The 72,089-nt window shown below is 43.7% G+C and overlaps 1 protein-coding gene across 1 annotated transcript; it reads left to right on the top strand.

The window, feature by feature from the left end:
- The first annotated feature begins 40,345 nt into the window (after positions 1-40,345).
- LOC113933125 (ectonucleotide pyrophosphatase/phosphodiesterase family member 7-like) lies at positions 40,346-71,081 on the top strand. The gene is made up of 6 exons (XM_027612885.2): positions 40,346-40,632; positions 57,818-57,963; positions 64,849-65,475; positions 67,414-67,651; positions 68,800-68,923; positions 70,740-71,081. Exons 1-6 carry the CDS (start codon positions 40,353-40,355, stop codon positions 70,792-70,794), a joined length of 1,470 nt encoding a protein of 489 aa, XP_027468686.1. The 5' UTR covers positions 40,346-40,352; the 3' UTR covers positions 70,795-71,081.
- The last annotated feature ends 1,008 nt before the right edge of the window (positions 71,082-72,089 follow it).

The following is a 72,089-nucleotide window of genomic DNA, read 5'->3' as shown; positions in this document are numbered from 1 at the left end:
GCATCAGTTCCTCCATGTGGGCCTTGCCATGGGCTCCTTGGGCTTCCTTGCAGCATGGTGGCTGGGTTCCAGGACTGAGCATGTGAACAGAACAAGGAGGAAGCTAGACAGCCTTTTTTTAACTCAACCTCCAAAGTCAGAGAGCCAGTCACCACAACCTACTTGTGGAAACAGTCAAATTCAAAGGGAGGGGAATTGTACTCCCCTCTGTGGGGTAAGACAAGCTTCTAGAAGAATCCATAATATGGGAGAGATTATCATGGCCATCTTCAGAGAATACAATCTGCCACAGCAAACAGCGTATTGCATGACTTCACCAGGCTGTCCTAACTTACAAATGTTAAAATAATCCCCTACCCCCCAACAACCTACCCCAGAGGACCCCAACTAAGAGTTCAGAAAATCACTACACTCAGAAAAGAAGCTAGGAAAAGTAAAAACCACTCGTGGGGCAGGCATGGGGAAGGGAGTCTTCCCCCACAATATTTACATATTTTCACTTCGTTTCCTTGTAATGCCTGAAGCTCTACTAATTAGAAACTCATTTGAGATAACTAGTAACCAATTTAAAAATGCAAACACCTCAGGGGCTAGCTAGAGTCCTCCAGTCATATAAATTGGTTTCATCAAGGATTTCCTCCTACCCACTGCTAAGAGGCCTTTTTGGAAGGAGAGACTGGGGGAGGGCAATGGGTAACTGCTGCTTAAAGCACTTCTGGATAGAGAGATGGGGTAAAAAGACAAATGGAATTCACCAGAGGGGTCTGAACAAGCATCCTGGTCTGGGGCTCTGCAAATATAGCCCCAGTCAGGCTACAAGATGTTGTGGCAGCAACATTTACACTCAGTCACTCCTAGCAGGCCCAGCCACTTTTCAAAACACCCTCGCACAGCCGTGCAGAGCGGTCGACTCCACTGGCAGCCAGCAGAGCCATAACTCACGCTGTCACCACTCCCCTCAAACCTCTTCTGTAAGCACTTTTAATCAGTGTAACAGGAATAAACATTTGCTGCAGAGTGGCAATATGCAGTGAGGAACACGGTTCCACTTAGCTCAGAAAGCAAAACCTTCCGGCTGTTTGCACCTGAGAGCCCACAGGAAAACCCCTCCATCCCAGTGTTGATGCTAGGCTGGGCACATTTTCCCCAGCGAGGTGAGCTTCTATTTCAGTTAATTTGTGCTCTGAGGTGCCATCTGTCAATGACATTGTTATCCAGTTGACTTTTCAAAGCAGCACTTCTCTCTAGATGGTCACCAGCCCCACCCCACAAGCCTCCAGGTGATGTTAAACTTCAATGAGAAAGCAGGTTTCAGGGCGGATTTCAAATGAGTATCCTAGAGTCTCCGCTTGGAGATGAAAACTTCTTTCCCCAAACTGTGAGCTAAACCCTTGTTTATAATCTGATTTGGTTGTTGGAAACTTGGAAACTGATTTCCCATGGAATCAGCAAGAGTGATGCCATGGACTAGGGTCTAGCAATGAGGTTTATGATTAACATTACCAAGGGTTGAAACCTAAGCTGAACACTAGCTCATTTCATCCTCCTGGGAGCCCTGCAAGGTGGATACCCTTGCAATGCCCACTTTATAGAAGCAGAAACAGATCTCAGAAAGGTAGAGTAACTAATCCAAAGTCACATAGCTAGTGAGCCAGGATTCGAAATCATTCTTCTGAAGCCTCTGTTTGAAATCATTCTGCTCCTGGGATGCACAGAAAAGTCACCCTCTCCATGCTGGGGGGTAAGGGAAGAAATAGAAGTTGATGCCCTTAGAGAAGAAATAAAGCAGGTGAGAGCATAAAAACAGGTGAGGGAGTGGGGAGAGTCACAGCCTGTCCCTGAGAAGCAGCATGGCCTTTCCTCCAAAGATAAACCATGTGTACAGAAACCCAAGGACTCAGATCGAGAGGTAACTTGAGGGAGCCACCGTGTGAAAGCAGAGGGGTATCATGGTATGCCTAAGCTGGCAGTCTTGTTCTCAGGGCACCTGTAAAGCAGTGAGGGGTGGGGGGAGCTGGGGATGAGGTGCTCAGACTATTTGCATCAGAATCTCTAGGAAGGAGGCTTCTTAAAAATGCAGGTTCCAGAGTGGCTGGGTGGTTCAATGGGTTTAAGCATCTGCCTTAGACTCAGGTCAATGTCTCAGAGGCCTGGGACTGAGCCTCATTGCAGGATCCCTGCTCAGTGGGGAGTCTGTTTCTCCCTCTGCCCCTCCGGATGCTCGCGCTCCCTCTCCCTCTCTCTCTCAAATAAATAAATAAAATCTTTTTTAAAAAATGAAGGTTTGTATACATGGGTGAACCTTAAAAACATTTTGCTAAGTAAAAGAAATCAATACAAAAGGCCACATACTATGTAATTCATCAGTACAAAATGTCCAGAACAGGCAAATCCATAGGGACAAAAAGCAGATTAGTGGGTACCTGGTGGAGAATGCCAAGGAATGAGTGTGGGGTTCCTTTTTGGGGGAATGGAAAAGCTCTGAAACCAGAGAGTGGTGACAGCTGCACAGCATTATGAATGTATTAATACCACTGAACTGTACACTTTCAAATGGTTATAAAGGTAAATTTTATGTTATGTACATTTTACCACAATTAAAAATGCAGCTTTCTGGGTTTCATCATTCATTTAACAAATACTAATGGTAGCTCACTACATGCCAAGCACTGTTCTGGGTGCTGGAGACACGGCAGTGAACAAAAAAAGACAAAAATTCTGCTCTCGTAGTGTTGACATTCCAGTGGGAGGAAAGGAAAGTAAGATAAATGCTTTAAATGTTTATGCGTTAGAGATGAAAGTGAGGGGGAAACAGAGTAGGGAGGAGGATGGGGATTGTTGGAGGAAGTGTGGATATCAGGATTTTAGACAGGGAGACTAGGAAAAGCTCACTGAAGAGTGATATTTGAGATGAAGGGAGAGATGGACTGAGTCATGTGGATGAGGAACGGCATTCCAGGCAGAGCACAGCAAATGCAAAGGCTCTGAGGTAGGAGCAGGCCCAGCATAATCATGGAACAAAGAGACCCCTGTGGCTGGAGCAGAGGGAGGGATGGGAAGAGTGGCAGCAAATGAGAATGGAGAGGAGGCAATTGGGGGCCTTGTAGGTGATAGCCAGGGCTTCAGCTTCAACCGTGAATGAGATGGGAGGCACCAGAGGGTTTGGAACAGAGGACTAATAGGACCTGACTTCTGCTTTGAAAGGATCATTCCAGCTACTCCGTGGAGAATAGATTCTGGGAGGGCAAAGGCAGAATCAGGGAGACCAGCAAGGAGAAAGAGCTGTGATCCAGGTGGGAGTCAGTGATGGCTCAGTCCGGGTTGGTGCTGAAGAGGGGGCTGGATCCTGAATATATTTTGAAGATGGTGCAACTCACTGACTCTTTAAAAGTAGGCCCCAGGGGCACCTGGGTGGCTCAGCCGCTAAGCGTCTGCCTTCGGCTCAGGTCATGACCCCAGGGTCCTGGGATCAAGCCCCGCATCCCACTCCCTGCTCAGCAGGAAGCCTGCTTCTCCCTCTCCCACTCCCCCTGCTTGTGTTCCTTCTCTCGCTGTGTCTCTCTCAGTCAAATAAATAAATAAAATCTTTAAAAAAATAATAATAAATAAATAAAAGTAGGCCCCAGAGGTCAACATTTGTAACAAGCTTCCTAGGGGATTCTAATTCAGCCTGAAGTTGAAGAACTTCAGGTTTAAGGTAACCTTCTATTTCGTATTTTGGGAAGAACCTTCTGGATTTTCTCCAAGCCAACTCAGAATAGATTCTAGAAAGACATTCCACAACATCTGAACTAGTGTGCACAACCCTACAGCAGACTTCATGGCATGTGAGAAAAAACACAAGCTTTTAGCAGAATGTTAGGTGCTGGGAGTACAACAGTGAACAACCATGGGTCCTTTCCTCATGAGCCTTGCTTATAATGAGGGAAATAAACAATAAAAAAATCATTTGCAACTCGGACTATAAAATGCTATGATAAGAATTCACATGGGAGGGGGCAGCGCCTGAGTGGCTCAGTCGTTAAGCATCTGCCTTCCGCTCAGGTCATGATCCTGGAGTTTCGGGATTGAGTCCCACGTTGGGCTCCCTGCTCAGCGGGAAGCCTGCTTCTCCCTCTCCCACTCCCCCCTGCTTGTGTTCCCTCTCTTGCTATCTCTCTCTGTCAAATAAATAAATAAAATCTTAAAAAAAAAAAAAAGAGTTCTCATGGGGAAGTGGGAGCACATGGAAGGGGCATCTAATCTAGTATCAGGTGGTCAGAAATATTTCTACCATCAGACGACCCTAAGTTGAAGACTAGAAGGTAGTAAGAATTGTCCAAGTGAATAAGGAGGACAGTGGAAGATTGTTCCAAGCAGAGGGACAAACACATGCAAAGACTGAGAAGTGAAAGAAGTTCATATAATTTTAAGAGTAAAAGCTAAGAATATAGAAGTTTGAGCCAAATCATAATAGCTCTTGCCAGTCATGTTTATCCTGTGGACAAAGGGAGCCAAGAGATGTCTTTAAGCAGAGGGTGACGATCCTCTTTGTGCTATGATAAGAGAAGTCTGGCTGGAAGATGGATGGGAAGAAAGGAGACCAGGTGAGAGGCTGCAAGAACCGAGTGAGACAAGGTGTTGGCTGGACCAAGCCTGTGGTGATGTAGTTGGAGAGAAGAGGATGGATTAATAGAGAAGTGGGCAGAAATGCAGGATGGCATCTAAGTTTTTCTGGAAGCTTCATGGATGGTGGAGTGAGCTGGAGCAGTTGAATCCAGGCAAAAGAGGAAATCAGGAGAGGAGAGGTAAACTGAGGTCAGTGTAAGAGGGACATCCAAGTGGAGATGAATACCCAGTGCACAGCTGGATATACCAGAGCAGAGCCATGCAAGGAGTTCTGGAATGTAAATAAAGACAGAAGGGACTTTAGAGTAGGTGATCCCCCTGAAGAAGGTGCAGAGGAATTAAGCATAGAACCTACAGGACAGATGAAGGGGAGAGACTCATGATTAAAACCAGCCAACCAGAGGCATCCAGTCAGTGGAGCATGTGACTCTTGATCTTGGGGCTCAGTTTGAGCCCCATGTTGGGTGTAGAAATTACTTAAAAAATAAAAAATTTGAAAATTAAAAAAAAAAACAAAACATCAGACATCTTTCCAGAAAACACAGATGGGAGGTTTCCTCAGTATGAGTTATTGAGGACCATATTTAAGATCATATTCAAAATAACTGCTGGAAAGGTCTCAAAACACGTAATGCTGCTTAAAAAAACTTAAAAAAAAAAAGGAGTTCAGTTATTGCACAGACCTCGAAGCAATTTTCCAGCTAGTGTCTATCAAACAAGAATCTGATCTGACTCAAGAGGGTGTCACATCAAGTGTAAGAATCCAATTCCATTGTCTGTACAGGCCTTTCTGCCAGGTACAAGACCCTAATCCAGTTTGAAGTGATTTTCTATTGATTAACAGGCTGGGAATACACAGGTTGTTGGTTTTTGAGATTCTCTTTCCTGGGTCTTGATGCCAGCTGTGAATAATTTTCAGAGTCGAAAAGCTCCCGACCATCAAAATAAAAATGACACTCGGTCACGAAGGAGGCAGATTATAGGTCAATCACCTTGATTATTTTTTAACTGTGAGGCACCATTAATGTTACTGAATAAGCAAATGTGTTTGCATAACCAGATTTTTATAGGCTACTGGGAATAAAGGTTTTCCTAAGTGGATGATTTGTACAACAATAGCCTTTGGGTCTCTGATGGAACAGCTCTGATGAGGAAATGTTCCTTTAATTATGTGGAAGGCCAATTACCACGTTATAGCCACATTGTTTTGCAGATTGCATATAATTTTGCCATTTCCATAGCTTCAGCACTATAATTCTGGAGAAAACGCAGGCACCAAGAAGACACTTGAGGCACATTATGCTGGAGATGAAGATGTTTTAGCGAATTCAATTTAAGCTACAACATTAAAGTTATTTTGTTGAATAAAACATAACGCAATAATGAGCTTGTGTATGTCAACTCTATAGTGGAGGTAATAATAGCTAGAGAGAGAGTGTCCTCTCTCCCCTTTCTCATGCTCATTAGAGTAATAGATAATGCTATGGAGAGAACCTTTCTCTAATAAGTGCTTCATCTCAGGTTAAGTGTCTCTCCTGCAACTGTGCTTCATAGAAAAAAAAAAAAAGTAAAGGGACTAATTTGGGAACCACTCACAGAAGTGCTACTACTTGATGTTTTTTATCCACTGAGATTTCTTGTTCCCAATGCCAGCCAGGAAAGGACTTTCTTGAGAAGCACAAATTAATCACTGTCTTTATGAACAACAATGGGAGGTTCGTAGGGAGAAAGTGAAGAAATCAGTAGGGAAAAGATAGAAGAAAAACAACTTGATGGCAGAAAGGCAAAACTATTGCAGTGTTCGTCTCAATTATTCCACTAATTAGCGAGACCAATGACTTCCCTCCTCTCCAGAACTCAGTTGTTCTTGTCTGCAAATTGGAGGGGTAGGAGGGTCTTCCAAGCCCCCTGAAAGTACTACCATTCCATGACCCCATCTATCTATAAAATACTTTTCATTCACATTAGTAGGAATCTTGACTACTTTGCCAAGAAGATACAATAATCATCCAGTTGAATACACCAAACAACATAGCCTGAACTACCTAAGCAAAAACTGTGAAAGTTATATGGGAAGACAGACAATTCCCCAATAAGAGTAAGAAATGTTGGCACACCTGGGTGGCTCAGTTGGTTAAGCAGCTGCCTTCAGCTCACATCATGATCTAAGGGTCATGAGATCGAGCCCCACATCAGGCTCCCTGCTCCATGGGGAGTCTGCTTCTCCTTCTCCCTCTGCTGCTCCCCCTGCTTGTGTTCTCTCACTCGTGCTCTCTCTCTCTCTCTCAAGTAAATAAATAAAATCTTTTTTTTAAATATGTTTGCCCCACTCTCTGGTTGCCAGACACAAAACTTTGTCCACCACACTGTTCCTCTTACTAGATAGGGAGGACATTTCCCAGTCTCCCTTATGGTTACATTTGGGACCACATGACTGCATTTCCACCAATAATAATGTGAGAAATCACATGTCACTTCTGGTCCCAGATAATTAAAGGCAAGTGTGGGTTCTCCATGCTTCCTCTCTTTCCACATGGCTATAAGTGGAAAAACTCTGAGATGGCAGAATTACAAAATGGAAACCTCCAAGATCTCTGAACCACTGACTTGCACTGGACTGTGATGTGGGTGACAAATAAATGATTGTTGTGTGAAAGCTCTGAGATTTCAGGGCTTATTTGCCACAGCAACACTGTCCAATGTTACCCTGACTGACGTATAAGGTTCTGAAATATCTAACAGACAGAGAAAGAAAGTAGACTTCAATTATACGGCTAACCTTCAATATATTTATAAAAAACTAAAACTCTCTCCTTAAAAGACAGATCATCTACATGCCTTTGAAGTATACATGACACATTTGTGAAAAGCTGACCACATATGAGGCCATAAGAGAAGTCACAACAAAATCCACCATATAACTGGTACTTTACAGGCCACATTTTCTGACCATAATGCAGCAAAATTAGAAATTGACAGCAAAAAAATAGCTAAACATAAGCATAAATTTGGAAAATTAAAAATATCCCTCTGTATAATCCATGAGTTAAAGGGAAAATCACAAGAGTAATTTATATATACACCTCTTTTTGTATGAATTTGTTCAGCTACGTGACTTTTGCTTTCATCATGTTATTCTAGGGGCAGCGGTTGCTCATTACACACCTACTTTTATTGCAACCAATAATTGATAAGAACATACCTCTTCCAGAGAGCTAAACACTGAGCTGAATTTGCTGCTTCAGCACAACCATGAAAGGAACAACTATGTGTTATTGTAGGGGGGAAGGATAGGGGTTAAGTGTGTACACACTTGCAAACTTGTGCAATGACAGAGACAAACAATTGCTGGGGCAGCTCTATGCTAAGAATCCAGACAGAAACTAAAAGTCAATCACTGAGCCATCTCAACACTTTGATTTTATTGTAAGATTTGGCAGCAGGTTGCAATTGAGAGGAGGAAAATACAGTGATGAGAGCGTAAGGTAACGTGTACACACGTGTAAAAGAAACTGGTGAGACCAGATTGTGTATTTATCTCTCTTGAGCTCCTCAGGCCATTTGTCTTAGCATACACCAAGGGGCAAAGTACAACTTGCTCCTGCATCTATCCCTTGGTCCTTGCTCATGTGTCCCACACAGACGAGGCCCTTTCTAGGAGCCACCATGCAGGTCAGTCCTATGTGACAAGCATGTGCTTGGGAAAGCATGTGCAGAAAAGAACTTTGGATAGTGGTCTCCTCCGGGAAGGAGGGAAATGAGATGCGGTGGAGTGGTTTAGCTATATCTGTGATGTCATTTCTTAAGAAACAAAAAAAGATCTGAAGCAAATATTGCAAAGTTATGTTGTTAATGGGGGTCTGTTGTATTACATTTCCTTATCTTCTTTTCCGTATGTTTGAAATATTGCACAATTTAAAAGGAAATTAATAAATTACAAGAAAATGAACTTAGAGAAATACCTAAAGCTCTTTTGGGGCAACATCTGAACTGACTTTGAAGCAGACCCAGCTGGGAATGTGACTGAGAATTCGTCCGAGAACACCTTCCAGGAGGGGCTCCCGGGAAGACATCTTACGTGGGCCCACCCATCCTGCTGCAGGAGCACCCAGAGCCCAGAAGTCCTACATCTGGCCAAGAGTTTAATTCTACAGTGGAGTTTAATTCTAGAGTATCTGGTTTGAAGGGCATTTGTGAACTCCATGGTTGATATTACAACCACAGATCTAACAGTGGATGGGAGGGAGATAAAACATGGCTCTGTAAGGAGCAGGTCAGCGGCCCTGCTTCCGCCACGCTGAGGGACACCAGAGCACACCGACATGCCCTCGAATGCCAGGACCCCAAGGGAGGCCCTTTACACTCCTCGACCTACTCCCACCCCATCCTGATTTGGGGAGAGGGTGCCTGTAGCCCCTGTCTTGTAGCAAATCTTTCAGTGCTCTGGGAATGAGCCTGAAACATTTTTGGATTCATCTTGGGCACCAGAAAAGCCCAGGTGGTAGAGCACTCTCCCTTCCCACATCTGAAACACCAAACTTCATCACAAATTTCAACCTGAATTAGAATATTTCTATGCAGGTTTTGTAATTCTAGCTTAAAACTGATCACTCACTCCCTCACACTTTTTTTTCTGTCTTTCTGGAACCAGTTGAATTTCTGATGGAACTTCCTTACAGTCATGGTGCCTGGTTCAGGGCCAGGCAAGAGATAGCCAAACTCTCCCCATGCTGCCTAGGGATGAAGGGGTGAGAGTAAAAACAAAAGGTTAAGGTTGAGGCCACTGATGGTGCCCTGGATGTAACAACCAGGAAAATCATGTTAATCAAGAAAACAAAAATCCCTCTGAACTCTGTGATACTACTACTCTCTGTGATACTCTTTTTCAAAAGAATCAAAAGAACAAAACTAAGCTGCCTAAGCTACTGCTTTCAGGATAATGGTTGGCCTTGCCACTCCAATACGTAGGCCAGAGTTCCTTGATCCAGTTACCACTCAAAAAATGGTTACTGAGCACCTACTACGTGCCAGGTATCCACTTCAAGCACTGATGATATAGCAGTGAGCAAGAGAGACAAAAATCATGGGTTTTGTAGGACCTACAGTCTAGTTAATGCAGATAGACAGTAAACAAATTAATATAGTAACATGTATAGAATGTATTACTATACAGACATAGCTAATCAATACATAGTCATGTAATAATAATATGTACATATAACTATATATTGATATTACATGTGTAGTATATACCTTACATATAGTTAGTTTGTTTTAAGTGCTAAAGGGGAAAGTAAAGCAAGAAAAGGAATAAAAAGTGCCAGGGGTACGTTGCGCCTCAGCTGTGTGGCCAAGGAAAGCTTCTATTAAGTTAAAGATGACCCTGAAGACCAGGGTCAAACCCTGCAATTCTCCTATGGGAAGAGCATTCCAGCAAAACTGAGTGCCCTGAGGTTTGGTTTGTTGCAGGAATCACCAGGAGCAGGGGAGGGAGGGTAGAGCAGCAGGAGGTGGGAGACTTTGCTTTCGCCCAATGAGATGGAGCCACTGGAGGCCTTGTGAGCCCAGGAGTGATACATCCCGGCTGCTGCATATGGAGGACAGAAGCAGAAGGGCCAGTCAGAAGGTGCTATCATAACTTGGAGGAGCGATGAGGTAGGCCTAGAGCATTGTGGTAGCTATGGAGGTAAAGGTAGGGAGAAGCCCTTGGGAATCACTGGTTCACTGCTAGGATGGGCAGGGTGACATAAATCTAAGAAGAGACTTTTTTTCTATGTCCTTTCAGATTTCTCTTCCTTCTTTTTCTCCATCTTGAAATTGGACACAATATCACCTTGCCTGCTCCTTTGGGATATTCCATTAGATTCAGAGACCTAAAAGGCTGCCAAAACTCAGAGGAGGGGGCTGGCTCTCATGACGTTGAAGGGAGGATAACTCACCACCCTGGTCTCAATGTCATAAACACCATGCTCTCAAATTTGCTAAGAGAGAGTCTGTCCTCTGTCAAGATATCAGTGGTGGAGAAAACCACCCTTCCCACAGAAAGCCAGTGTCCCCAAAAGCCTACCCCTGCTGGATTTTTTTTTTATTATTCTTGGAAAAGTGGTGTGAAAATTTGATAAGGCAAGATATCAAAGTTCTGGTATTGTTACAGAAAGGGCTCTCACATGCTGATAATGTGCAGATATGGCAGGTCAAAAAGTACTTTTTTATTGTTTTAGGGTGCTCGCTCAGTATATCAGAGTTCCAAAGCAGCTGACTGAGTCAGCTCATTCCCAGCCACTCCACCTTCCAGAACATCATCTGCACAAATCCGCAGGGCAATGGTGATTTCTGAGATCATCCTCTGGGTGAAACCAAACCGTCTCAGAGGGTGGGCTGGGTCAGCCACTATCTCCACAACAACAGTGATAATGGTGGCAGATGGCAGACATCCAAGCGCTCCCAGGTGCAGGGTGACTCTCCTAGGAACACAGCTGTTCTGAATGTTAACATCTGGGAAGGATTCTCCTCTTGGTTCAGTCCGGCCACAACAATCTCATTAACACATGCTACTGTGTTTCAAACTTTTAAATCTTTCCTTTGGAATATGTGATGTCTGGGTTTTACTTCTAAATAACCAAGGCACTGGGCGGGGGGTGGAGAGTAGGCATATGGGAGGTACAGATTAAACAAGACTGGCCATGAGTTGCTAATTGTTATTGTTGAACTAGATGATGGATACGCAGTATGTACTAAACTATTCTACTTTTATATATTTTAAATTTTCTATAATAAATTTTTAACCACCCTTAGAGCAATTTGGCAATATCTAATAAAATTAGAGAGGTTTCTATCTTTAACTCAGCAATTCCACTTCTTGAAATTCATCAGATACACTAGCAAAGGTGCCAGATAAAGTGTTATTCCTTGTAGCACTGGTTGGAATAACAAGAGGCTAGAAACAAGCTAAGTATTCATCAAGAGGGAATTGATCCAAGTAAATTATGGCATATCCAAATAATGGAACAGTATCTGTGAGGCTGATAAAAGGGGAAGAACACTCTATGCCCTAACATGGGACAATCTCCAAGATATATTGTGATGGGTAGAATAATGGTCCCTAAAGAAGTCTACGTTCTTATCCCCAGAACCTAAGAATATGTTACCTTACATGGCAAAAGGGGCTTTGCAGATGTGATTAAGATAAGGATTTTGAGATAGGTACACTATTCTGGATTATCCAAGTGAGTCCAGTGCAATCACAAGAGTCCTTATAATACGGAAGAAGGAGGGTCAGAGTCAGAGAGGGATTTGAAGATTTTATGCTACTGGCTTCAAAGATGGAAGAAGGGGCCATGAGCCAAGGAATGCAGGCAGCCTCTAGAAGCTAAAAAAGGCAAGGGAACAACTTGATTTTAGCCCATTGAGACCCATTTGGAATTTCTGGCCTCCAGACTATGCAAAAATAAATTTGTGTTGTTTTAAGCACTAAATTTGTGGGAACTTGTTATAGCAACGATAGGAAACCAATACATAATTCAAAGGGGAAAAGGTGCAAAATACTTTATAGCAAGCCATCATTTATAGGAGATGAGTAGGCATAGGTATAGATGTAGGTGATACAGATATGTGGAAGGAGACCAGAAACTGATCACACTGGTTGCCTGTACGGGGGAGAACTGGTAGCAGGGGGAGAAGAATGGAAGGCTGACTTTTCAATGTGTACCGTGTCTTAGTCCATTCAGGCTGCTATAACAAAATACCATAGACTGGGCGGCTTATAAACAACAGAAATTTATTTCTCACAGTTCAGTCAGCCAGGAAGTCCAAGATCAAGGTGCTGGCAGATTTAGTGTCTCTTGGTTCATAAATGGTCATCTTCTCTCTGTGTCCACGACAGAAAGGGTGAGGGAGCTTTCTGGGGTCTCTTTCATAAAAGCACTAATCCCATTCATGAGGGTTCCACCTTCATAAGCTAATCACCTCCCAAAGGCCCCCACTTCCTAATACCATCACATTAGGGGTTAGGATTTCAATATATGAATTTGGGGGGTGGGGGACACAAATATTCAGTCTATAGCAACCCCTTTGTACCTTTTGAATTTTGTGCCATTTGAATTTATTGGCTAGTGAAACAATAAAATTTCAGTTAAAGTAAACCTCCCTCCATTAGCATGACATACAGATTTTCAAGGTTCAGATTTAAAACATACAAACTCAAGAAGCATGGAAAAAAAGTGATCACTACCCAGTGGTTGGAGCTCCTTGGAGACCTGGAGTACCTGAGAAGGAGAGACAAAAATGGGAGGAAAATCTTAACCAGATTTCATTAGCCATATGGCATTCACCAACTCACAAGGAGTCAGCCAGTGGCCCCTTTCAAGACTGACTTAAAGAAGTAATTTCTACCAAATAATACATAAGCCCCTATTATAGACCTTTTCCCGTCTCCTTTGGATCCTGCCTCTCCTGCAACATGCCCCAAAATGGCAGGAAAAACAAGTTATGATGCTACTTATCCTGGAGCCTGGTCTGTCCTTCCGTGCTCCAAGTAAGCCACAGCTAGACTCTGCAACATCCCTTGCTCTACCTAAAAAATCCTCAATTCCTCTGATTTTATATGTCAGCTAGGGAAACAGTGGAAGACTATAATAGCCCCAGGCAAAAATGCTTCCAGACCTAAAGTGATTAGCTTTATGGAAGACATTATGCAAATTTATGGCCATTTCAAAGCTATTCAGCCTTGAGGAAACCTAGCAGAGAATGGGAAGGAGAATTCAAAAGTTTTTGATTATCCACGTTCACTCAAATTCTAATATGAATATTAAAGCTTGCTATGATTATTATGTGGCCCCTGTACCATCAGATATTTTTAAGCTTTACTGATATCATGCTCAAAATCAGGGCTGTGGAGAATAGTAATGACTCAAAGAACAAAGGTTGGTCTGGCATCATCAATTCCTGGGGTTTTTTTTTCCTCTCCCCTCACCTTTGTACATGAACCATAGCATCAGCCTGATCTTACCACTTAACTCTTGGACAACCAAGATGAGGCAGCTGCAGACACGCCCAAGCTCAAAGACTTTGAGCTAAGGTCCAAATTGAGGTCCCCAACAACTCAGAAAGAGACAGGAGAAATTTACTGAGCACTTGCTACCAACCAGACATACTTCAAAACAGATCACTTGTATGAGTCCATGGACTCCTCCCAGCAACCCTATGAGATCCATACTGGCACTAGCAACCACATTTGACAAATGAGGAAACAGATACAGCTGATGAGTGGCAGAGAAGGGATTCCATCAAGCAATTCAATCATTCTGCCACACTGTCTCCTGGATTAATGTGTTTCCACCTCTAAAGCATATAAAACCAGTAATTTGGTATTTCTTAGTATGACATGGACATCCATGGAAATAGATGGATAAGGGTCCGGACAGGATGGGAACCAGGCTTGGGCCTGGAAATAGACAACCTGAGTTCAACCTTGGCCCTGACAATGCTCCTTGTGTCATCAAGGATGAGGGTCTTTCTTGTTCTTGTTGCTGTTATTAACATATGACTCACACATTCAAAGTGCACAGTTCGGTGATCTTCAGTATATTCACAAAGTTATGCAACCGTCACCATTATTAGCAGGAGGGTTCTTCACCCCAGAAACCCTATACCTATTAGCCCTCATTCCCCAGTCCCCTTCCCTGCAGGCAACTGCTAATCTACTTTTTATCTCTATGGATTTGCCTATTTGGGACATTTCATATAAATAAAATCATACAACATGTGGCCTTTTGTTTCTGGCTTCTTTCACTTAACATCATGTTTTTGAGATTCATGCATATTACAGCATGTGTCCTTTTTTTTCCCCAGGCACCCCAGCATGTGTACTTTTTATAGCAAAATAACATTCCATTTTATGAATGGACCACATTTTATTTATCCAATCATCAGTTGATGGACATTTTTGGGTGATTCTACTTTTTAGCTATTGTAAATAAATTTGCTATGAACACTTGTGTACAAGTTTTTGTGTGGACAAATCTCTTGGGTATATACCTAGAAATGGAATTGCTGGGTCATACAGTAACTCTGTGTTAACACTTTGAAAACCTGCCAAACTGTTTTCCATAGCAGCTGCACCGTTTTACTTTCCCACCAGCAATGCATGAGTGTTCCAATTTCTCCACATCCCTGCCAACCCCTGTTATTATGTCTTTTTTATGATAGCCATCCTCATGGGTGTAAAGTGGCATCCCACTGAGATATAATTCACATATCAAGAAATTCACCCTTTTAAAGTGTACAATTCAGCATTTTGGAGAATATTCACAAAGTTGTACAACTATCACCATGGTAGTTCTGGAATTCCAGAACATTTGCTTCACCCCCAAAAGAAACCCCATACCTATTAGCAGTCACTTTCCATTTCCCTCTCCCTGTAGGCCCTGAAACTACTAGTCTACCTTCGCAGGGATAAGTCTCTTATCCTCTCCATCTGTACAGGAGGGCTGATAATAGCACCTGTTTCTTGGACAATAATGAGGATAAGATGAGGTAATGTGTATGTGTAGAAACCTGTAGTACAGAGACTGGCATGTGTATGCTCAGATCTAAACCTAGATTTAGATCTAATCTAGATACTAGACTGAAAGACTCCCCTCCTCTCTACTCACCATCCTTAGGGCTGTGTCAAGAGAGACTCCAGCTCCAAGACATAACTCAGCAATGCAGAATACTGGTCAGCACTTTTCCTTTGCTAAATGAATGATCCTCCTGAGAAAAATTTTGTGGATGAGTGCAAACCCTTCTTGATGAGTCTTAGACCCCACACCCAGGAAGGCACATGGATATGATGATTTCAAACTGGCCTGATCACACTATTCCCTTTCTCAAGAACCTTCACCATCTCCCCATTGCCCAAAGATGAAAATGAATGAGTGACTCTCCACAATCTGGCCTCAAACTATTTCCTACAATGACTGCTAATTGGTAAAGAGATTCCAGTTACTCTGGAGAAGCTCCTTTGAACTCAAGACAGATCCAGTTCCTCCTCTTGCTGGCTGTGACCTTGAAAAATCACTTTACCTCTCTGAGCCTAAGGATTCTCATCTTTAAAGTAGGGGTTAATAATGGCTCTCTTGCAGAGTCACTGTAGTTATTAAATAGAAATATAACGAAAGAGCACTTAGGCCCAGCTTCTGGCATACACTAGACCAGGTATCACCTATTTTTTTGTAAAGGTCAAAATAATAAAATATTTTAGGTTTTTTGGGCCATATGGCCTCTGTCATGATTACTCAAGGCTGCAGTCATAATGCCAAAGCAACCATACATCATATGTAAAGGAATGGGAGTGGCTGTGTTCCACAAAACTTTATTTACAAAAGCAGGTGGTGGGCAAGTTTTGGCCCAAAGGCTATTGCCAATCCCTGCACTAATCAATAAATATCTCTCACTTGCCTATGATGTCTTATTCCTGAGCCACACCGGACTCTTCACAGTTCCCTGCACACATCCCTGCACCCCGCTCCGTGCATCCACTCAAACTAGTCTACTACCCCAAAATGTTCAGTATGAACTTCATCACTTTTGTGGAGACTGTCCTGGATTCCCCATGCTCTGCAGGCTTCCAAAGTCCAAACCCTTATCAACACATGTCCACATCATCTCGTGGTGAGTAGTTTACAATTCTCTCTTCCAAATGGGACAGAGAACCCCTGTAGTCCTCATAACCTCAGGGCCTACCACAATACATCACAGGTGATGAGTAAATATGTATGGAAAAAAATCACCAGTAATCTTCACACACAACACAATGAAGAAATCTCAGATATGATGCTGAGTGAAAGACGCCAGACACAGAAGAGTTCCTACTGCACAATTTCAGTTACACAAAGTTCAAGAATAGGCAAAACACACCAATGGTGATAGAAATCAGAACAGATGGTTACCTCAGGTGGAGAAAGAGGTTATAATCTTGGAAGGGCCCAAGGGAAACTTCTGGGCACTAAATAGGTTCTATATCTGCATCTCCGTGGTGGTCACATGGGTGGTCACTTTGCTACTCTTCCATAACAAAGGACCACAAAGTAGGTGGCTTAACACAATAGAAATTTGTTGTTTCACAGTCCTGGAGGCCAGAGTCTTGAGATAAGGATGTGTCAGCATGGCCATGCTCTCTCTCTGAAGGCTCTAGAAGAGAAATCCTTCCCAACCTCTTCCAGCTTCTGGTGGCTGCCAGCACTCCTTGCCTTCCTTAGCTTGTAGAGGCATAATTTCAATCTGTAGCTTCACCTCCATGTGGCCTTCTCCGTGTGTGTGTGTCTGTGTCCAAATTCCCCTCTTCTTATAAAGACACCTGTGAGGGGCGCCTGGGTGGCTCAGTCAGTTAAGCGTCTGCCTTTGGCTCAGGTTGTGATCCCAGGGTCCTAGGATCAAGCCCCACATCAGGCTTCCTGTTCGGTGGGGAGCCTGCTTCTCCCTCTCCCCTTGCTCGTGCTCTCTCTCTCTCTCTCTCTTGCTTGCTCACTCTCTCAAATAGATAAAAATTTTTAAAAATTAAAAAAAAAAGACACCTGTCGTATTGGACTAAGAGCCCACCCCAATCCAGCATGATCTTATCTTAACTAATTATATCTGCAACAACACTGCTTCCAAATTGGGTCACATTCTGAGGTCCTGGGGGTTAAGACCTTCCACATATCTTTTGTGAGGACACAACTGAAACCACAACAACGGGTATATAGGTGTGTAAAAAAAATCATCAAATTGCAAATTTAAGATAAGTACACTTTAATGTATATTGTATCTCAATAAAACAAAACGGAAGGAAAACAATAAATAAGCAATAACCAACAAGCCCCACCTCTCTGTCAGCATCTGAGAGATAAAGGTGGTATAATACCCCCTACTTCTGGAGAAGATATGTTTTACTTTTTCCCCTCACTTGTGGCATTGGATATGTACTCCCTCCCCATCAAATCTGCTCAGGCCCCTGGGATCTGCCTCTTCCAGAGGTCAGAGAGAGACTGATGGTGAAGCAACCATCATTTTCAGCGTAAAGCCGCCTCAAAATTAGCAGGACCAGCCAGCTGCTCACTTTCACCCTCACGTGCTGCCCTTGGCAGACAAGAAGGAATTTTTAAAGACTGATTACACATTCTTTTTTATTGGTGCCATGTTTGTAGTATTTGCTGTCCCCAGCTGGTGCCACAGTAGGTGATATAAAAAGATGTATGAATAATGTATACAACAGCTCCAGAGTCATCAGAGAACCTCACTGTCAAAACAGGCAAGGGACGGCAGGTCGAGATAATGGATTCGAAGGGGAAGCAAAAGAAAATGCATATTCCTGCTCAGTTGTCCCTGAAAACTTCGGGCTATGATTGGCTTGAAGATGAGCAAGCAAGATCCACATCCAGGCCTGGAGAAAGCTCCCAACAGGAACACACAGGGTATTTGAGCACAGCAATCCCACATCCCAAAATACAATTGTGGATGTACGAATATTTATGGACAAGCATGTTTGTTTCAGCATTGTCCTACTTGTGAGAAAAATAACTAAAGCTACTGATTTAAGAGGGTTTCTCCAGAAAGTCCCCCTCTTGGAGCACGAGCCCTCCAAACAAAAGCTGCCTCATAATGAGACCATCCATGACATGAGTTGACACACACAGATCTTAAGTGATCAACAAGATATGACTTGTTGCAGTAGGAAGAGCATGGAAGAGCATAATGGATTTACTGGTGATTTATTTGGAAGATTTGGAGGGTTGTATGTGCATGGGTAGTGACCCCTCCACAGCTCTTTCTTTCTCTCTTGCCTCTGTCTACAGAGACCGAACAAGACATGCTTGCTTTCCCAGCCTCCCTTGCAGCTGGGGTAGCCATGTGACCCAATCTCGACCAATAAGATGTAAAAGGAAGGTCTCCTAGGAAAGACATCTCCTCCTTCATAAGAAAATATCTCTCTCTCTCTCTCTCTCTCTCTCTCTCACACACACACACACACACACACACACACACACACACACACACACACACAGAGCCCTGGCCATCCCCAGCACTCCCTCCCTCACTCACATTTCACACCTTTGGATGGAGCTGTGTAAAGATTTCCTGCTCAGCTCACAGAAGCCATCTTGAAACCAAGAGAGAAAATCCAAGAGAACTGCAGAATCCCCAGCCTAGAGCCCTGATAATCGTGAAGCTGCTGAACCATCCCCAGAAAGACCAACCTCCAGGCTCCTTATGGACCTTCCCACTCACCTGCTGAGAGTTGGTTCTTAGTTGCTTGCAGGTGAATACTCCCTAACTGCTCTGTGCCTAGCCTGTGACTGCCTGGCTGCCAGAGTAACACCCATTCAGCCTCAGAAAATCCTAGCCTTTTGCCTAGGGCAACTCCAAGTATACCAGAACACTCCCTATAGTGAGTTAAATAGTATCCCTCCCTCCACCCCCAAATCCTGTCTACACCAAGGCTCAGAGTATGACCTTATTTGGAAATAGGGTCTTTGCAGATGTAATTAAGGTTAAGAATTAAGATGAGATCATTAGGGCAGGCCCTAAATCTGATGAGAGTGTCCTTATAAGAGACAGAAAAGACACAGATATGCAGGAAAGAAGGCCATGTGAAGACAGAGGCAGAGACTGGGAGGATGCAGCCACACACCAAAGAACATCAGGAGTCACAAGAAGCTGGAAGAGGCAAGGAAGGATCCTCCCCTTGAGCCTTAGCAGGAAGTGTGACACTGCCAGCACCTTGATTTCAGACTTCTGGCTGCCAGAACTGTGAAAGAAGTTTTTGTTGTTCTAAGCCACCAAGTTTGTGGTGATGTGTTGTGGAAGCCCTAGGAAACTACAGCATTCACTCAAGTCTGTTCTGTGTTCTGCTGAGACCCACTGGTGAAACCACTGAGTCTCCCTGACCAGATGGCCTGACTCACACCCTTCATGGGGCCTCTCAGGCTGGGGGGATGACCACCCAATCCCCACCCCATGACCAGGAAACTGAACTCCTTACTGCCTGGCTCAGAGACCCCTTCCTCCCTCCCCACTAGGTATGGAAGGGGCAGGAGGCAGCCATGAGGCACACTTTTGTTTTACTCAAGTCTAGAGAATCTATATCCTCAGTATAAGGGCCCCCTCAGAAGAGGGAGAAAAAAACATTTCATTTAATTCCACATTTACAACTACAAAATGTGTCTTTACCTAGATTAAACGTAGCTGAAATGCCCATTAATAGAAGATAGGATAGGGGCACCTGGGTGGCTCAGTTGTTAAGCGTCTGCCTTTGGCTTGGGTCATGATCCCAGGGTCCTGGGATCAAGCCCCACATCGGGCTCCCTGCTCGGCAGAAAGCCTGCTTCTCCCTCTCCCACTCCCCCTGCTTGTGTTTCCTCTCTCGCTGTCTCTCTCTGTCAAAAAACAAATGAATTAAAAAAAAAAAGACAGGATAAATAAGTTATGGAATATTTATCAGTGGAATATTACACAGTAGTTAAAAAGGGTTTAGGTCTACTGAGAAATTTATAAATGCAGTGATATGATGTTTGGGATTTTCTTCAAAATAATGTGAGAAGCGGAGGAATTGGATGGGATAAATCTAGATGAAATATGTTTGGCTAGAAGTTGAAAATTGTTAAGGCTGGGTGAGGGGGATTCATTTTATTATTCTCACAACTTTTGTATATGTTTGAAAGTTTCTATCATAAACAATTTTTTAAATGAGTCAGTCTTCAACAATTTCAATCTCACATTGTGTGTCAATTATACTTTGATAAGAAATTTTTTTAAATGAAGCAGTCCTTATGTACACTCTTGGAAAGGGGTCCATGATATGTTCTAAAGTTAAAAAACAGGGCCCCTGGGTGGCTCAGTCAGTTAAGCGTCTGCCTTTGGCTCAGGTCTTGATCCCAGGGTCCTGGGATCAAGCCCCACATCAGGCTCTCTGCTCAGCAGGGAGCCTGCTTCTCCCTCTCCCACTCCCCCTGCTTGTGTTCCCTCTCGCTGTGTCTTGCTGTGTCTCTCTGTGTCAAACAAGTAAATAAAAATCATTTAAAAAATTAAAATAAAAATTAAAAAATAAAGTAAAAAAACAGCTAGTTGGTGAATAATCCCACTTATGTGTCAGGTGCAGCTGTGTGTGTGTGTGTGCATGTGCACACTTTATATAAATGTAAGTAGGGAGAAGAATCTATAATTATTACTATAGATTATAATTATAAGATCTATAATGTTTTAATTATAAAATCTATAAATTCTATAATAATCAACAAACCCAATAATGATTTTAAAATTTGGCCCACTGTTATTTTCTCTCATATCACTATTTCTTTTCCATTATAGGCCTTCTCGTGTTTGTGATTACACATTCACAGGCCGGCATGTATTAACCACCCCATGGATATTTGTTGGGTGGGTGTTTGACTTCACTTCCTCATGCCTGTGGAGCCTGGGAACTCACTGAATTCACCAAATGAACAAGTGAGAGACTGGACCTAAGGAGGCTCTGGAAGTTATTACAATTCCAGAGCAATTTATTATTTATTCTTTTAAGAATAGAAATTCTACTCTTGGCAGAATAGCCTGTGGGCTTCAAGTGCAAAATTATAACATGAAGGCAGACCTTGGGAACAACCCGGGCAGCTGGAAACAAGATCACAGGCTTGAAATTGATCAACACAAAAACCGTGGAAGGGCTTCCCACCAGGAAAAGTCCATTTTGAAAGAAGCATTTCACTGGGACCTAGAGGTCAGCTCATGGGGGGACATGGGAGGTCTACTTAGGCCAGTAGCAGTGAGGATTGGGGAGCACTCCACAAGAAAGGATTTGTCTTGGCTGAGGTTCGCTCTGTCGAGTTCAGTTCAAGTCCCTATCAAAAGGCTGGTATACAAGTTGGCCAGGCCTGAGGTGGGCACACTGGCTCAACAGGGAGTATGGCAGCCACGCCCGAGGTCAGCTTCCCACCTTCTCAACCCGTACTGTAAATTTAAAGAGAGGCACCACAATGCTCCTCTCAGCTAGGAGTGGGAAGCATGGCAAGAACAGATCGGAAGCCCAATCCAACACATGCTACACACTACCCACCAGTTACCCACAAACTCCACAGTACAAAGTGCAGACTCAGAACTGAACATTGGTGCCAACAGACCTGGGCTCCAGTCCTGGCTCAGCTCCTAAGCTTGGCCGAGTCGCTTCCATTCTCCAAGCCTCATTTTCTTCACCTGTAAAATGGGGCTGATCATGGTTCCTACCAGGCAAGGATGAGGCAAAGATTAAATAAGACGATATATGCTTAAGGCAGTTTAAGCACATGATGTCCCAGAAGCAGACCCCTTGAGATAAGGGTTTCATCAAGTAGTTGATTTGGGAGGTGATCCTAACAGAAGCACTGATAGGGGAGTGGGAAAATGAAACGCTGACAGGAAGAAGCCAATACTAGAGGTGTGATAAGCAGGCCCTGCTGTGGGCAAGTGGGTCACAGCTGCACTGGGCAACTCAGGGAAACTATATACAGCATGTCTCTGAATCCTGTCTCCTGAAGGGGAAGGAAGCTGGAAGGTTGACAATGAACCCCTGCCTGTGGTTGGCTTAGGACTGCTCCTGGCAAAGTAACTTCCTGGTACATCTGCTCTACCCCATGCATTGGCTCGGCAACCTGGACATGGGTACAGAAAGAAGCTCTGCATACAAAGGAGTGTGAGTGCTGAACAATTAGGCAGGGCCCCCAGCAGTGTGTGTTATAGCTACATGCCACAGTGAATAAGAGAGCAGACTTTGAAGCCAGGCTGCCTGGGCTTGCATCCCAACTCCACTACTTAGCAGCTAAAGGACCTTGGGAGAGTAGAGGAGGCAAGAGTCCCCAGATGACAACCAGGGCTGTTGACAGAACATGAGGAAATGAAGGTGAGCAGCAAATGTCACTACACTGGGCCACAGTGATCGTTTAAAAAGTCAACCCAGTGATCCCTGAGAAACACAAATACTTTGTAATATAAAATAGATCACAAAGCAAGACAACCACCCAAAAGTAAGTGGAATGACCCAGCTGACATGCAGACAGAATCTCCTAAGTCTCATCTATGGCAGTGATTCTCCATATTCTTGTGCATCAGGGTCACCAGGGTGGGTTGATGAAAAGATAGATTCCTGGGCTCCAGTGTCAGGGATTCTAATACAGCAGGTCCCTGGCAGGACCCAGGATTTTGCATGTTAGGGAGCTCTTCAGGTGATTTGACACAGATGGGCAAAGGACCATGTTTTGAGAAACATGGTGCTCACAGAACCCAGGGCATTGGTTTTTCAGATCTCCTGGCAATACCAGGTGGGTAAGAGACACCTCCAGGGAGAGGTCACTGTTCAGCATTTAAAATGGGTTAGGCTTGGGGCGCCTGGGTGGCTCAGTCATTGAGCGTCTGCCTTCAGCTCGGGTTATGATCCCAGAGTCCTGGGATTGAGCCCCACATCGGGCTCCCTGCTCCGTGGGAAGCCTGCTTCTCCCTCTCCCACTGCCCCTGCTTGTGTTCCTTCTCTGGCTGTGTCTCTCTCTGTCAAATAAATAAAATTTAAATAAATAAATAAATACATAAATACATAAATACATAAATAAATAAATAAATAAAATGGGTTAGGCTAGTGATGGGTATTAAGGAGGGCATGTATTGCAATGAGCAATGGATGTTATATGCAAGCAATGAGTCATGGGACACTATATCAAAAACTAATGAAGTACTGTATGGTGACTAACATAACATGATAAATAAATAAATAAATATTTTTAAAATAATAAAATAATAAAATGAGTGCACACACATCAACACTCACAAATACACATGTATGCACACATCAACAATACCAACAAATGGGGCTTGGAATACAAACTATGTTTACTCAACAAAATAAACAACTCTGTTCCCCAAGATACTCCAGAAATTATCAAAGAATAATTCATAAGCTCTTTGACCATCACCACCACCACCTTCCCCCACCCCCAAAAAAACTCTTGAGAATGAGCCAAGGTTAATGAGGCTGGTGGTTATCTGCTGAGTAAGTGCTGGCCATGCAAGTTAAACTGCCTAAAGGTGGATTCAATTTATGGGTCCAATTTTTCCAAGAGTGCAAAGAAAAATGTTTGCCCAGGAAAAGAAGCCAGATGCTGCAGGCCTGGGTGAGACAGAGACAATAGGGTTCCACCAGGCCAAACTTGGAATTTGGTCCAGGGAGGGCAGCTGGCTCTCCAAATTCCTTTGTTTCCTCACTTTCACACTTGCTCTTTTCCCACTCCATCCACTGAGCCAAAGGCAGCAAGAGGAACTTCCCCAAAACCTTTCTGTCTCCTTGAGCAATGTTCCCTACTCCCTGCTTCTAAAGGCGAAGGTACCTGTGGTTCCCACCTCTCCTGCTTAGCTCCCCATCCATCCCCAGACAGCAGGCAGACAGGCTAGGGGCAGTGAGTGTCACAACTGGAGAATTTCTCTTCCAATGTGCACAGTGGTAGCACAGATCCTTGAAAACTTTATTGCTCAAAGTGAGGTTCTCGAACCAGCCAGCATTGGCATTGGCACCAACTCAGTAGCTCGTCAGAAATGCCCAACCTTGGGGCACCTGGGTGGCTCAGTCGGGTAAGCGTCTGCCTTCGACTCAGGTCATGATCCCAGGGTCCTGGGATCGAGCCCCGCATCGGGCTCCCGGCTCAGCGGGAAGCCTGCTTCTCCCCCTCCCACTCCCCTTGCTTGTGTTCCCTCTCTTGCTGTCTCTCTCTCTGTGTCAAATAAATAAATAAAATCTTTAAAAAAAAAAAAAGAAATGCCCAACCTCAGCCCCCACCCAAGACCTGCTGAATCAGAATCAGTATTTTATTAAGATCCCGAGGGGCACCTGGGTGGCTTAGTTGGTTAGGCGTCCGACTCTTGGTTTCAACTCAGGTCATGATCTCATGGGTTGTGGGACCAAGCCCTGTGTCAGGCTCGTGCTCAGTGGGAAGTCAGCTCAAAGATTCTCTCCCTCTGGCCCTGCCCCCTCAAATAAATAAATAAATCTTTAAAAAATAAAAAAGATTCCTATGTGACTTGTATGTACACATTAAAGTCTGAAGTCCCCAGTGTCCTCTGAATAGGGCCCAAGTCCTCTCTGTGTGTAGGGACACATACCTTAAAAAGTTTGGGAGTGGGACGATTACAGACCTCGGCTGTCTCTGAGACAGTCATTCTAGGTCTTCCTAGACAACACTCAGAGTCTTTCTTCAGTGTATTTTTTCAATATTAATAGGAAATTGGTCATTTTTATACTGTCCCTAAAAAAACATAATTGTGTTTGGCTACGTAGATGGTTTCATGTACTTTTAAATTTCTCCCATGAGGTGTCAGACGGTTAGGACACCGTCCAAATCAGGGCTGCAGACCTGTTTGGGTTTGCCTGCACAGTGTTTTTAATTTTTGTTAATTAGTTGCCAATATTCAAAAGTAAGAAAAAAAATCTCTTTTCTAGGGACGCCTGGGTGGTACAGTTGGTTAAGCATCCACTTTTGGGTTCAGCTCAGGTAGTGATCTCAGGGTTATGAGATCAAGCCTTGCATTTGGCTCTGTGCTCAGGGCAGGGCCTGCTTGAGATTCTCTCCCTCTGCCTCTGGCCCTCTCCCACCCCAATCACGCTCTCTCTCTTTCTCACTCTCTAAAATAAAATAAATCTTTAAAAGGCAGTTTCAAGGAATGGGGTATAATTTGGGAAAAAATAAGGGCCCTTTACGGGTGGTCAGGGGGCAGGGTAAGGATTGGGTTGAGATTGGAGTAGGAGTAGGAATGGGGCAGGTGCCTGGATGGCTCAGTGGGTTGAACACCTGCCTTCAGCTCAGGTCATGATCCCAAGGTCCTGGGATGGAGCCCTGCGTCTCGTAGGGCTCCCTGCTCAGCGGGGAGCCTGCTTCTTGAGCGGGAGCCCGCTTCTCCCTCTGCCTCTGCCTGCCACTCCCCCTGCTTATGCTCTCTCTCTCTGCCAAATAAATAAAATTTTTAATAAAAAAAAAGCATCAGGCAAAGGCGTGGGGGACAGAGTGGAATTTCCGAGGGTTAGGATGTGGGCAGTTGGAATGGGGAAGGATGAGAAGGGGAGCTAGAAGTGAGTGGAGTTAAAGGTGCAGTGTCCCCTTAAAAAGATATTCCCCCAGCCCCAACCCGGGTAGCTGTGAATGTGACCTTATTTGGAAATGGCCTCTTTGCAGATGCCATTAAGTTAAGATTAGGTCATACTGGATTGGGTGTGGGGAGGGCTAATCCAATGACTGGTGTCTTCACAAGAAAAAGAAGAGGGAGATTCAGACGCAGAGACACGGAGGAGGCATGGGAGAAGGCCCTGTGCGATGAGGCAGTTGGAGGGGTGCAGCTACAAGCTGAGGGGGCCACAGAAACTGGCAGAGGCAGGAGGGAGGCTTCTCTAGTGCCTTCAGAAAGAGCAGTGCCCTGTTGACACCTTCATTTTGGACTTCTGTCTCCAGAACTGTGAGAGAATAAATTTCTGTGGTCTTAAGCCACCTGGTTTGTGGTCCTTTGTTACAGCAGCCATGGGGGAAAGCAAACACAGAGAGGTGGAAAATGTTGGAGGGGCATACCTGCTCCTTTAGTTTTCCCCTAGGAGGAAAGCTACATAAACACCAGAATTATGGTGACAACTGGGGTTGTTGAATCAGTTGCCCACAGGAACTGGATGGGGACAAGGGCAAAGAGAGTCCCCATCTAAAGGACAGCCACCCCTCAGCTTTGGCTGTGTGACATATCCTGAGCTTTTAGTAGAAGTTAGAAATCAGATTTTTTTAAAAGACATTTATTTTAGAGAGAAAAGAGACAGAGAGAGAGAGTAAGAGGAAGGGCAAGGGGGTGAGAGAGAGAATATCCTCAAGCAGACTCCCTGCTGAGCATAGAGCCCAACACAGGGCTCCATCTCCCAACCCTGAAATCATGACCTGAGCCAAAATCAGCTTAACCAACTAAGTCACCCAGGCGCCCCCTTTGAAACTGCCTTTTAAAGCATCCTTCCTACCACTGTAGGTAAACTCTGAGGGAAACAACTGTGTCTATTTGCCCACTTTTGTAACTCTAGTACCTGGTGCTGTGTGGATATGTGGTAGGGACTCAAATATTTGTTGAATGAATGAATAAGCAACAATGAATGAAATGGAGAGAGTAGGGAAGAAGGGGAGGAGACAACAGCATATATCACACCCCAGATTTACAAGGATGTATGTATGCTGTGGCAAGAGATACTTTAAACAAAATGCAGTCATTGCCTGAGATTGTCAAGAACCACTCGGCGCATTTTATTTCCTCTCTTAATCAATACTGCCCAATCTCAGTGCTTGCTCCTGTCTCATTAACATTTATCAACTACGCTCAATGATATGTGGTCTTTTGCAATTGTTTTCCAACTCTGAATTTTAGTTCATCTTACAGGCAGCCCATTTAGCATCAGGCAAGGACAAAGGCTTCTTCTAATCTGTATCCCATTGAGCACCACCAGCTTTATCAATGTCATTCCAAACCCGGGCTGGCTGAGGCTCTCCCTCCCCCTTTGGGATTATATCAATTCTAAGAATCCTTCATAATCCAAACTGACGCTCTATCTTACTCTATCATACCACCTTTTTTGTTGACAGAGGAGGGTCCTTCTCCATCTGAAGGTGGAGTGCCTGGCAGTGATGTACAAGCAAGCAACTTCCATCCGTTGTGTAGGGAAGATGTTGACAAGTACTAAGAGCAATTTCAAAGTGCAGAACAGAGCTGGATTTGCAGAGGGAGTGAGGGGGCACTCAGGCCAGCTCAAGACCTCCCTGGGTATTTATTTGCTCCACTGCAGTCCCATTAGGGAAGCTGTGGGCATCTGTCACAGGCCCTCTGAAACAGGTCTCAGAGTGACGCTTTCACCTCACTCCCTGGAACTAATCCTGTCATGCTCCAGGCTTTGCTGAGGGGAACTTAAAGACCTCGGAGTTAGTGGCTTTTTGTTTCTAGCTGACCTTGACTTGTATTTTGCTTGTTATCAAGTATGCCCCATGGCCCCATGAGCAAGAAGAGACTATTTTCCTGCACAGGTGGTTGGCAATTTGGTTCCCAGCACATCACACCAGCTTCTGCGGGCCTCCTTCTGCAGAACTAAGACAGCATTTGTTTTGTTTCAAAGAGCCTCTGACATCTGGCAGATTCCGAAAAAAACATCACCACTTAAAATTCGTTTTCTCTCTGGGTTTGTTTTTTTTTTTCACTTGAGGTTTGTTTTCCTTTGACTTCAGTCTGCAAAGCCATTGGGAAGAAGTATTGCGGGTATTTCTCTGTCCTGATCCCACCTATTGTTCACCTGCATCTCTGATCATGGCACCTGGTGATTCTAACTCACAGCTGAATGGTCTCAGGTTGGGAGGGGGAGGTCTGGGAGAGTACAGGAAGTGCCTGGGTGGGAAAGAAGAAGAAAAATCTAAACAACCTGGTCTTAACTTTGGTCTTGGCTTGGGGAGGCACAGCCCCAAAAGAAGTACAAAATGGACAGTTTTACACACTTACCTCCCAGCCTCCTCCATCTGAGTCCAACATCAGGCTCTCTCAACCTCTGGGATGTGCTCATCTGTGATAATTCCCCCTCCAACATCTGTTCTTCATAGAAGAAGTAAAGTGTGGTAGGCAAAACTCTAAGATGACCCCAAGATCCCCACTCCCTGGTGTCCATGTCCTCTATAACCCCCCATCCTTGAATGTGGGCAGAATCTGTGATTAAGTTACATGGAAAAGGGGCGCCTGGGTGGCTCAGTCATTAAGCGTCTGCCTTCAGCTCAGGTCATGATCCCAGGGTCCTGGGATCGAGCCCCACATCAGGCTCCCTGCTCCATGGGAAGCCTGCTTCTCCCCTTCCCACTCCCCCTGCTTGTGTTCCCTCTCACTGTGTTTCTCTCAGTCAAATAAATAAATAAATAAATCTTTCTTAAAAAAAAATTTTTAAAGGTACATGGAAAAGGCAAAGAGGTTTTCAAATGTGATTAAGGTCCTTAATCAGTTGACTTGGAGTTAATCAAAAGGGAGATCATCCTGGGTGGGCCCGACCTAATCAGGTGAGCCCTTTAAAGAAGGTGAAGTTTCAGAAAGATTCACTTCTTGGCTTTCAAGAAAAAGCATACAACCATGCTATGAGCTGCCTGTGGAAGGGGCAGCCTCTAGGAGCTGAGGTCCTCAGCCCAACACCCACAAGAAACTGAATTCAGCCAACAAACTGGATAAGCTTAGATGAAGATCTCAGATGAGACCCCAGCCCCATTTGACACCTTGATTGCAGCCTTGTGAGACCCAGTTAAGCCCTGACCAGACTCATGACCCATGGAAAACATGGGATAATAAACTGGTGTTGTTTTAAGCCACTAATAACTTGTTATACAGCAATAGAAAATTAATACAGAAGTAAGCTACCACTTTTGATCACAAAGGGAAGTTTCCATTCTCTCTTACATAATAATCTTTATTTCAGCCCTGAAAAATGGGTGTTATTAATTCCATTTGTTACAGATGAGGTTGAGGCCCAGAGAAATAACAGAATTTAGCAAAGTTAGTGAATAGAAATGATAGAACTTAGCAAAGGTGCACAAGCTAGAACTCAGCCCCACGTCCATACAACTGAATTCCACAGTCTTTAAAACACCCACTAAATTTTGCCCCTCTCCCCATGCCTTGCTCTTCAGAAACCACTTCCTTCAATGATGGATCTCAACTAACTATTCAGAGATATTGAACTCCTGATTTTGAGAAAATTTAGTAACTATCCACCAAAATTAATAATAATAAATACCATTTTTTAACCCATATGTTTCAAATACTGAGCTATCCCCATAGGGATATATGATATTATTATATATTTTATTATAAATTACATAATATTGTAATTATTTTAATTATCTCCTCCATTTTATTAATGAGGAAACAGAAGCATGAAAAAGTAAAGAAAGTTGCCAGAGATCACACAGCCAAGAAGCAGTAGAAATCACCTGGGGTGCCTGGGTGGCTCAGTCATTAGGCATCTGCCTTCAGCACAGGTCATGATCCCAGAGTCCTGGGATGGAGCCCTGCATCGGGCTCCCTGCTCCGCAGGAAACCTGCTTCTCCCTCTCCCACTCCCCCTGCTTGTGTTCCTTCTCTCACTGTCTTTCTCTATCAAGAAATAAATTTAAAATCTTTAAAAAAAAAAAAAGAAAAAGAAACAGCACCTGATAAATAAAATCTTTAAAAAAGAAAAAGAAACAGCACTTGAACACAAGCATACTAAAATCAGAGTCCTGCATTTAACCATTACACCATACGGTCCTCTAACAAAGGTCTTAAGTCTGACATTCTGAAACCAAGCAGTACCCAATAATCGCTTGGAAATGCACATATCTTCTGAAGGCTAATGGATTTCAGTTTCAGGGGAATCACAAATAAGTACACTTAAATGAGGTCTTCTGTGTAACTGATGGGAGTAGTCAACAAGGCTGTTCACAATTATTTGGTTCACCTTTCAGGCACATGGAAGTTGGGCATGACCATGTAATCTATTTTGTCCAGTGAAACATGAGCAGAAGTAACTTATATCACCACCAGGTGGAAGAATTAGGAGACTGTGATTCACATATTCCCTTCGCCCTGCAATGGTTATCAAGCAGACATATACAGATGGAGCTTTCCTCAGCCTGGATCCCTAAGTGACTAGAATAGATAGACCACCCCCACAGTGCCCAGACACGCACTGGACATGTAAGTGACCAAGAATAAACCTTGTTGCATTACACAGCTGAGATTTAGGGATTGCTGTTACAACAGCATAACCCAAACCATCCTGACTAATACACTGCCCTAACTAGGGCTTTTTACCGAAAGCAAAAGCATTTTTAAAGTTAATGACATTATAAATAAAAGAGCAAATACCAACATAATCTGCACTTTGTCAGGCAAACAGACCCAAAAAAGCCAACAGCCATAAGTTAAAAGAAACAAATCATTAAGTTGAAAACGGAACTGTCAAAAGAGGCACAACTGACTGATTTAGTGATTGGTGATGAACATCAGGCAAGACACAGATGTTGTCCCATCATCATTTATTGTATGCCTAATTGCACATAATGTCTGACTAAGAAAAGCACAAAGTGTTCAAGCTTATTGTCTGTAGTTCAAAGAAGTAACTCTCCATTTATTTAACCATTCAAAATGCATTTATTTATTGAGTAACTCTCACATGTTGGGCACTGTGCTGGGTGCTGGCAATTCAGTGATGAACAAGCTAGGCATGGCCCTGCCCTTGAGGAACTCACGGGCTACTGGGGAGAAAGTAATAATAATAATAATAATAATAATAATAATAATAAATATATAAAATGAAAAAAATAACAAAATCCATGAAGGGAGAAGCAAGAGACTGAGGTGGAGAATAACAGGAAGTCTACTTCATAAAAGGGGTCAGAGAAGACCTCTCTGTGGAGACAACATTTAAGCTAAGACAAAGGATAAGAGGCTAGTTTAAGGAGAAGCTGAGGAAAATCATTCCCAGAGAAGAAAAGGTCCTAAGATGGGAAGGGCCTTGTTGGATTCAAAGACTGAAAGGAGACTAGGGTGACAGGAGAAGAGGGGGCAAAGGGGAGGAAGGCAGGAAGGAGGTACGGAGGTGGGCAGAAGCCTCCAAGAGACTCAAGGTCTCTATTTTATTCTCCGTGCAATGGGAAGCCAAAGCAGGGGCCCTAAGACCACTTTAGTTTCTGCCAGGTGGGAAATGGATTGCTGAAGGTTGTGGCAGGAGCAGGGAGACCAGTTAGGAGCTGCCATAGCCCAGCTGAGATATGGTGGTGTCCTGGGCTAAGATGGGAACCATAAAGATGGAGAGAATAGACAACTTGAGATAAAGTTTAGAATCACAGGACTTGATGATGGGGGTAAAGGGCAAAAGAGGACAATGCCTAGCTTACTGCTTTAAACAGCTAGGTAGATGGTGGTGCCATTTAAGGAACTGGAGAGACTTGGGTTGGGTACAAGGAAGAGAAGAGGATGAAAAGCAAGACTTTGGCTTTGGTGGCTTTGAATGTGTTGAATGTGACATGTCAGTTTCATTGACAAGTGGAAAAAACAAGAAAAAATGCTGGATGTGTAAGTCTGGTGTTCAAAAGATAAGTCTGAGGCAGAGATAGACATTCAGGAGTCATCAGCCCAGAAATGTCAGCTAAAGCTATGGGAATGGATGGGCTCACCTAGAAAGTAAGTGTAGAGAGAAGAGAAGTATGTCAAGACTAGACTACGGGAACAGCCAACATTTAAGGGCGCCTGGGTGGCTCAGTTGGTTAAGCGACTGCCTTCGGCTCAGGTCATGATCCTGGAGTCACGGGATCAAGTCCTGCATCGGGCTCCCTGCTCAGCAGGGAGTCTGCTTCTCCCTCTGACCCTCCCCCCTTTCATGCTCTCTCTCTATCTCTCATTCTCTCTCTCAAATAAATAAATAAAATCTTAAAAAAAATTTTAAAAGGTGATATTGCTGGACAAGCAAAGACCTGATTGAATGCCCTCCCTCACTTCCCAATCCCTGCATTATGCTAAGAAGGGGCTCAGCCTCTGTGTACTTCCAAGGAATACCTACGTGTCTCTCTTTCTTCTGAGACCTTTTCCAAAATCCTCCTGCCATATTTAGTGAAAGGGAATACTCAGCATACTTGCTTTTTCTTCCCCCATCCAGCCTAAGCAAAAACTTTTGACTGTAAGGGGAATAAAGAAGCCTTTAGTATCTGTTCTGCACCGCTAATTCCATCAAAGATTTCTCATTATTCATGCCTGGCAGTCTAATTTTCTTCTTTCGCCTCTCCTAGCACGGTCATAGCCTTAATTATTGACCTCTTCACTCTCCTAACACCACCTCTTCCCCTCCTCTCAGTTCTTAGGGAGTTCTGCTCACAAGATTATCTGCTGGATCCTCATCTGGGCATAGAAGCTGTTTTCTGTGGACAAATCTCCCCCCCCTTCAAATCTCTATTAGAAAAGTCAGAGATCTCTGTGCATCAAATGTTAAACTCAAGCTGGACAGATCATGCTTCCAGTTTCTTTCCTTCCACCCTATGGATTAACAGGTTTACAACCTTCACTGAGAAGATCACCAAATATGCACAAGGTTGGCGTTCCCAAGGGCAATGTTACTCCTGTTCTCTTTCTCCTGCTCAGAATGTGGCAAGAGAGAGTATCACATGGTTGCATTTACAGAATGATGCATCTTGTTCTAGGGTCCATATTTTAAGAGACATGGACAAACTAACAGGCATTCAGAAAACAGACCACAATTGGGAAGAAAATCAAAGCCACACCAAGTAAGCAATGGTCAAAAGATTTAGAGATGTTCAGGCTAACGAGACTATTCTGGTACAGGGGTCAGGAAACTATGGCTCATGGGCCAAACCCAACTTGATGTGTGTTTTTGTAAATAAAGTTTTATTGGAATTCAGCCACATCCATTTATTTATGTATTATCTGGCTGTTTCTCAAGTTTTTTTATGCTAGTGGCAGAGTTAAGTCGCTGTGACAGAGATCGTAAGGACTGCAAGGTCTAAAATATTTACTCTCTGGCTCATTACAGAAAAGTGTGCCAACCCAGATCTGAAAAAGGAAGGTAATGAGAGAGGGAGGGAGAAAGGGAGAAAGGACAAGAAGTGGAAATATGGGCACATTCAAACACCTGTTGTAAGAAATAGGAGTTCAACTTGCTCAGTGTGGCCCAAGGTGTCAAATAAGGGGCAGGAGATTGAAGGTACGGGGCGAGGGATCAGCTGAGTATGAGAACAAATTCTCCAACAGGCATAGAATTCACACCAGAATGCCTGCCTGGAGTAGTGAAGATGATGCTGGTGGATGTCCATATGTGGTAAGTGGACTGTGCTCCACAGGGTTATGCAGGTTTAGATGGAGATTTCATTAAAGGAAGCATGCAAGCTGAAGGGGTTTTGAAAGGCAGGGTGAGGTTGGAGAAAGGGCTGTGGCCAGAGAGAGTGAAGAGAAGAAATTATGGGGAGGAAGGAGAAAGTGATGTGGCCATATAGCAAGGAACTTTATAAAAGTTCAGTTCTTCAGTACAATCTTCAGTTAAAGCACTACTTCGTCAAGGCTTCCAGGATTGTATTTGTGGAGATTTAGAGGAGGGTGATGGCATTGTCTTAAAGAAATAGTACATAAGCCCCCAGAGAACAGGATCCACTCCAGTTGAACCAGCCCTTCTGGGTATGTCACAGATGCTAGGAGGCCATTTTGATCCTGCCAACCCTGAGGCCATGTGAGTCTTCGAAAACATGATCTAGAATAACACTAGCACTTATTTCAACACTTGATGTGAATCTTGCTGAAGTAAAGCCACAAGAATACATTTGTAAAATTTTTCTTTTATGTCAGATCCTTCTTAGGAATTCATAAGGCTCAACCACATGGCAGGAGGCAAAATAATTTCTGAGCTTTGAGATTTCCCTGAAATGGTCCAAATCTGTGAAAACTTCATGGAAGTTGTCTAAACCCTCAGAATGTACAACAACAGAGTGACCTATAATATAAACTATGAACTTTGGGTGACGATAATGTTTTCATCAGTTGTAACAAATGTCCCACTCTGGTGGGGGATGTTGATAGTGGGAGAGGCTGTGCTTGTGTGGGGGCAGGGAATGTGTGGGAAATCTCTATACCTTCCTCTCAATTTTGCTGTGAATCTGAAAGTGCTCTAAAAATTTAAGTCTCTAAAAAGATTTTCATAGAAGTTTCAAACAATAGGACATTAAGGAAATAAGTCAGCTCTGGATTGAATCCTATGAACTCATGGATCTTCAGCAGATGGGAAATGCAGACCCCAATGCTCACACCCTCATGAGCTATTCCTACTACACCCAAAACTAAGTAGCTTTAAGCCACATCAATTTATTATTTCTCATGATTCTATGAGTTGGCTGGTCATTTCCTCTGCTGGTTTCACCTGGGCTCACTTGTGTGGCTGCATGCAGCTGGAGGCCCAGCTGCACTAGAAGGTTGACAATGGTCTCACACACATGCCTAGCAGATGATGCTGGCTATTGGTTAGGGAACTTGGTTTTCCTCTACATGGCCTCTTACCCTCCAGAGCCCCTCTCCACACAGCCCCTTGAGCAGGAGAGCCAGGGCTTCCAAGAGAGCAAAAATAAGGGAAGCTACAAGGACTTTCAAGGCCTAGAAACAAAAGTCAGAGACCATCACCTCGGCCACATTCTACTGGTCAAAGCAAGTCACAAGCCAGCCCAGGTTCAAGAGGAAGGAAATGACTCCACTTCTTAATGGAAGAGTTCCCAAACACACTGCAAAAGAGCATCTGTGGGATGTTGCAATCATCTTTGGAAACTACCTACCACACACACACACACACACACACACACACACACACACGCACACATGCACACACATACACACACCACTTTATCTGCAACCCTCCTTTGAGATGCATAACTGCCAGCCAGAGCCTAAACTTGACAATACACAATGGAAGAAAGAAATTAGAATTCCTACATGCCAATTCTCAACTTCAGCCTTATCATAAGCAGTCCCTACCAGAGTTTACAACTCTTGAGAAACATTTTAACTGATCTTTGGATCCATCAATAAGGATCTGAATCCATAGCAACAGCCTGTGCACAGGAAGTGTTCAGTTCATATAGGTTTTTACTTTCTGCTGAATCATCCTGAGAGAACTACAGTGACACTTTATATTTAAAAAGTTTCTTTAAGTCCCAATAATTACTAGGCTTAACAGGATGCATTCCTGATCCTTACATCACAGACATCTATTGTTTTTTCAGCCTACCACCACTCCCTTCTACTGAGACTTGTACCTCTTCCTACTCCAGGCATGTGGTTCTTAGCGGAGACTGCCAGGAGCTTATATGACCCTGCCCTCTGGTCACAGTTGATTGGCCCAGAGATCTAAATAGGCCAATCAGAGTTTTTCCCTTGGATTAATTTTCCTAACTGGAACTGGAAAATATAATCATTCTCTGTGATGACAGGAACTCTGAAATAAGGAAAAACAGGAGCTTTTGTGGTCATGTTCCTCACCTTATGGAGAAAACCAGTCCTGAGTGAAAGAAAATTAAGGTGATATGCAGACAAAGGCAGACACAGAGATAGAAAGAGAGATCTGGTGGTATGTGAGTCCCTGCTTGTGGAACCCAGCTGCATCCCTGCCTTTCTGCAGAATGATTTCAGTGACATGGGAAATCATGCCCTAAAAAACCTGTAGCAGATGCCATGCCCATAGCCCATAGTACTCATCATTCTAGCACTGCATACACTCAAGGCTGAAACACCCCATGTTGGCCTCCTTCGCTTCCTTGAATCACTTCCCCATACCCCTATTAGTGCTCCCTGGGATCACCTCCCAATAAACCACTTGCACCCCCATCCTTGTTTCAGGGTCTGCTTCAGGGCAAAACCAGACTAAAACATGGTCCCTCTTCTTACCTAGACGAATAAAATGTGGGTTTTTGTGACTTGCAACCAAGAGTTCTACCTATTACCTCATTCTGGGATGATTCCCAAAATCTGTTTGGAATTCCTCATCTCCACTCCAGTGACTATGTCATAAATATACAGATTTCTCTAAAAAGTGTAATGGTATTCTTTTCTTTCTTTCTTTCTTTTTTAGAGAGGGCAGGGGAAGGGACAGAGGGAGAGGGAGAGAATCTTAAGCAGGCTCTACACCCAGCACGGAGCCCAACATGGGGCTCCTCTCACGACCCTGAGATCATGACCTGAGCCAAAATCAAGAGTCGGACGATCAACCAACTGAGCCGCCCAGGCACCCCAAAAAGTTTAATGGTATTCTTGAAACTTAACAAAGTTTAATGGTATCCTTAAGTTTGACACAACACACTGCAATTCTATAACAGTTCCTGTGACTAATATATGAACCGTGCAAAAGAAGGTTAAGAGTCAGAGATGGCTGAACTTGCAAGAAAGAATGGCACAATCAAGATGGCATGGCAGGAAGATGCTTCTGGAACTGAGACCCTCAAGCCTCATGTCCCACAGTGAGTACTAGGACAGCTTGAAAACATAGTGGCAGTAAGAGGTTTACTCTCTCCTCCATATTTCATCCTCCACCCCATCCAAAGTGCTCAATAAATATTTGATAAACAAACGACGAATTTATGCCTTCCAACAAAACTTACCAAAAGAAACCAAGGCACATTCCAATGCTGCAACCATAAGCATCACAGTGACCATAACGAAAATTTTCTCTAGCCAACCACCTCCACCAAATTCTGCTGATTACATGAAATACGGCACTTCGGGGATGTTTCAGTGGACAGGGAAGACTGTTTGTTGCATGACTGCTAGCTATTTTTTCTGTGCTTCCAGAATATAGAGATATGTATAGATGGCCCCAAAAAGGGCCTAAATGATTATAATTATATAATTGTATATAATTCCCAAAGGGCCAAACCACTTAGTACAAGTATTCCAGTTCCCTTGGAGAATCTACACACCAGGTACTCAAGATTCTCTCCTTGGACAGGCCCAATTCTGTGATCAACAGCAACTCTGCTCTGGGTCTGGCTTTCTCAAGAGTAGTATACACTGTTTATTGCCACCAGAGGTATCCAAGGACACAAACTAAAGATAATAATGCTTTATTGCCCCTCAATCATCTGTCCCTCCCACATGCTGGAATGCCAAGGAATACCAAGTCAAATTTGTCCAAGCACAAAATAGCATCATTGGCATCATCAGATCAAATAACACAATTTTCAGTGGCAATTTATCATCATACTACAAGTAACCAACCACTGTTAAGCACTTACACTGCGAGGGACCCATGTAAATACTTTACCTGCTGCATTAGCCAGGATAGACTGGGTTATGCCACAGTAACAAATGAACCCCAAAATCTCAATGGCTTGGCAACAAAGGTTGACTTCCCATACTCCATTCCACCATGGATTGGTTGGGGACTATGCTCCATATGGTCACTCAGAGACCCAGACTGATGGAAAGCCTACCATCTTTTTTTTTAAGATTTTATTTATTTATTAGAGAGACAGCATGAGAGGGGGGAGGGTCAGAGGGAGAAGCAGACACCCCACCGAGCAGAGAGCTGGACGCGGGCCTTGATCCCAGGACTCCAGGATCATGACCTGAGCCAAAGGCAGTCGCTTAACCAACTGAGCCACCCAGGCACCCGAAAGCCTACTATCTTAACACAAGACTTCCAGTTAATGGGGTGGCAGGGGATGAGAGAGTGAAATAGTTAGGTACCAGCCCTAGACAGCTGTAGGCTAGAAGTGATGCATGTGGCTTCCACTCAGCACATTGTCTGTAATTACAAAGGGGCTGGGAAATGAGGGGGAGAACATGGATATCCCATGAGCAGTAAACATTCCTACCAATGTACAACATCTCATCAAAGTCTTACAACCTTAGAAAATATATCATTATTCCTTTTTACAGAGGAGAAAACAGAGACATACAGAGGTTAAGGGACTTGTGCCAAGGTGTCATAGATAGTAAGTGGCAGAGTCAAGATGTGAACCCAAGCTTCAAAACATGCTCAACCTGGAAAGCTTCAAAACACACTCAACCGCAATGCTGCACACTCATCACAAAATTCTATGAAAATCCCTCAAATAGCAAAATATATGCTAATTAATCAGAGAAGCCAAGTTATATAAATACAAAATAGAGCTCCCCTGGCACACCACTTCTTCACCCAAAGATTCAACCTAAGCAAAAACCTGGAACAGAATTCCAGGCAATTTCAGCAAGGGGGAAACAGGTTCTCCATCTGGGTCTGATATGCAGCCTTCAGTACACCCACGTCAAGACAAAAATCTTCCAAAAGCTTCCCCTGAATACCTGAACAAACCTTCAACTCCTGTCAGTTGATGACATCTTTATACAAGGCATAGATCTTTCTAAAAGTGCAAAGGTAAATGTCATCCATGTACCTGCAGGAAGAGGCCGGAGGCAGATGTTGTCATATCCAGATGAGTGGCTGAGTGACAGTGCTTACAACAGGTTAATTCCTCCAGCCTATAAAACTCAAGCCTAGCACTACCTCCTCCGAAGAACCCTCCCCTACCCAGCTTCTCCAGGTTGGGACCATCTACCTCTGCTCCCACATCACTTCCCATGCACACCTCCAGCAGGGCCCTTCCATTGCATGTAACACTTTACTTGTCTGCCTGTCCCCTGGACTCTGAGCCACCCACAGGCAACCTCTCATTTATATTTCTGTATCTCTTACATCTAGGACATAGTACGTGCTCATTTTTTTGCAGATCCTTAAAAGTATTCAAAGCAATTTGTGCCCTTGGGGAATTTAACACACCCTCCCATGCCCAGCAAACATGTGGCCAAGTAGGAAAACTACAGTCTCAGCCTCACATCTGCTGTGTGACCATGAAGTGGTTCCATAGCCTCTCTGAGCTGTTTACTTAGCTACTAAGTAAAAACTACCTCACAGATATATTGCAAAAATTAAGTGAAAAGCAAAGGGTATTCAATTCATAGCAGCACTATTCACAATAGCCAAAAGATGGAAAAAAAAAATGTTGCTCAGCTGGTGAATGGATATATAAAATGTGGCATATCCACACTATAGAATACTAATAAGCCATGAAAAAGGATGAAATGTTGATGCACACTACAACATGGATGAACCTTGAAAACATTATGCTCAGTGAAAGAATCCAAACACAAAAGGCCACATACTTTATGATTCCATGTATATGAAATGTCCAGAGGAGATAAATCCAAGCAGACAAAAAGCAGATTAGTGGTTACCAGAGAATGGGTAAGGGAGGGATGAGGAGTAACTGTGAATGGGTATAGGACTTCCTTTTGATGGGATGAAAAAGTTCTGGAACTAGATAGAGGTAATAGTTGCACAACATTGTGAATGTACTAAATGTCACTGAATTTGTACACTTCCAGAAGGTTAAAATGGTAAATCTTAAGTTTATCTAGCCACAGTGACTTCTTTAAATTCTTATGAGAAATTTCCAACCCGATAACCTACCTCGGATTTTTTTTGAAAAAATTAAATGGAATAGATAATGTGTATATAGTTCCTGGCCCTCTCAGGCCCCCAGTCCATGGTGGTTGCTTTCAGAGTCATAAGGAACAATAATCTGTTTTCCCTATAAAAAAGAGAATATACTGAGCAAAGGAAAGCACCAGTCTAATTTGTTCCTCAAATTTTCACAATAGTGGAATTGATACAAAAGTCCAAAATATTTCACATGGTTTGACGTTTTTTATCATGGTAAAATATGCACAACACAAAATTTACCACTTTTGGGGCGCCTGGGTGGCTCAGTTGGTTAAGCGACTGCCTTCGGCTAAGGTCATGATCCCAGAGTCCCGAGATCGAGTCCCACATCGGGCTCCCTGCTCATCAGGGAGTCTGCTTCTCCCTCTGACCCTCTTCCCTCTCATGCTCTCTATCTCTCATTCTCTCTCTCAAATAAATAAATAAAATCTTTTAAAAAAAAACCAAAAAACAAAATTTACCACTTTTACCATTTTAGAGTGTACAGTTCAGTGGCATTAAATGCATTCACAACGTTGTGCAATCATCACCACCATCCATTTCCAGAACTTTTCATCACATAAAACATGACATCTTGTTACACTCCAGGTGTTTCGATCCACAACAGAGCTCAGGCACAATTATCAATTTGGACTTTGTTCAACCACAGATAAAAAAGGGAGAAAAGGGGAGCAGGCCCATGAACTCTGTGATGGATGGTGCTCGCGGCATGACAGGGCTCCGGGTCCTGACACTGCTGCTGCCTGCCCTGCTGGGCTGGGCCAGCTGCCACCCTGTCCCCGGGAGGAAGAACTTCAACAAGCTGCTGCTGATCTCCTTCGATGGCTTCCGCTGGAACTACGACCAGGATGTGGACACCCCCAACATGGACCGCCTGGCCCGGGAGGGCGTGAAGGCCAAGTACCTAACACCACCCTTTGTGACAATGACCTCCCCATCCCACTTCACCACCATCTCCGGTAAGTTCCGCTCTGCAGCCAGTCCACCAATGCTAGTGGAAGCCCCAGTGTCTGTCATTCCCTGAAATAGAGCCCATTCTCAGTGAGCTCTTGGGAGACTGAGGCAGTTCATGCAACTGGAAGAAGCACTAGCTTAGAATATTCTGGTTTCTAAAACCCACTGGCTACAGGGCACCAACCTGCAGACACAATCAGGACCACAGCTACAGCCTCTCCAGCCCCTGTTCCCTGCTCCCCAGGCCCACCCACCCTCTACCCTGCCTTATATACAGTGGCTGGTGATCTTTTCCAAAACTAAATCATTAAAAGAACTTTATAAAAATAATAAAACATTAAACTTTAAAGAACTAGATTAGATTAGATGACTCCCTGGCTTATTATTGAAGAGCTGGAGGGACACCAATGCTCTATGGGTCTTTTGGGGTTTGTTTGTTTGTTTGTTTGTTTTTGGTTTTTAAAGATTATATGTATTTATTTGAGAGAGAGAGGGAAAGCATGAGCGGGGTAGAGGGGCAGAGGGAGAGGGAGAAGCAGACTCCCTGCTGAGCTGGGAGCCCAAACATTGGGCTTGATCCCAGGACCCCGGGTTCATGACCTGAGCTGAAGGTAGACATTTAACCAACTGAGCCACCCAGGTGTCCCATCAATGTGTTCTTTGAAAAGAATTCAAATCTTATCTTTCTGTGGCTCAGAAAGTCCCACGACCTGGCCCTTGACCCACTCTCTCCTGACCTCTCTCATCTTCTCTTCCCCTCACAGAGTTTTCTCCAGATCACAAAGGCCACCTGCCTGTGTCTCCACCCAGCCCCCACCTGCCTCAGGGCCTTTGCCCTTGCCAGTCTCCCCAGATCACCTGGAGCATGTAGTCCAGGTGAGACAGGAGAGACAGACATTAGACAAGTAAATACACTAATAGATCTCATTACAACCAGGAGAGGCACTGAGAAGGAAGAGGAGAGTTTCTCCAGGAGAAGATAGCAAGGGCAAATTGACTTGAAATTGGAGGCAGGGAAAGGCTGAAATGGGACGGTTGAACTGAGAATTGAAAGAGACCTCAGGAGACAAAGAGGAAGGAAAAGTATTCCAGGCAGAGGGAAGGGCATGTTCAAGGTCTCTGTAAGAGGAAAGAATGTGGTCGTTCCAGAATCCCAGTTGCCAAAATGCGAAGGATTTCACTATAATAAGAATAAGAATAGCTTCCATTCCTCCAACATAGGCCTGAAGCCGGGCATGTGCTAGGTGCTCTGACTTTAACATCTCTAATACAAAAATACTGCAAAGCAAGTGCTGTCCCCATTCCACAGATGAGAAAACTAAAGCTCAGAAAGGCTGAATAACTCATCAGTCACTGGGCCAAGAAGCAGGCAAGGGGGAAGCCAGGTCTGGAACGAGTGTGTCCCTGGCCACATAGAACTGGTTCTGCCCAGCTATGAGCCTGGGATCCACAGACCCCCCTCATGGGGTAGGGAGTGGTGCCTGGCAGCATGAGCCTCACCCCTACCCAGAGAACCACTCCCTTAGGGTCCAAGGCAGCTCTAGGAGCCTCTGAAATGATACACAAACTGCTGGTACCTTTTTGGGGAGAGGATTTTATCACTTCCATCAGACTCTCAAAGGGGTCCAGAAACTTAAAAAATAAAGCTGAACAACCACTCAGAGGGAGATTTGCTGAGAGAGATTTTCCTACATGTAAACTCTTTGAGAGGCAAGTCATTTGGGAACTATTAGTGCCAGGAAACAGGAACTAAATAGCCCTTTTCTGGAGAAAGCGAATGCTACTTCCCAGTGGCATTAACTTCATAACATTTAAAAGATTTCCCATGGGCAGATTCTGGGTCCCTGAACACTGAGAATATGATGGGCACAAAATATTATAAGGCATGCCCACCTTTTATTTATTCCCAGAAGGTTTCCAATGAGAAGATATAAACAGTAAGAGCAGATTTTTTAAAAATTATAAAATCACTGCACCTCCTCTTCTACATTCATTGCCAGTGGGGAATGGAAATGGGTACAGTTTCAATGCAGAGTAATTTGGCAACAACCAATACAATCAGGAACATACAAATTTCCTTATTTGGCAATTCCACTTGTAGGACTTTATATATAGGCTGGGTGGAAAACGATATACACTGTACATACAAAGTTATTCATTGCATTGGCATTTGTAACCACAGGAAAAATAGAAACAACCTAACTAGCCACCCAGAGGGGAATGACTAAATAAAATACCAGACATCCATAGAATGGCATAATCTGTTACCATTAAAAGGAAAAATGAGGTAGTTCTTTGTGCCCTGATAGGAAGCTATCTCCAAAATGGATTAAGTGACAAAAGCAAAATGCAAAGAATGTGTGTATATATGTGTTCATATAATATAAATGTATGCATATGTGCATACAATTACTTATAGATGTATAGAGGACCTCTGGATAAATAAACAAGAAATTGGCAATACTGGTTCCTCCAGGGAGGACAGGGGGTGGGAGACTTTGAATTGTACCCCCTGTGTACTTTTTAGATCTTGGACCATGTAAAATGTATTGCCTATAAATAACAAAATAATCTTTTTACTTCACCCACTGTGGAAAAAAACATGTTCCTTTGAACTCTCTATTTATAACCAGACCTGCCATTTATTGAGCAGGTGAACATTCACTCTGCTTCAACTTTAAAAAATGTTTTTCAACCCCAGCACTATTGACATTTGGGACCAGATTTTTCTCTCGTGGGGCAGGGGGGACATCATGTACACTGTGGAATGCCGAGCAGCATCCCTGGCCTGTAAACCCACTAGATGCCAGGAGCACCCCCTCCTCCCAATGTGACAACAAAAAATGTCTCCAAACATTGCCCAATGTCTGCTCAGGGAGCAAACTGGCCCCCAGCTGAAAACTCCTGCCTTGAATGGTGGAACCTAATACCTGGCTTATAAAAATGCTAAGCAGGTACCATCATCATCAGATCCTTCAATTCTTGTAATGGTGATATGAAGTCAGGACAGTTACCCTCTTTACAGGTGAGATATCCGAGGTTCAAAGATGTACAAATCTTTTCTGGGACAGAAGTTAAGATTCAAATTTAGCCCTGGATGGTTACAGACACTGATTCCTCAATCCCTGCCTTCCAGCATGACTATGACCCACCAGCATCTTTGATTCTAATTAAGTAATCATTCCAAACCCCTGTGAATGTTGCCCATCCTCAGAGCTTCTAGGAAACATATATATCCTCAATATGCTGTATTAATGAAACAGAGGCCACCCCAGGCCCAACAAAACCCCCAGCATTTGTCTTTATGAGCTGGGTTCAAGCAGACCTCTGTCTGACTCCAATGTGGTAAAGAATCATCCATAATAGAAAAAATAATGAATAAAATTCGTGCTGCCAGCACCCAAAGACCTCATCAGATTCCAGGGTGTAGGCCTGACACAAAATATGATAAATGGGGCTCTCTTAGCTCAACAACTAATTAATTGGTGTTCTTATGTACACCTCTGGGCAATTTAACAGGGAAAAGAGGTGATGAGAAGGAACCTGTCGCACTGTTTCATATCTGAGCTGCATACGACACACAGCTCCAACACAGGCTCAGGTCCAAGAAGCCATGTGGCCACTCCTCTGAGCTTCCTAGACAGAGTTTAAGGGGCAGGGGCCAGGTCAAAGCCAGGAGAAGCCATGTCCCAGGCACAAGGATCCATGAGCAAGCCTCCCTAAGACAGCTGACTTAGCTGCCCAGGGTCAGAACTCTGGGCCTCCTAGAGCATCTGCTGCCCTCATGTGGGCAGCAGGGCCTCCTCATGCCTGGGGGCTATCAGGTGTGTGGATATCTCATCCCTCACCCCAGAGCCAAGGTCATATGACCCTCATCAGTTTTCCCTGCTGCTGGTAAAGAAAGTCTTCCTGGAGACTGCATATGCATTCCTTCAATCAACAATTACTGTTCTAGCATCTCTGTTGGGCCTGGCAGCGGGAACAGTGGCCAACTACACTTAAGTGTCAGGGCTTGCCCCACAACACAGGCTCATGTCCCCTTGGTTCCCAGATCCCACAGATCTTTTGGGGGATGTGTTTCCTTTTCTTTGTAGCTCTGCCAGGGAGAAAGAGGAAGAGCTCTTTCTTGTGGATCCTTCTGCCTTTTTGTTTCCTTTCTCTGACAGCTCAGGGAATCAGACAGGGAAATGTGTTCTCACTCAGGTGAGCACCCAGGTGTGCCCCCCAAGCCTTTTTCTGCACCCTAGCTCCCCATAAGGGGCAGAGCTTAGCAGAAATACCCGCTTTCCATGTTTTCTCCCATGGCACCCTCTCCTTGAAGCAGGGAGGAGAGAAGTCCTGAGCAAGAAACTCAGGGATGGAGGATTTCTTAAAAACTGGCTATTTATTCAAAATATCCTACCTTATCACCTCTCCATGTGAGACAATCTTTGCATCCTTACAAAGAATGTGTATTTTTCCTCCAACTATTGGCCCTCCCATCACCACCTGCAAGAGGTGGAAGTGGGGCACCTATCTAGGATCAAAGCTCCCAAGTGCAAAGCAAGCCTTGGCTCTGGGGGAAACATTTTCCCTCCAGCTCCCCAAAACTGGGCACTGGGCAGGCCTGCATTTTAATCAGCTTCGTCCCCTCCCCATTGAATGAGCCATTACTTCCTCCAAGTTAGTTTTCTTCTTCCCACCTGGCTTCATCACCCGCCACCCCCAATATCCATGTCTCTCACACAGACACACACAGACACACACACACACAGACACACACACACACACACACACACAAACATGGGCTTGGCCACAGGACCTGGAAGTTTCTTAAAATAGAATGATGTATTAGTTTTCTATGGCTGCAGAACAAATTACCATAAACTTAACAGCTTAGAACAACACCCATGTATTATCTTTCAGTTTCCATGGGAGAGAAGTCAGCACCACTGAGCCTCTGCTCAGTGTGTCACAAAGCTGCAATCAAGGTGTCAGCTGGGCTGGGGTTCTCTCCCAAGCTCACGTGGTTGTTGGAAGAATCCATTTCCCTGCAGCTGTAGAACTCATGGCAGCTTGCTCCTTTGAGGCCGCAAGAGAGGGTCTCTCTGCTCTAGATCCTCTTTTAAGAGCTCACCTAAGTAAGGCCCACCCTGGAAAATCTCCCTTTTGATTAACTCAAAATGAACTGATTAGGGTTCAAGAGATCTGCAAAATCTCCAACTTTTCCATGTTCTGCTGGTTAGAAGCAAGCCACGGGTCCCACCCATGCTCAAGGGAAAAGAATTATACCAGGCTTATATATCAGGGGACAAGAACCTTGGGGGCCATTTTGGAATTCCGCCTAGCACAAACAGGTCCTTGATGGGGCTCAGATAAACAGGGAGTGAGCATCAGTCTTTGTATAAAGTCATAAGGTAACAGGGGACATGCCCCAGAGTGAAGCTCCAGAAAGCCTGCAGAATTATGGCTAACCCCTGAATCCTAGGGGGCAATGAATGTCCACGGAGGCTGGCCTCTCCAATCATAGTGTGTCACCTCATCAGTATTAGACCCTTTCTGTTGCTTAGGCAAAAATGAGGAGGCAGGGGGGGAATGATGAGGAGGAGGGCATAAAGAAGGAGAAGAAGGGCACCTGGGTGGCTCAGTCATTAAGCGTCTGCCTTAGGCTCAGGTCATGATCCCAGGGTACTGGGATCGAGTCCCACATCGGGCTCCTTGCTCAGCAGGGAGTCCGGTTCTCCCTCTCCCTCTGCCCCTGCCTGTGTCCCCTCTCTCACTGTGTCTCTCTCTGTCGAATAAATAAATAAAATCTTAAAAAAAAAAAAAAAAGGAGAAGAAGGAGGAGGGGGAGGAGAGTTATCAATTTGAAAGTATTTATAGTCATTTCCTAGGGCTGCCATAACAAAATACCACAAACTGGGCAGCTTAAAACAACATAAATTTATACAGTTCCTGGCTGGCTCAGTCAGTGGAACATGTGAGTCTTGATCTCAGGATTGTGATTCCAAGCCCTACATGGGGTGTAGAGATTACTTAAAAATAAAAAAAAAAAATCTTTTTAAAAAAACAGAAATGTATGGTTTCACAATTCTGGAGTCCAAAAGTCTAAAATCAAGGTGTTAATAAAGCTGCACTCCCTCTCAAATCTGTAGGGAACCCTTCCTCTGTCTTCCTCGCTTCTTGTGGTTTGCTGGCAATCTCCAGCATTCTGTGGCTTATAGATGCCACACTCTCATCCTCCATCCAATCCATAGAGTTCTCCCTGTGTGTCTATTTTCACAGGCCATCTTCTCATAAGGGCACAAGTCATTTGGATTAGGGGCCCAAACTGCTGAAGCATGACCTTATCTATAGTGGCCCTATTTTGAAATAAGGTCCCATTCTGAGGTCCTGGGGCTTAGGACTTCAAGTATCTTTTTTGAGGAACACAATTCAACCCACAACAGTATTATAAGACATAATTAATTGATAACTACAGGCATTAGTAATCCAGGTCCTCAAACTATGTCACCAGAGTGATCAATCTCTTTCTTTTCCCTCTCCCTCTCTTTCTCTATTTCTAAGAGTGACCACAAAATTCCCAATATTGGCTCTCATTGGGCCAATTTACTTCTCAAAACCAATCACTGTGGCCTGGGGTGGGGGGTGGAACAATGTTGAACACCCAAGCTAAGAATACATACATATCCACCCCCAGGTCAGGGTTAAGGGCGGTGGCAAGCACCACACAAACCACGTGGACTGCAAGTCAGAGACTGGTGGGTTCTCAGTAGAAAATCAAGGACTGTTATCAGAGAAAAGAGCAATGTAGGAAGGTCTGGCAGGAAGAGCCAAGGTCTACCTCACTAGCTTGATGGGGCTTTTGATATGGGGATGGGGGTATGTAGTCCAGTGGCCTAGTACTCAGTCCCAAGAAGTCACACCTTCACCTGTGGGGCTGGCTCACAGAGCATGGGCTCCTTGTGGATTCAGTAACCACACGTGCAAACAGCCATCTCCCAGCATGGTCCCCCCAGTCTCCCTGAACTGTCCCAATTCCCTTCAGATCTCACCAAAATGAAAAGCCATTCTCTGAGGGTTAGCAGCTCATTCTGCTAGTTTAAATCACCCAATTCCTTCTCCCTCTCCAGAAGCCTGTACTTACTGCTCCATCACTGGTAATGATAGTGAACATTTTTGCAATCTCAGTTTTTATTGCAAAGTGATTGAGGACCAGTGAGAATAACTTATGCTGCTGAAACTAAGGAAATCCCGCCAAGCAAGTGGTGGGTGGATAGGAAGTCTTAACGGCAGCAGCATATATTTTTCTCCCCCAAGGAACCTACTGAAAATAAGAAGCTATCACCACCATGTTTCAGACAAAGGCTATGGAAAACGTAAGCTGTGATATTATAATTTGATCATTTTAAATCTAGTCAAATAGATATAGATCAGAGGCAAAAAGGGGACTCTGGTAACTAGAGGATGGTCGAGAATAATAAAAGTGAGGTCCTCTCTGCTCAACATTTTCTCCTTCCTTGAAAGGGTACTCAATGATGGGCTCAAGCTCCCTATCAGCCAGAAATTAAGTCTCTCCCAATTCCAGAACCCCACTAAGGCAACCCCAAAATCAGAGCCATCACTTGCAACTGTATATTGTGTACAACACAATTCTACAGAGGTTATTTTCGTGAATGCTATGTGGATGGTATCCCCTGGAGGTGCACAGGGAATAATTTGCACAAATGATCAGTTGCTTACATTCTATCCCAAAATCAATCTATAAGAGGTAAAAATTCCTCATGGATGTCATTACCAGTCATGAATCCATGACTCTCCTTCTACCTGAGAAGGAGCAAAGGAAGCATGGTCAAATATACTTGAATGAGCTTTAAGACTAGGGCAGGGTTCTCAATGTCTCACCACTGACATTTTGGGCCAAATCATTCTTTGTCTAAGGGGGGCAGTCTTGTGCATTATAGAGTGTTTAGCAGCATCCCTGGCCTCTACTCACAAAATGACAGTAGCATCCCTCCCCCAATTGTGACAACCGAAAGTGTCTCCAGACATGGCCAAATGTTCCTTGGGGGACAAAATTACCCCCTACTTGAGAACCCTGGGACTAGATGTATAATACACAAATCACATGTAAATCAGAGAGCCAAAGGTCACCCATGTGACACTCTAACCAGTGAAAAAGAGTCTGAAAGAGGTAAAAGAGGTAGGGAAAGGAAATTAAATCCCTGCTGCTGATAACAATATAAGCCCAACAGATGTTGTTGGAAACCTAGTCAGAAGATGCTATAAACCTTAATCAGCTCCCATCCTGCTTCCCCAGAAATAACTCTCCACTGAAAAAGTCCTGGAAGTCGGGGCACCTGGGTGGCTCAGTCGGGTAAGCGTCTCCCTTCGGCTCAGGTCATGATCCCAGGGTACTGGGATCGAGCCCCGCATCAGGCTCCCTGCTCAGCGGGAAGCCTGCTTCTCCCTCTCCCACTCCCCCGCTTGTATTCCCTCTCTTGCTGTCTCTCTCTCTCTGTCAAATAAAAAAATAATAAAAAAAAAAGTCCTGGAAGTCAACAAAACCCCCAAAACATAGATGAACAAAGCAAAGAAAACCCAGACGGAAACAGAAAAGATGTGCTTCCAACTCCAGTCATTTCCACAAGGAGGGAAAAAAGGAAGTATTGAAAATAAGGAAGGCTGGAAAACCAGGATTATTTCCTAACTTGTCATGACGTGAATCTCCAACATGTAGAAAAATCAGATGCCAATGTTTCAGGTCTATGGATTACACAGGATAAAGTGTCAGCCCAAAACACCACAGCAACTGAGCAAAAAATCATGACTGCTCCAAATCCCAATGCCTTGAGTAAGAGAAGTTGGAACCACTTGAGACTGACAGCATGGGTACATTAGTTTCCCATGGCTGCTATAACAAAGTACCATAAGCTGGGTGGCTTAAAGCAACAGAAAGTCTAGAGGCTAGAAGCCCAAAATCAAGGTATCAGTGGGCCATGCTCCCTCTACAGGTTCCAGGAGAGAATCTTTCCTTGCCTCTTAGGCTTCTGATCACTGCCAGCACTCCCTGATTTGTGGCCACACTACTCCAATACCTGCCTCCATGGTCACATTGCTTCCTCCTTTTCTATCTGTGTCCTCTCCTCTTCTGCCCCTTATAAGGGGGTTTAGAGCCAATATGGATAATCTCTTCACGTGATGATTTTCAGGATGATCTCATGTTAAAATCCTTAACTTAAATAATTATATCCGTGAAGACCTAGTTTCCAAATAAGGTAGCATTCACAGGTTCTGGGAATAAGAATATGGACATATTAGGGGCGCCTGGGTGGCTCAGTCGTTAAGCATCTGCCTTCGACTCAAGTCATGATCCCAGGGTCCTGGGATCGAGCCCTGCGTCGGGCTCCCTGCTTAGTGGGAAACCTGCTTCTCCCTCTCCCACTCCCCCTGCTTGTGTTCCCTCTCTCACTGTGTCTCTCTCTGTCAAGTAAATAAATAAAATCTTTAAAAAAAAAAGAATGTGGACATATAATTTGGGGGGTTACCATTCAGCCCACTATAGTGGTAAGAGGAGAAAATGAAGTGAGAAAAAAATGCAGGGGACAGATTCCATTTCTGTGACAGTGGTCAGTAAGGCAGGACAAGGGTAGAACTGTGTGTTAGAAGAGTTCCCAGATGGAACTTAAATGCAGCCAGCTGCTTCCAGCTACTCAAAGAGAGAAAGTTTCTGTTTTTGACAGCAGATTAAAGGAAGAGGTAGAGAGTGTGAAAGCCCATTCTCTGTTGGCCTAGTTCCTAAGGAATCGTGCCTCTGCCTTAGGGCCATTCTCAAGTCTTGTTCAAGGATAAAATGATTTATGGATGGCCATAATTAAAAAGCAATGTCAAAAAGAAGCAGCATCAGCGTTTTTCATTTGCACTTACACATGAGCAAGAGCAGTTTAGTAAAATGGGTATGCTAGGGTTTTATATTCTCTGTCCAAAAAAAGGGCTGCCATCATGAGTGCTAGTGTTGGAGACAAGCCTCAATTCTGTAGCAGGAGCTGAGAAGGTTTTAAATTTTGATTGGTTCACCTGTCCTCATTTCAAGTACCTTTGTTATGGGTCCAGTGGATTATCAATGGGTGGCACCCTGGGTGTGTAAACTTGGGTAAGTGCGGTTTTGAGCATCAGTGTGGGCTGTTTCCCATCAGTGTCTTGGCTGTGGTTCTCAATGAGCTTGTCAGCTCAAGAATGGAACATTGGGTTGATTTAAGGTGGTTGGTTGACTTGATTTGGCAACTGTTCTTCCTCACTGATTTCATACTAGCTGGTCAAAAAGACATTTTCTTCTTTTGTTTTGGGAATGTGAACTTAATGAATCACAAATCAGGAGGAAAATGAAGACATGCTTATAGTTTATACGGTAGATCAGTTTAAAGGAATTAGTGAATAACATAGAAGTTCCTCAAATTATTGTTAAATAAATAAATGCATTAAAGTGTGTCTATGCCCAAATGGACTATCTGTAAATATACACTGTTACACCTGAAAATTAGTAGGTATGAACACAGCAAATGTTTGGAGCAGAGGGGGAGGAATGCCCTTATTAAGTTATTAAGTTGTGGCATGGCTTCTTTTAATCCCACTAAAATATCTTTTTTCCCAAATTGACTTTGGACTAAATCAGGTTCTGTTTCCTACTTGTTCAGATCATACCTGGCCAAATGCAACTGGGGCAGAGGTAAGAGGGATTTTGTTCAATTAAATTCAACAAACATTTATTGAATGTCTAATGAGGGCAAATCTCTATGCTTTGTGCCAGGGAGACACCAGAATAAATGAGGCATAACCCTACCTACTCTTAGGGAGTTTGTAAACTAATGTAAAAAACATATTTGTAGACAATCATCTGAAATCCAAGAGGAAATGAGATGGATGCTAAGTGGAAAGTATAAGCAGGATGGAATGACATGAGTGCCGTGTGTCCCCAGTTCCAATGACACTCCCTGACAGCCCACAGCAATGCTACACAGGCACCCATTTCTTGTATGATCTGAAGGCCCATGAAGGTTTGCATCTAGACAGGTCTAATCTAGGTCTAGAGTCTAAGTCATGTCAGTCCTGACCTTAGGATCAGGGAATAAAAGGAGTGGTTTTCATCTATCACAAGCCAAGGAATAGCCCAGAACATTGGCAAAACCTGAAAACTTTGCAAGTTCTAGAGCAGGGCTTCTGGGCCAAGAATCCAGGACTGAGATGATGAGAAAAGGCAAGTCATGAACCATCTCAGCCATTTTTTCATCATCATAATCAAAAAAGGAAAGAACTTCAACAGTCTTACTAGGTAGATGCCAGACCCTATTTTAGTTCAAACTTTGGAATTAATCTCTCAAGCCATCTAACAATGGGCAAAATAGTGGTTTGTCCACAACAACATAACTGAACAATACTGCTCACTTATTTCCAAGTGCGTATCATGTGAGAAGTTTAGGTCATTAACAAAAAAGCACTAAGCAAACTCAGGCTACATAATCCTTTCAGCAAGGTAACTGATAATGGATACAACCGGGGCAGGCTATCATAAAACCACCTCTATCTACTTCTGTCCAAGCAGTGAAGTGCTTAGTTTTAATAGTCAAAAATCACGGCAGATACAGTTGACACTTGACCAATATGGGGGTTAGTGGTGGTGAAGCCCCACACAGTTGAATCCATGTATAACTTTTGACTCCCCAAAATTTTTTTTAAAGATTTTTATTTATTTATTCATGAGAGAGAGAGAGAGAGAGGCAGAGGGAGAAGCAGGCTCCCAAGGAGCAGGGAGCCCGATGCGGGACTCAATCCCAGGACTCTGGGATCATGACCTGAGCCAAAGGCAGACACTTAACCATCTGAGCTACCCAGGCGCCCTTGACTCCCCAAAATTTAACTACTGATAGCCTACCATTGACCAGAAGCCTCACCAATAACATGGGCGATTAACACATATTTTATATATTATATTCTATATTCTTACAATAAAGTAAGCTAGACAAAAGAAAATGTTATTAAGAAAATCATAAGGAAGAGAAAATACATTAACAGTACTGTAGTATATTTACCAAAAACAATCTGGTGTATAAGTGGACCCACACAATTCAAGCCCGTGTTGTTCACGGTTGGACTGCATTTGCACTTGCCTTCTACCAGGCTCCAGTGTCACCTCCTCTGTGCAGCCTTCCCTGATCCCCTCTTTTCTGTGTTCCCACTGCACTTTGTTCAGCATCTATTGGAGCATTGATCACCAGTTATGTCGGGGAAAAACAGCCATAAAACACAGAAATACTTTCACACTAGCTCAAGGGAAAGGACTGCCCTGCAAGGCTCTAACAGGCAAAGTCAGGCAAGGGAACCAAATGAGAGACAATCAGAGAAAATGGAAAATGGATTTAGAGAAACCAGACCTTATGTATCTGGCTCTCAGAAGCCCAGTGTTCTTCTAATCAGCCCCAGGAACTCTCCTGTCTCTGCTTCACTCACTCACAACCAGCTTTCTCTTTTTGCCCAAGGCCCATCATGGTAGGCTGCTCGGAGCCCACAACCAGTAGACTAGTTACTACATCTCTTGGTTTAAGTCTTGAGAGAGAGAATTGGGTTTCTCACCAACCAACTGAATGTGGGGAGGAGATGCCACATGTTACAAATATGGTGCCTAGACCTGCCTCTCAGCAAGGCCTGTAAGTAGGGCAATCTAAGAGAAGGTGCCTGTGAGCATTGCAGGCACCCCAGAACATGCTCTCTCTCTCTCTCTTTTTAACTCTCTCTCCCCTGTCCCCTAAGCTGTAAATGCCATGGGACAATCAAGGATAATACTTGGCTCAAAATGTCTGAGAAAGAGAGGATTTGGATCAAACACTGGAATTGATGGTTTCCTAAATTCACCCTGAAGTATTTGGGAAATAAATAAATGTCAGTCTCTGAGAATCAAGAGAAAGAAGTCAAATCTAGCTGGGTTGGTTCCCACACTTGAAAGGCTTGGTTGGGTGAATTTACCCACACCTTGCCATAACTGGCATGGTGTGGGTGTATGCATTGTACCCTGATAAAAGCATAATTAGCAAGCAGCAGGAATCACGTTCTCTAGGAGAGCTCACCCTACTTCCTGTTTAACTTGCATAATTACCCACATCACAGACATTGAAATGACATGGATGACAGACTCTCAGAATGGATAAAGCCAGAAAGGCCCTTGGAAATCATTAACCCTCTCATTTTACAGAGGAGAAAACTGAGTCCCAGAGAGAGAGCAAATGCTTACAAAAGCCAAAACCAAAACCAGATGTCTCGCCTCTGAGAGCAGCCCCCCTTCTGTAGCATCATACTGTAGTGAGGACAGCGTCATCTGACCCAAGTGAAACCAGTTCCTTTGCAGGTACTGGAACTCCAGGCATGGTCAACAGTGTTGCCTTCACGTAGCTTTTCCAGCCCCGTCCCTGATTGTCTCCAGAGTTGAAAATGCAATTTTAGTAAAACTGATTGCCACTCCCTGCAGCTGTTCCTTTCTTAGCTTTTTCCCTCCTCTGTCTTGTTCTGCCCACATTCCAGAACTGGCCCTTAACCAGGATAAAGAGCCTTGAGCAGCAGGAAGCAGGAACCAAAGGGGCAGTGGAAATTTCTGCTGGGTCATTAGTGGTCCCTAGCTGCTGGCTGGATTTAGAACATGCCTTTAAGTGTCTGGGTGGAAATAACCCAAAACCATGGAGAGTTTCCTTTGTGCAATTACTGGGACTAGCCATGCCACAGAATAGAAGGGTCATGCCCCATGAACTCATTTAAGGTTAGGTGTTTAAAACTTGGGTAACATCTCTTTGAGGGGAAAATGGATTCTATGATTGGTTCCCAGGCTCGTCTACTTAACTGATATTATAATTGACCTCTGTGTCCCAGAGTCTGGAAGCCAGAATCATTAAGGTCCAGGAGGGTTAAGTTTCTGTGTCTGTGGCATCCTCTGCTTCTTCCAATCCCTCCTCCAAATCCTCCCAGTGGCTTTGGGCCCCCAAGCTTCCCCAGATAGTGGAGTACTCCAGGTTTTGACAGCTGTCTGTCCTCCCTTTGGTCCCTCAGGGGAGTTGCTATCAACCCAGATTTTGGAGTAATGGGCAATCTGCTAGAACTAATCCACATGCATGTGTGAATGACTAACAGCCCCTGAAACAGTGGTTCTGACATGTCAGTGGGACATGTCTGTGGGCACTAGAACCACCTGGAGAGCTTATGAAAATGCAGGCTCCCAGACCCCACCCTAGAGGTGTGGATTCAGCAAGGGCTAGAGTGGAGACCAGGGAATTTGTGAGGGTTTTTTGTTTGGTTGCTTTTTTTTTTTTTTTAATTTATTTGAGAGAGAGAGAGAGGCACGAACAGGAGGAACGGGCAAAGGGAGAAGCAGACTCTCTGCTGAGCAGGAAGCCCGACTCAGGGCTCAATCCCAGGACTCTGGGATCATGACCTGAGCCGAAGGCAGACGCTTAACCCACTGAGCCACCCAGGCGCCCCGGGAATTTGTGTTTTTTAACAAGCAGTTCAATTGATTCTAATGTTGGTGGTATGGATAAATACTAGACTAGGTGAAGTGCCAGATTTTTGTAATTCCAGGGTGATTTGATCCTTAGTGGGCAGTAAGAGTCACATAGAACAGAATCCAGGATTTGCGGGGCGGGGGGGTGGTGGACAAAAACAAGGCAAAAGCAAGCTACCGCTGGGTGAATTGTCTCTGTGCTTCCATTTCATCTACTGTGATATGGCATGGCTCAGCCATGAGAAAGCTCAGACACTATAACAACGAAACAATTTGTTGTAGATTTCAAAAGGCTTCCATTACTCAATCGTGAGGCTTGAAAACTTCTTGCCCACTTCACCCCCACCTACTCGTAACAAAGTACTCTCAGTTGTGGTATTTGACGGCCCTGCCCCCTGACATACAGTATAACAGAGAGATTAAGACCCCAGCCTGTAATGCTCAATACCATCAGTCATTCGGGAAATGCATGTCAAACCCAATGAGCTATCACTGTACATCCACTAGGTTGACCATAATCAAAAACAGGAAGATAACAAGTGTTGGTGAGGACATAGAGAAAATGGAACTCCTGGACGCTGCTGGTGGGAATGTAAAACGGCACAGCCACTATGGAAAATAGTCTGGCGGTTCCTCAAAAAGTTAAATATAGAGTCATCATATGACCCAGCAATTCTACTCTCAGATGTATACCCAAAAGAATTGAAAACTGACACTTATACATGAATGCTCATAGCATTATTCACAATAGCCCAACAACCTAGAAACAACCTAAATGTCCGCCAACTGATGGATGGATAAACAAATTCTGGTCTATTCATACAATGGGATATTATTCAGCCATAAAAAGCAATCAAGTACAGATACAAGCTACAACATGGATGAACCTGGAAAACATGAAGCTAAGTAAAAGAAACCAGACACAAAAGGTCACATATTGTGAGATTTCATTTCTATGAAATGTCCAGAACAGGTAAAACTATAGAGACAGAAAGAAGACTAGAGGCCAGTAGGGGATGAGGGAATGGAGGACTGGGGAGTGACTGCTAATGGGTTCAGACTCCTTCTGGGGTGATGAACATGCCCTGGAACTAAAAAGAGGTGATTATTTTACAACACTGTGACTATACTAAATGCTACTGAATTGTACACTTTAAAATGTTAATGGTTAATTTTATGTTATGTGAATTTTACTTATTTAAAAAGAAGCATGGGTTGTAACCAAGCCTCCTGGGGTTCAAAGCCCAATTCTGCTACATGATCCCGAGCAAACTCTGTGCCTGTTTCCTTAAAGGGGGAAATCTCTAAAAGAGGGGCTGTAATAGTACCCACCTTGCAGGGTTGTTGGGAGTATTAGATGAGTTAATGTCCCTAAAAACTTAGGAAAGGTGTTGGCTTAGGACATGACAGTAAATATGTGCCATGATTTCATCACACAACCCATACCTGCTATTGTTCAGGCAACCAAGGCCAGGCAGGTTAAGGGCTTATTCAAGTTCACATAGCATGTTCAAAAGCCAAGTCGGGGTTGGTACCCAGCTCTCTTGGACTCTAGGTCTATGCTCTTCCCCTGTTGACCATCTAATTTGATCCCTGACCAGGAATCTTGACCCCAAAGCCCCAGTCCCTGACAGCAGCACAACTTCTTTCCAGTGCCCCTAAGCATGGTCTACCTACAAGGCAGAAACAATAAAGCAACAACTGTTTTTGCTTCTTCCCAGCTGAAAGCCTTGGCCATCCTAGGGGGGCTTTACCCACCAGCAGCCTGGCAATGACTCTGAGCCAGTGGAGAGCTTTCCCTTCTTGGTTCCCATGACCATCAAGTTCTAGTCACAGAATGTCTTGCCTTGATTTAACTTGGAAATAGGAGAAATCATCACTATCTTATTATAATCAGTAGGGTCACCCAGAGGATTCTGTCCCAGCAGGTAAGGAAGTGTACTCAGCTATCCCCTTGGATCTTTTGGTTCACTCTTTAGACTGCCCCCCAACATGCATCCCCTTTTCCCTGGTACAATATAAGATCACAGGTTTTTTCTATACTAGTTCAATTCTTATGTTTTCAAGAATAATCTAGCTTAATCACATTCTCCAACATCTGCCTTCCTTCTTTAAGTAGAGAGAAATAAGTCTATACCCATGTATGTCTAGAAATCCTTCCTGATTCCATTGTTTTCCTCAAGCAGCATGAAAGTCCTAGGAAAAACCCTGGGATGTTTGCCAAGAATTGGGCCCACTGGATATTCAATATTGAATCAGATCATCACAAGCAGAAGATAAGGAAAGTCATCCCACAGGAAATATCCAAATTCCAGGCTCTTACCTTCTGGACACAGAATAGCCCAAGTAATCTGGCCTCCCCATGCCCTGCCTTCCCTCCCACATCAGGCTCCACAGCCAATCCCAGCTTCCTCCAGGACTGTGAGGTCTGTTCCAGGGAGCAGATCCAATTTGGCTGTTGTGAGAAGAAATTAGCCCTTCCTTTATGCCTACCAACGTTTGTACCTCCAGAAAACCAAGTCTGAAGCCCCAGGGTAGCCACCTGGAGCAAAAATCCCCCAGAAGAAATAGGCCAACCAGAAGAATACTGGGGGAGGTCTTAAGATCACTTTGATACCCTGGCAGTATCCATTTGTAGAACTTATCAGTACCTTCCCTCCTTCATTCCCAAGGTCGCTGGATTGAAGATCACGGAGTCATTCACAACATGATGTTTAATACAGAGACACAATGGAAGTTCTCCCACAAAACGACACAGAACAAGACTGAGTGGTGGGACAATGGTGTTCTCCCCCTCTGGATCACAGCCCAGAGACAGGTACTATCAGAAACCCTGGGCTGGCTTCCAGGGACATCGCCTCTCATTCCTAAGCATGTAGGATGGGGGTTAGGAGCTGTGACCTTGAGTAATGGGAATAATGATGATGTGCTTATTTAATAGATTTGATGGTAAGTATTAAACAAAATACGCATTTAGCCATTATCGATGGATGAGTCTCTATGAGGGCAGAGTCTGGCTTAATCATGATTGCACCTCCAGGGCTTACCATAGGGTCTGAACTCAGCAGCTCTTTCATAAATATCTGTTTATACACTTGCCTCAGACTTAACCATAAAAGCCCTTAAGAATGAAGTTGACCATTTAATGAATCTTCAGACCATGAAAAGCTCTGAGAACATTCACTTGAAAGGATTCCAGTGGCCACTTACTATTCCTTCAAAAAGGCAGAAATCAGAGCTGCATGTTTAAGTCCTAGCCCCAAAACTGCTGTCAGCTTTGTATTTTCCTAATCAGCTCCCACAGTCATCACTTTGGAGTAGAACCTCCTCCTCGTCTTCCCCAAGACACCAACCTTTGCTCCAAAGATCCCTTGGCACTGGAGCTTCATCTCTGTGCTCCAACATACACTGGGCATGTCATGCTACAAGGTGGTACTGTTGCAGCTCAGCATGCAGGCGGTGGACTTAGACTCCTGGAGCAAGATCTGGCCAGCTCCACCTTTCTCCAGCTGCGTGACCTTGGGCAAAACCCTCCGTCCTGTGCCTGATTTGCCGCACCCATAAAATGAAGTTTATCAGAGTCCCTGCTTCTTAAGCCCATTGGGAAGTTTAACTGAGATAATGCATGTAACATGCTGAAAACTAAATGTTCAAAAACTATTAGTCATTAAAGGAGTCTGAATCATTTTAGCACTTCAGTTGGTCACTACAGCTCTAAGCCAGAACTATCCAATGGAACTTTCTTTGATGATAGACATGTTCTACTGTGCACTGTTCAACATGGAAGCCACTAGCCACATGTGGTTACTGAGTCCTTGAAATGTGACTAGTGAGACTGAGGAACCAAATTTTTAATTGCATTTAATTTTTTTTAAGATTTTATTTATTTTTGCGAGAGAGAGAGAGAGAGAACAAGCAGGGGGAGCAGCAGAGGCAGAGGGAGAAGCAGGCTCCACCCTAAGTAGGGAGCCCGATGCGGGACTGGATCCCAGGACCACGGGATCATGACCTGAGCTGAAGGCAGACGCTTAATTGACTGAGCCACCCAGGCGCCCAACTGCGTTTAATTTTTATTAATTTCAATTTAAATCTAAATACCACATGTGGTTAAGGGCTACTATATTGGACAACATAGCTCTAAATGAATCACAAGGGGTTGTCAATGACTCTACCTCAGCTTCATTTTTCCCTTAACTGTTGGGCTCTAGATTCCTTCCTCCGTCACATTTTTTTAACTTTGAGGCAAAGACTATGCAAATAAATTCTGTCCCCCCAAGAAAATACCATTCATAACACCTTCTATGTGCCCAGTACTGATTTAAGTGCTTTACATTTATTAATTTATAACAGTTCTTAGGTAGGTGTAACGATCATGCCCACTTAACAGAGCGGTGCCATAACTTCTCAAAAGTCACAAAGCTAGCAAGAGGCAAAGCTAAGATTTGAACTCACTCTGGGTTCAGCAACTCTTAACTCTTAACCATAACATAATATTAGTTCCTTGGCCAAAACATTCAACCGTGGATTTCATAATGAATCACGTATTTGCCTTGCTCCTAGGGAGGTCTAGGTAGTCTTCATTAATTCACTGTTCAAAACCCAGGGCCTCTCTAGTCTCTTGCTATGGTATTTGTTCATTGGCATGAAGCTTCTGGTAGCATTCTTTCCTACAGTTTTTCTTATTCATGGTTCTTGTCTCATTGCCATTTATTTTCAAGACATTGTCTCCTTCTGCTCAATTCATAATCAGAGTGTTCTTCCTCTTTGCTGAATTCCTATGTGGTTGTGCAAAAACAGGATCTGGTGGAGGGCCCGACGACTGACAATATGCCATGAGTTTGGCAAGTGAAAGTCAAGCTGGTATATCTCATTCTACCATTGACATCTCCTGCCATGGGACAGGGCCATTGGCCAGGTCCTCGAGGAGTTGGCAGGAAAGCTGCTGCAATCAGAGCAAACCTGTGGCCCCAGGTCAGCCCCCCAGTAACAGCATACCAACTGGCCCTAAATGCCTTTCAGGGGCCTATCTATATTACCAGGCAGGACTATAAGGGAGTGGCCTGACCTGTATCCATCACTGGGAAAATCCATCCTTCTTCTGAGTATCTTCCAGGTGGGCTTTGTGGAGATTGATGCATTTACCTTTAAGAGGACTAAAATGTTTTCCTTCCATGACATTAATGCTGCCAGAGTCCATTAAGATACATAAGAATTGACATGCCCTGTGGATGATGCCTAAAAGATGGGATTCCTGGCCACCTCTGAGTCCATTATTCACAGTCCAAGAACATATCCACACTCCAGCAGACTTCACTAACGGTCAGGGTATGAACTGAGAGGCTCCATTTACAGCAAGCTCAGATTTTAAATGAGCATGCCTGATAACTGAACATGATTCATGGCTGAAGTGGTTCACCAAGTTCAGAAGTCCTAATCCTCAGAGAAAGGCAGGCAGCCATGACTTTAAGGTCCAGGAAAACCATAAAAACCTAGGGGCAGGGTGGGGGGAAGGGGCAACAGAGTGATGGGTATTAAGTGTATTAAGGGGGTATTAAGGAGGGCACTGGGTGTTATATGTAACTAATGAATCATTGAACACTATATTAAAAACTAGTAATGTACTATACAGTGGCTAACTGAACATAATAAAAAATAATAATAAATAAGTAATAACCTAGGGGCATGTTTCACTTCTCTATGGAGGAGCTATAGAGCCTATTAAGGAGTGAAATGGCAGGGGATAATCTGAATGAGATCCCCATGGCTGCCAAGAGTCTGTATCAGGACCATGATAGGCTACAACCAGGAGGGGATTTGGAGAAAGGGTGAGGAGGGCAGGTATAGTTTTCACTGTAAGCCAAGTCTCCTAGACAGTAGCTTCCAAACTTGGAAGAGCTGTGAGCTAGATGGTACCAGCTGCTTCTGCCTAGAGCATTAATAACAAGATATTTCATCCCAATATTGGCCGAAACCATGTCTTTATTATGCATCATAAAGGTTCTAAGAATAATAATCTGACCTCTGAAAGGGTGTGGGAGGGGGAGAAAATAGAATCTTGGCCATCTGGCTCCTTCCATCCAGTGACTCCTCTGGAGCACAGAAAAGCAATGAAAACACTCAGAATCAACCTTGACTTCTGAATTTCACATACATGGAGTCCATCTCTTTCCACCCAATCTCTTCCTAGAAGGAGGAACTAACTCCTTTCCCTAAACCATACATACTTCCCACCAAAGTACAACCATGATGAAATGTTCGAGGGCCTTCCTAAAACATGTGCACCTTGTGACATTCACTCTGTCCTAAAGGAAGAGATCAGACATAATGCAAAACCAAACTGAAACTTCTGTTCTAATGATTAGTTCTGAGGAGTTTGGTGGACTCTGTAAAAAAACCCAAGGATTTTGCCTATAGGAAGTACGAACTCTTATTTTAAAAAAAGCAACTTAAGAGCACATTGATGCAACACTACACTAAGGGAGAATAATGAACCTAATAAAACCAGCGATTTTCCAATTGCTATTGCTACTGGAAACACTGATTATGCTAATTAAAGGGTAGAATAGTAAATACCCACTCTTTTGCATCCAATTAAGTACTCAGATTATTTCTAAGAAGTATTTGTTGAAAATAGCACTTTTGATTATCACAGGTCCCAAATAAACAGAGTCATGTGAGGGGGTGGTGTATACACACACCCAAACATAATTTCTCTCCAGAGCTTCTTTCATGGAACAGTATAACTCTTAAAATCCCTATGGGGCAAAGTTTAAAAAAACCACAGTTTCCTAAGACTACAGTTTGAGATATCTTGAAAGAAGGTGCGTGTTGAGCATACAGCACAAGAAAACAATTTCAAGTTGAGAACATCTGAGATTTAATATGCAAACATCAAGAAGTCAACTGGTTATGGAGAGCTGCCTAAGTCCCTCATAATGTCAATGTCAGCTTATTCTAGATAATAAAATAGCCAGTCAAACTATGTTCTACAAAATGTTGAAAGTTTTATCCCTCCAGCCAATTCCATACTTCAGAGCAAAGTCAATTTATATGTAAGTTAAACAAAGTACCACCGCTAAAAACTGAGAATTATGAGTAATGCCAATCAGAAATGCAATAAATAAATATTAGAGGATTTGCAAGTTAGAGCAACCATAGAAATTCTATTATCAGAAATGAAAATGTGTTGCCTGAAGAGTATACAAATAAGATGTTAGAATCCAAAAAAGAAAGAGCTTCTGTAACTATTTCCATAAGTTAATCAGGAGTGAGAATAGGATGGGTTTTGCACCCACAAAAGGAGATGTGATCCATGCATTCATTCAACATGTATTTAACCAAAAATTACCACCTACACTGAGCCAGGCCTGTTCTAGATCCCAGGAAAAGAGTGGTCAATAAAATCAACACGGCCCCTGATCTCACGGAACTCGCATTCTAAGGGAGGGAAATAGTAAAAAAGAAACATATTAAGATAAGTTCAGATTGGGTAAAGTGCTTTAGAGAAAATAAAACTAAATCACATGATAGAAAATGAATGCTGGAGGGCAGAGGGCACAATATTTCACCTATAGCAATGGATAGCAGAGCTTCTGAAGCCTTGAAAAGAATACTTTGTATTAAGACTTCTATCTTCAGGTGCTTAGGTGGCTCCATCGGTTGAGTGTCTGCCTTCAGCTCAGGTCATGATCCCAGGGTCCTGGGATTGAGCCCCACGTTGGGCTCCCTGCTCAGCGGGAAGTGTGTTTCTCCCTCTTCCTCTGCCCCTCTGCCTGCTTGTGCTCACACTCTCTCTCTCTTTCAAATAAATAAATGAAAATCTTTTAAAAAAAAAGATTTATATCTTATTTCAAGTTTCCTAAAAGTAGAGCCTGAGACAGGGATTTGGTGCATATAGGGCATTGAGGGAGAGTTCTCAGGAGATGGGAATGAGGGAAACTGACAGGGCAAGGATTGAAGAAGATAAGTGAGTTGTAGTTGCAGTTAGAGACCAGCTTCAGCCTAATCCCACAGACAGCTCTGGAGCATGAATCGCACCTCCATGCTATCCCAACCTGAGGCAAGGAAGCTGGTCTTTTGTCCTCCCATCAGTCAATCACTGGCCATAGGCAGCTAGGAGTGAAGGAGCAGTATGGCACACCTTCCCAGGTGAGGCAAGATTTGGCCACTTGGCCGAAGGTAATTTTCCAGAACGTGGAGCAGCTGAAGTGAATGTGAGTGCACTGGCCCAATAAGGGGATCTGGGTAGAAAACCAACTGCATCCCCTAAAACTTCCAAATTGCTTTCCTGTTTTTCTCTCTCAAACAGTACATTGGAAGTTTTGTCATTACTCTTGGTTATACTTTTCTGCTCATGTATTGACCAAACAGCCACAATCCAGGTGCCATTATCCTCAAATTCTTCCTGGTCATTTATTCTCCGTACCAAATCAACATAGTGACACCAACACCATCCTTGGTTCTACTAAAATGAATGAACTTTTGTGTTTTTCAGAACATCCAAATCTTGGGTGATAGAGGAAGTGTCACAGTACAGCCTTCAAGTTAATAGCTTTGCTGAGGCAAAGGAAAGTACTTGCTCCCCAAATAAGTAGGTCATTCATTCATTAAATGAAAAATCCATTGAGTCCCTACTATGTTCCATGTCCTGGCTGAGGAGCTGCTTTACAACAACAGGACTTATTTAGTGAGATGTGTCCATCTCATTGTTAACTCATTGGTGAGCAAACATAAAATTATTTTTTTTCCTAATAATTTTACCAAATTTTACCAAATTTTACCAAATTACCAGCCACCTTTCTGCTGGGGGGATCATTTAAGAATATTTTGAAATCATGTGTGTTGTTAAAACAACCTGATTTCTGGTCCAAAGCTTTCCTCTAGCCCTTACTCCTCCTCCCCAAAATTCTCAAGATCAAATCTCTTTGGCTCTGACTGGGACATGGGCCCAAGGCTGAACCAATTTCTGTGGCCAGTGGATGCAGTGTCCTCTGATTGGCCAGGCCACAGCCACATCCCACCTCTGAGCCAGATGTGTAAACAACACATCCCAAACGAGCCATGAAGCAAGGGCATAGTCTCTAGGGGAAGTCAGGGTTCTCTGAACCAGCAGAGGGGGAGTGGGTGCTGGGCAGGCAAACATATTAAGTGTTCAGTACACACATCAGGGAAGACTTTTTGGTGGTTTCCTTTACCTGGAGGCAAAGAAAAAGTGCCTACCACATGCCAAAACACAATCCCCACCACTTTATCTTAAAGTTATCTGGCTTAATCCTCACAAAAATCATATCAATTTTTTGGCATTTTACATGTAGAAACACTGAAGCTTAAGAAATTAAAGAATTCACTCACCATCACCAATACAGAAAGTACCATTTTTCCTCCATTCCAAGGAATTTTTTTTTTCCATCTTGCCACTCTGAAGTTGGAGTGCATCTTACAATCAGTGGAGTGTCATGGTTTAACTGGCAGCATTCTTCTTCTACTAGCACATAAAATAATAGCATGTCTTGCAACTAATGGTGTTATAGATTCGATGAGATCCTGGTGAAGCGAGGAATGAAGTCCAACACCATCTGACTCCAATGCTCACATGTTCTCTATGACTCTGGGCTAGGGCAGGGACATCAACAGGTCAGGCTTGACTTATTATGAAAAAGATATGAGAAACAGCCCTGACAGAATTTTCTTCTTATGCTTGCAGGGGAAGAAGACAGCATCATTCCACTATCCTGGAGGAGGTGTGAAGTACAAAGGGGAGGCTGTCCAGCGGTCCCTGGTGGAGTCTTACACTCACCCAGACAGCAACGAGACAGAGTGGAGGGAGAACATCGATATTGTCATGAGCTGGTTCACTAAGGAAGACTTTGACTTTGTGACTCTATACTATGGAGAGCCAGATAACATGGGACACAAATTTGGGCCTGAGACGGAGAAGAGAAGGGTGATTATTCAGCAAATCGACAGAACCATCGGGTACCTGGTGGAAGCCATTGAGAGACACAGCTTGACCGACCACCTCAATGTCATCATCACATCAGACCACGGCATGACCACAGTAAAAAAGAAGCCCAACGTCACTGAGATCCTCTTGACTAACTACATCAAGTTCAGGGACTTGGTCAAGTTTGATATCGTGGACTATGGTGGCATGGGGATGCTCCTGCCCAAACCAGGGCAAGAGGAAGCCGTTTACCAAGCACTGAAGAATGCACACCCTCACCTCAATGTGTACAAGAAGGAGGAATTCCCAGAACGCTTCCATTTTGCTAAACACAAGCGGGTCCTGCCAATCGTGATGTATGCCGACTCTGGTTATAACATCAATGGGGTGAGTTGATTCTAAAATGAATAAAGTCACCTTGGGTCTGGACAGCCTCTAGAGAGAAACAGTTCTGAAAAAAATTAAATCATAAGTTGTAATCCACTGCTTCCTAAGTGTTCCCCACTCCTAACCCCACATCCCAACCAACAACCCTGTCCTATGTCACCACTATGCAATAATGACAAACATCCCTCCCTGACCAAGGCACTGTCCAGTGCTGTACTAAAATTTTATCATTAGTTATTTCATTTTTTGTTTTCCCAACCCCTAAAGATATTCTTATCTCCCCCATTTTAATGAGGGATAAACCAAAGATAGAGAGAAGTGATTTGGGATTAGAAGTGTAAGGCTGAAGTTTGAACCCAAGCCTGTGTGCTTGATCATTATGCACAGATCACCAGTAGATTCACCAAAAAAAAAAAAAAACCTGCCGGTTCCCCTTTGCATATATCAAAAATAATAATAATAATAATAATAATAAGCAACCCTGTTCACAAACAAAATTATACACAAATGCTCATATAGCGTTATTCATAATAACCAAGAAGTGAAAACAACCCAATTACCCATCAATTGACAAATGGATAAATGAAAATGGTATATCCATACGATGGAATATTTTGTTGCCATTAAAGGAACAAAGTACTGATACATGCTATAACTTGAATGAACCTTGAGAATACTATGATCACTGAAAGAAATTAAATACAAAGGACTACATATTGTATGATTTTTTTAAATGAATTTCTATTTAAATGAAATGTTTAGAATAGGCAAATCTATAGAGACAGGACACAGACTGGTGGTTGTCTAGAGCAGGGGGGGAGATGTCGGGGGAAAATGAGGAGTGACTGCTAAAGGGTACAGGGTTTCTTTTTGGGGTAATGAATGTTCCAAAATTGATTGTGGTGATAGTTGCACAACTCTGAGAAAAATTTAAAAATCATCAAATTGTGCATGTTACGTGGTACATTGTATGGTATACAAATTATATCTCAACAAAGCTGTTATGAAAAAATAAGCAAATCTAAAGAAGAAAATACCAAAATCAAGGCTAATTGTGAGACATAAGTAAGGTGGTCTGGTTTTTGTAAACTACCAACCAATAATTCATGGCAGAACAAAGTTTAGGTGATATCTAAACATCACATGACAGAAGAGCATCCCCTTGAAGAATGCTTGTCCTAGGCTACGGACAGGAGCTGAACATTAATAATCATGTCTGCAATCTGTATACTCTTGTATTGCTACAAATTCAGAGTATAACAGGTATAGGAAAGCTCTTAAGGTTATTGTTTAATGTTGGTGGAAATAGTCACAGTAAAATGCAACAATTTATTGATATTTTGCTATCACTCACACGGCCCAGAACACTGAGGATGTTTGCCCAAAGCTAAGGTCTTGCCAAGGAGAGATTCTACAGTCACTGGCCTTTGTAAGCCTGGTTCATGATGTAACAAGTTGAGAGTGAAGTGAAGGGACTTAATGCAGTAGTCACAATCCCAACATAACCAACCAGGTTTGAGGGAACAGGGAACCTTCTGAACTGACCGTAAGGCAGAAGAAAATGCCTCTCACTGAGTACACTTCTCAGATCCCCATCCATCTGCCTGCTTTGGTGTGCACAGTGAAGTAGGTGTTACTCTTCTCTCTTCACGGTTGAGGAGCTTGCAAAGCACATGAGGCCATCACCAGAGGCACTATGTCTGAGCTTATTATTATTGTCAGTATTATCTTCTTGCTATGTCTAATGGGTATGCTTTCTTTATTCTCTTTCTTAAAGATCTTTCATTCCTTGCTCTTCTCTTTGGCACTTTAGAGCAGTGTCCTTCCTTGTCGTTTAAATTTTCAAAGATTTCATGGATCTGACAAGCATGACAATAAGGGACAGTTTTCTTTCAGGGGACTGGAATCTAAAATGGCTTTTTTGTTATTATTTTTCAGCGATTTATTATATATTTCAACAAAGGAGATCATGGCTTTGATAATGCCGACATGGACATGAAGACCATATTCAGAGCTTTTGGGCCAGATTTCAAGAAGAATCACCTAGCTGAGCCTTTTGACAGCATCCACATCTACCCACTCATGTGTAAGCTCCTGGGGGTTACCCCTGAACCCCACAATGGCTCCCTGGCAGTCACCCAGGAAATGCTTGTGGACTCTTATGACCAGCAGCCAGGTGAGATACAAAATCAACCAAAAGAAAATTGATAGTGTGTTCTGTCCTGAGAAAAGAATCAAAATTGGGGGGGGGGGGCAGAATAATCCTGTTTCCCTGGCAGCTTCGGTGCCCCCAGGGCAAGATAGCAGCAGCTCTAAACAGATAGAGAAGGAAGTAGGGAATCCCTCCACATGTTGGCAGCATTTCATATAGTGCCTTTGGGGCAAAAGGAAGGCTCTCCATAGAAAACAGCAAGCAATAATCCTTCTGATCCTCAGAAATCACATGCAGTCTGTCCCTTGATGCCCCTTCTAGATACAGAAAAGCAGCCTTCCTTCAGCAACTCAGTCCTTGCTGGTGCCTAGAAGAAAGCTGCTCACAGGGGAGGAATGAAACCTTACTATTCCACTCACTGCTGAAAAAAGGGGAAAGGAGGTGGTTCCTGTAAATAAGGTTGCTAATTCTTAAGATTTCAAAATCTTAAATCTGGATGATATAAAGGAAGAATGCAATCATCTCTGAGAATTCAGTTGTTTGCAAACACTGGCCAGCTTTTCTTCTGCAGAGAGAGACTTAGATGCTGCTCGGTGATTTATTTATTTTACTTAAAACGTTTTAACTATGCTCAATTAGAACGGAGTACAAAGGACACCCTTTTCCCTTCTTCTAAGCTACTGCACACGATCTTCTTGTGAACCCCCAGGAAGCAGGCCATTTTGTAGGAATCTAATTAAATGAATGACAATTCACCAAATTATTGAGGCTTTTTTTTTTTAAGTTTGGAGTTTTGCTAAAATTTTTGGCCCCTCCCCTGTCCCATAGCCCATTGGGAGCCTGGGGTTAGGCTGCCTGTCATCAGTTATTTATAAACAAAATGTCCCACCAACTGATTTTCAGCAAATTGGCTTTTTAGCAAATTGGTCACTTGGCAAAGTGGTCATTAGGAAAATGGGTCATTTGGTGAATAAGTCGTTTAGTAAATCGGCTTTCAACAACTTGCCCTACAAGGTTTCTCTACAGTGAGCACTTTCTTGGGTTAAATGTACATTTCATTTCCATAATTAATATTCACCAGAGCCTGGATGACAAACTTCCTAGGGACCCAGGAGCAGCCAGAACAGCCTCTTAATAATCAGACAATTAAAAACCATCTGATATTTTATCAGGAGCAGAGACACGGAGGACATTGGCTCTCCAAAAGACAGTGTTTGGTCTCGCGATTGTCACAGGAGTTCTTGCAGTTCTGTTTGTTGCTAGCGTGACATACACAGCCATTCATCGGAAAAAGAAGTGAGTGTTCTTTGGGTTTCCCATGGTTAATCACTGCACATTGTAATAATCCACTTCAACCACTTCCTGCATGCCAAAGGGGATCCAGCACTTTGAGAACCCAGCAACCAAGGCCAGGTTCATGACTTGTGACCTGAGGAATCACTCAAGGCCCAGGGCTCAGAAGAGCCCCCAACTTGGTTTAATAATCTACTGGCACCATTTCAGAATTCTTGATTTTTTTAACAAGGACCCTGCATTTTCATTTTGTGGGCCTCCCAAATGACATACCAATTGTATTAGTTTTCCACAGCTGCCGTAACAAAGTACCACAAACTAGCTGGCTTAAAACGACAGATATTTATTGTCTCACAGACCTGGAGGGTAAAAGGCCAAAATCAAGGTGTTGGCAGGGCCAGGCTCCCTCTGAAACCTATAGGGGAGAATCCTCCTTTGCCTCTTCTAGCTTCTGGTGGTTGTTGGCAATCCTTGGTATTCCTTGGTTATAGATGCATCATTCCAGTCTCTGCCTCCATCATCACATGACCATCCTCTCCCTGTGTCTCTGTCTTTACACGGTGTTCTCTTCTCTTATATGAACACCAGTCATGATATTTAGGGCCCTCTGTAGCCAGGATGACTTCATCTTAATTATATCTGCAGACTCTATTTCCAAATAAGGTCACCAGTACCATAAGGTCCTAAGTACCAAGGGTTAGGGTTTCCAACATATTTTCAGGGCGGGGTGGGGAGGGACACAATCCAACTCATAACACTGGTTCTGCCACCAATCAAAGCATTACAGAGCCCCAGTGCACCTCTTTCTCTATCTCAATAATTACATCATTAGACTGAGCCTCCTGCATTCCTTATTAAACCCAACCCTGACCATTCTTCTGCTTTAACATAGCTCCTATCCCAATAGAACGGGAGCCTCCTGAACACTATAAACAGCTTAAGGAAAGTCAGAACTTTACTTAACCTTAACTCCATTACAAAGGCTACATTTAAAGTAATTTATATTTGAACTATAAAAATTTCCTATAAGTTGAAACACGACCTATAAAGGTCTCTACACCCTGAAGCAACATTTTAAAAAGAAATCAATTGGTCCTTTTCTAAAGAAACCATTAGCTATAGGAGAGATAAAGGAAAAACTTCAAGGTACTGATTAAACTACCATGCCCACAGCATAATTTCTAAAAAGCAACCACTCCATACAGTTAAAAATGTATTAGGTGGTTGTGGTTGTTATTATTATTATTATTATTAAAAGCCTCAAATCCAGAAGCCAAATCTTTAATACAGCATGTGCACATACACATCCCCTTTTGCTGCTGGCATGGCCGTGGGATGTGTCCTAAAGCTTCTCTTCATATAAACACACCCTGAAATTTTTAGTTTTTGTGTTAAATGTCAGTCCTAATCTTCACTTACACCTGAACACACACCTATGAGGTCCCTGGGATGTTAAAAATGCCTTCAGTGCCTTGATTCTTCCAGATTCAGATCTGAAATGTATGACTTTATGACCTTTCTCCCTCCCAAGAGCCCACACACCAAAATAAAGGTTTCTTCTGTGTGCAGGTCAGTGCTATGGCCCACTTGGGGTCCTTTCCCAATCTACCTCCCATCTATGGCATCAGGAAAGGCTGAACCAGACTAGATTTACTAATATCTTAAAAAACCACACAGTATTACTTATTATGGCATTGACTGTACATGCCCTTTTGCTTCTCAGAAAAAAAGCAATTAAAAGCTATTATACGTGTTAACGGAATAAGCCTAGTATTTATGAGTTTGACCCTTTCCCATTGGTTTTCATTGTCTATTGCAGGCAGAGAGCTGATCAAAACAGCAAAAGTGAACCAATCCGCCTGGCCCAGTTCTGAAGCATCATTCCCTTGGGACCAAGACTCAGCCCTGGTTGAGACTCATTGTCATATCTCAGATGATTCTACCTCAGGATATTGTGACTAAGAGGATTTCTACAACATCAGACCCAGAAACCATTAATTCTGTGTAAAAACAGCAATAATCACAGTCCACCCTCTCTATTTAAATCAACAGTGTCAAGGGAATAAAAGACAAATCATTCTTATGTTGGAACCTGTGCTCACTTGGTGCTGGTGTTAGAACAAGAGATATGAGAATAAATGCATTCAATTAGAATTAATTCTCCTCTCTTGTTCTCATAGCTGAGCAAGGCTCAGTGTTTTTCATCTGAAAGGGGTAATAAGATTTAATCTGCCCCCTCATCTACCTTCTGCAAGTATATTTAGCAAATTAGCTCTGGACTCTTCCAAATGGAGTTTTATGAGACATGTGCTAAAGTAAACGTGTTAGACTTTGAACACAGCTCAAACTCCAGAGGCAGCGCCACGGGTTGCTGTCTATCCTGCCTTTCACTCCAGACACAATAATGCCTAATGGAAATCATTATTTTTGTTTCCCTTTCTTCCCCATCCCCACCACCCCCAGCAGCCCTCTTACTCTCCATCCACATTCCTTTCCCTACAAGGTCAAATTTCTACTGTAAGTCCTCCTTAGTTAGGGGAGCTCACCTGCATGGCGCGTCTACACATACTTGTCTGATAATTAGTCCTGTGCCTACTCCCCCGCGCGAGCCCCTGACCCTCAGGGGCCACTCCTGGTTTCCCTCACAGTTGCATGCCCTGACAGCACTGGGCACGCAGTAGGTGCTTAATAAGTGTCTGGTGAAGGCAAGACTGGATGGGTTAAGGGCGGACCCGAAGGACGGAGGAGTGGGGGGTCCTGCCTCGTGTCGAGGTCATGGAGAGGACGTGACCTCAGGCTGACCCTGCCAAGCTCCTCGCCCCCTCCCCGCTCTGGAGCGCACCTCAGCGCATGGCTCGCCGTTTTGAGGTCGCCGCCCAGACAGGGCACCGCGCTGTGGAGAGCACGCGGACCGCAGAGGGGACTAAACCCCACCACGGCCTCGAGCGGAATGTGTAAGATTCTGGCGGAGGGGCGCACCTCACAGGCCTGCACTCATCCTGTGGCGCCCTGGTGGGTCAGGTCTGAGAACCTACGTATCCTCGCCCATTAACCGCGCCACCTACCCAACCACCCGGAGCCGCGAACCCGCACCTTGACTTGAAGGGGAGGCGAAGGCCTGCGGCCCCCAACCCTCCGCCTGAGGACACAGCCTTGGAACGTGAGGGCA

Source organism: Zalophus californianus, chromosome 10 (assembly GCF_009762305.2).
Source record: "Zalophus californianus isolate mZalCal1 chromosome 10, mZalCal1.pri.v2, whole genome shotgun sequence".
Lineage (NCBI taxonomy): Eukaryota > Metazoa > Chordata > Mammalia > Carnivora > Otariidae > Zalophus > Zalophus californianus.
The sequence above is the reverse complement of the archived record's forward strand: the minus strand, read 5'-3'. Positions and strand labels throughout refer to the sequence as shown.

Bases quoted from the DNA above. Each gene is read 5' to 3' on its own strand.
- LOC113933125 (XM_027612885.2), top strand. From the start codon at position 40,353: ATGAACTCTGTGATGGATGGTGCTCGCGGCATGACAGGGCTCCGGGTC. The intron at 40,633-57,817 runs GTAAGTTCCGCT...TTCATTCCCAAG, and splicing joins CCACTTCACCACCATCTCCG to GTCGCTGGATTGAAGATCAC. The intron at 57,964-64,848 runs GTACTATCAGAA...TTATGCTTGCAG, and splicing joins GGATCACAGCCCAGAGACAG to GGGAAGAAGACAGCATCATT.